The 72,089-nt window shown below is 41.3% G+C and overlaps 2 protein-coding genes across 2 annotated transcripts; one reads left to right on the forward strand and one right to left on the reverse strand.

The window, feature by feature from the left end:
* Positions 1-16,177: 16,177 nt before the first annotated feature.
* prokr1b (prokineticin receptor 1b) lies at positions 16,178-39,748 on the forward strand (the record flags this gene model as incomplete). Its single annotated transcript, XM_080740569.1, has 3 exons — positions 16,178-16,431; positions 17,900-18,118; positions 39,022-39,748. The coding sequence occupies 3 exons, from the start codon at positions 16,178-16,180 to the stop codon at positions 39,746-39,748; spliced, it is 1,200 nt and encodes a 399-aa protein (XP_080596695.1).
* On the reverse strand, positions 25,658-29,212 carry LOC308296922 (leucine--tRNA ligase, cytoplasmic-like; the record flags this gene model as incomplete). Its single annotated transcript, XM_080740277.1, has 1 exon — positions 25,658-29,212. One exon carries the CDS (start codon positions 29,210-29,212, stop codon positions 25,658-25,660), a length of 3,555 nt encoding a protein of 1,184 aa, XP_080596403.1.
* Positions 39,749-72,089: the final 32,341 nt, after the last annotated feature.

The raw sequence follows: 72,089 nt of genomic DNA on the forward strand, positions 1-72,089 counted from the left end.
CGCAATTAAAATTGAAATCACAATTATTTGAGAGACAATGATTGTCTCTTATTAGGCATCATTTCAAATGTCATAATCGTGAGTCCTGAGTCGTGACAGCTCGATAGCAGGTAGCAAGGACACCGTATAATTATTATTCATAACATCACCATTGAATTGTCTGTTGTGCTTTTCGCTTGCTGTATGTGTTGTAATATTCTCCAGGTTTGACCCTCTTTATGTACACACATACAGTAACTATAGTTAATCCCTCTTAAATTCTGTATGCGGATAAGTCACTACTTCAAAGCTGTATATAAGCATAATTAACCCTGTTTTGAACCTCAGATGTACAGGTTTATACGGTATGGGACTCTCGCTCTCTGTGGGGTTGCCCAGGTGACTGTGGTTATATGCCCAAACCTAACCCTAACGCTAACCGTAGTCCTTAAACCATACATGGGCAACTGGCGGCCCAGGGGACACATGCAGCCCCCACCTTCACTTAATGCGGCCCTCAGCAGGTTAATATCAAAGCAATCATATATTATTGATTTCAGCTATTACAATTCCAAACATGCAAACATGACCCGCATGAATTTACTTAATACTAATTTACTTTATGGTAGTATTAAAATGATAGTCTTTTTTGCGTACAACATATTTGTATTTACATTCATAAAGTTAACTAAATGCTATTGAAATGTTACATTTCAAGATTCCAATTAAAAAAATAGCAAAAAATTATTCAGGATTCCAAAACGATCTACAAGCTCAAAACGTGTCGCACTGCGACGGGTTTTGAGCTTGTAGATCGGCTATTTTTGCTTCTTTTGTTTGACATACTGGAATGACAAAGTACGTAGAAATATGCAATGTGGCCGTCTGGAGTGAAGTTGGAAATAATAGTGGCCCTCCATCATCAAAGTTGCCCACGCCTGCCTTAAACGCTAAACCTCACAGAAACAATGCCTCAAAACCTTTGCTTCACGTCTACTTCTGCCCATACATAGAGTTCCGTGTTAGATACACCCAAAATATAAAGTCCAGACCAGTAATATATGACCATTGAATTGATTATTTTATTGGCGGTTTTAAAGTACAGCAGTAAGTAAAAACAATATACAGTTCAATCGATTCGTGTTGATAGAACTGCTTATTGTCAGGACCTCGTAATGTCCTCATATCTATTTCCTCCTCCTATCCAATCTAGGAGTCATCACATTTTCCCATCATCTCAGTCTGGTGACTCAGTCCAGGGGCGTCAATTGGGTGTGGCAGGGGTATGCAGCAAAATAAAAGTTACTTTTAAATATAAATCCATGAATGTCTCTTTGCCTATCTGTGATGGTTATTATGTTGTTAAATTACAGTAAAATAACTACAAATGCAAAATGTAACAAAATGGTCACTTCAACAAGGTATTATAATTATATTCTCCACACTTTTATTCTCCACATCTTGATAAAATGGTATATTCCAAGGTTCTGTAGGTCAGCTGCACAGGTGCATTATTGTTAATTGTGGCACGTTTACTAACATGCCAAGTTTAGCTGCCATGTCCAGCCCAAGAAACCCTAGAAACAGGGGGAAAAATACATTTATTTACATTTATTTTAAGTACATTTAAATGTACTTAAAATAAATGTATCATGCCTGCTGCTAAGGTATATGGCAACATGACTTGCACGTGCGAAGGCGTGCGTGCAAGACACCAGTCATGTTGCCATACCTTAGCTTTTTCTGAACTGACGCCACTGACTCAGTCTGAAATAAAGAAAAAGGCCTTATGAAGCCCATAAGGCCCCTCCCTCCCTCCCTCCACCGCTGACCTTTCAACCTCTCCTATACAGCCTACCTCCTCCAGGTCCTTTATGAGTCACGACTGAAGCCTTTAAGGTGCAAATTTTGTTCAGTGGTGGGAAAAGTACTCTCATTTTTACTCAAGTAAAAGTATCGATACGTCAATGTAGAAACACTCTGTTAGAAGTCCGGAATTCAAAATGTACTCGAGTAAAAGTACAAGATTATTGGTATCAGAATGTACTTAAAAGTACCGAAAGTAGAAAGTGCTCATTGTGCAGAATGTCCCATTTCACAAGTTTGTATAAAATGAATGAAAATCCTTTGAAAAAAACAGATCTAATAGATCGTCTATTTTCAAATGGTCGAAATGTATATAGGGCTGAAGTGGTTAATGTATTGTTCTGTCTACAAAAAAGGAAAAGCCAAAATGTGTACTTTCCTATGTTTTGAATTAATCTAGAGGTTGTGTTGTAATTATCTTTTTGAATGCAATCTTTACTTGACGTTCTATCTGCAGTACCATTCCCTGTCAATAGAGGGCAGTCAGTCACTAGCCCCTCACTAGACACTGCTACACGTTGGTGTTACGTTTTCACTTCCTGTTAGTTCTCCATTCATTCTGAGCAACACAACTTGAATGCAAGCAGTTCAATTCCAGTTCTTTCTCTACATCCAAACCTTGGAGTAGATTTGTCAGTGAGTGTTAACAGTTGCATTTACTACAATATGGGTTATTAGAGTGAAGGACCTTTGTTGATGTTGACTTTATTGAAATAATTGTTTATTGCTTTCCTTGGTGCCATTTAGCTGAATTTCAACTCTACATGCTGTAGGCCTATACCCTGTAATGTTTTTTGAATACATGAGAACGTATGGTGTAGTATTGGGCTTATATACATACTGTGAGCTTAAGAAAAATATAGTTCATATTACTTGCTTTTGTAAAAGATTAAAAACTATGGCTAAAATACTCAAAATTGTTAAAAGGCAACTTATAGGACTAAAGCTGTATTTCATTGTTACAATGTTAAAATGCCATGCCTTAGCTGTTTGGTAAAATACATTTTTTCTGTCTATGTTTTCAGTTTTACAATATTATGAAGAACCTCCCAGTAAAGACCATACTCTGAGGAAAACAATCTGACTGGACCTTCATTTGTTATCTGTCTGTCTAAGCCTTGCTAGGACGCAATTGCCAGGGCAGAACAGTAAAATGACATTTACACAACGGGTGAAGATAGCGAAAGAGTATTGGCATCTGCACTCTGCATCATACCCAGCTACAAGATGATGACAAACCAGTGTAACACAGATCAAATGGAAAAATTAGAGACTGGCAGCATTAGGTCCTCAGCCAAGTCAGACAGGTCCTCAACATCATCCTCTGCTAGCAGTGCTGCTGTAAGAGCGAGGGCCCAAGCAGAAGGAGCCAGGGTAAAAGCCTCCTATGCAGCAGAAGCAGCCGCCATGATGAAAGAGAAGGCCTGGCTATCAGCTGAAACAGCTCGTCGCAGGGCAGATTTGGAAGCCGAAACAGCTCGTCTCAATGCAGAAACAGCTCGTCGCAATGCAGAGTTGGAAGCCGATCTCTATGTGTTAAATATACAGAAGGAGGCTGAAGCAGCTAATACAGAGGCAGAAATATATGAAGCAGCAGCAGCTGCACAGGAAGGAGAAGAATGTCTTGATGAGCTGGCACAGACACCGAGGCTCACTGGAAATGCAGCTCAACGTACCAGTGATTATGTGGAGAATCATTATCACTATCAGTATCAATCTACCGATCCGCACACACAGGAGCCAACATCTAACCAAGCCCATGCAAGCACAAGCCAACAGCAGCAATTCACAGAACTTCGCAGACAGGAGCCACCAACTACATCTCCAGGCCACACCGACCAAAGCACAAGCCGACTCCACCCTCGTAATACTATGGCGAGGCTGTATATCAAGGATGAGACATCAGACCTCCTGGGTAACCCAGGGCAACCACATGCACCCCTTCCCCCCATGCCTCAGAATGCATTTGTAAGCCATTATGTGCCTGTGCCATCCCAAACTTCTGACTTGGCCAGATACTTAGTCCGTAAGGAGATGGTGAGTTCTGGACTCTCAAAATTCGACGACCGCCCAGAGAATTACTGGTCGTGGAAAACATCCTTCAAAAATATCACAAGGGACCTTGACCTAACAGCTAGCGAAGAACTCGACCTACTCACAAAATGGCTTGGCCCAGAATCTTCTGCACAGGCAAAACGCATCAGGTCAGTTCACATCCATAACCAAACAGCAGGTGTGAACATGATATGGCAGCGCCTAGAAGATTCCTATGGGAGCCCTGAAGTCATTGAGGATGCTCTTTTAAAGGGTCTAGAAGACTTCCCCCACATCTCTGACAAAGATGCTCATAAGCTAAGAGAGTTAGGAGATTTACTCATGGAGTTGGAATCAGCAAAGTCAGGTGGGTTTTTAAGCGGTCTGGCATACCTAGACACAGCACGTGGGATTAAACCCATAGTTGAAAAGCTCCCACATAGCCTGCAGGAAAGGTGGATCACACAAGGCTCTCAGTACAAGGCTGTCAACCATGTGTCATTCCCACCCTTCAGCTTCTTTGTGACGTTTGTCTGCACACAAGCAAAGATGAGAAACGACCCTAGCTTTGCATTCAACTCCTCCAGCGGCATAAGTTATGCGAAAACAGAAAGGGCCGTTCATTCACGCAACAGGGACAGCATCGCTGTAAGAAGAACGGAGGTAGAAGCCTCCACACCAACACAGCCTGACACGCCAGAACCAGATAGACAATGCCCCATTCACAACATGCCGCACCCCTTGTCCAAGTGTCGTGCTTTCAGAGACAAACACATAGATGATAGGAAGGCCTATCTGAGAGAAAACAACATCTGTTTCCACTGCTGTGCTTCATACAGTCACATTGCAAAGGACTGTAAGGTCGCTGTTAAATGCATGGTGACCTTTGGTGACCAAGCAAGATCACAGCGGGGAGTCGGAAGGCTTGTCCCCTAACATCACATCCAGATGCACAGAAATATGTGGAGATGCGCCCAAGCCCAGATCATGTGCTAAGATCTGCCTTGTGAGGGTTTATCCTTCAAGCCATCCAGAAAAGGCACAGAAGGTTTATGCAGTGCTTGATGAACAAAGCAACAGGTCACTTGCAAAGTCACAGTTCTTTGATCTGTTTGGCATCAGTGGAAACCGATCTCCCTACACTCTGAGGACATGCTCCGGCATACTAGAGACAGCTGGGAGGAAGGCAAGCAACTTCACTGTTGAAACGCTTGATAGAAAAAGAAGAGTAGCACTCCCGACTCTCATGGAGTGTAACACCATGCCAGATGATCGATCCGAGATCCCCACACCAGATGTTACACTATACTATCCTCATCTTGCTCCAGTAACGAACAAGATTCCACCTGCAGATCCCAACGCTCCTATCCTGCTCCTGCTTGGAAGGGATATTCTTAGTGTGCACAAGGTGCGAGACCAATACAACGGGCCTGACAATACACCATATGCCCAGCGCCTAGACTTGGGCTGGGTAATCGTGGGAGAGATTTGCCTCAACAGAGTCCACCAGCCAACTGACATTAATGTCTACAAGACCAACGTGCTTCCCAGTGACCGTAATCCATTCCTCACTTCATGCAGCAGTGTTCCTGTTAAAGGAAAACTCAGTGCACCATCTCAGCAGTATGCCCCTGTCTCCAGTCAAACCGAGAGCCCAAGAGTCTTCAGCAGTGACTCAGATAGCCTGAAACAAACACTCCCAAAAAAGTCTGAGGCAGACAGAGACTTGAATACGCCTTTAAACCATTTCACTGAATCACAGCCTTACCTCATCCAGGCCACCTCTCCCCCTGCCCTCCTGGAGACCTCTCACTCGTCCACTGGCCCAATCATGGTCCTGAATGCCCATGTACAAGACCACCCACAACCCAGCTCGGCTCCTCTCCGACCCAAGCCTACACGAGTTTCATCATCATCCCGCCGGCGACGCCATCCATGTTCCAGATCTCTAATGGTCAAGACTCTGGGCCAACAATGGATTCCATCTACTCCATCCAGCCCTCCAGATCTTCGCCATCAAAACAGCCGACCCCCTCCGCAGCCTCCTCACATCTCACATCTTGTAGCCAGAGCTGCAGCATCCTTGCCTGCAAAAGACACTCAGACTCTGCAACATCAGGCAGTTAAGACAAGCCTCCTTTCATCTACACAAGAAACTTGGTATGGTATATGGACAGAATAATTGTAATAGTGGTATAAAATTAATTATACCAAGCGGGGAGTGTTCTGTCTACAAAAAAGGAAAAGCCAAAATGTGTACTTTCCTATGTTTTGAATTAATCTAGAGGTTGTGTTGTAATTATCTTTTTGAATGCAATCTTTACTTGACGTTCTATCTGCAGTACCATTCCCTGTCAATAGAGGGCAGTCAGTCACTAGCCCCTCACTAGACACTGCTACACGTTGGTGTTACGTTTTCACTTCCTGTTAGTTCTCCATTCATTCTGAGCAACACAACTTGAATGCAAGCAGTTCAATTCCAGTTCTTTCTCTACATCCAAACCTTGGAGTAGATTTGTCAGTGAGTGTTAACAGTTGCATTTACTACAATATGGGTTATTAGAGTGAAGGACCTTTGTTGATGTTGACTTTATTGAAATAATTGTTTATTGCTTTCCTTGGTGCCATTTAGCTGAATTTCAACTCTACATGCTGTAGGCCTATACCCTGTAATGTTTTTTGAATACATGAGAACGTATGGTGTAGTATTGGGCTTATATACATACTGTGAGCTTAAGAAAAATATAGTTCATATTACTTGCTTTTGTAAAAGATTAAAAACTATGGCTAAAATACTCAAAATTGTTAAAAGGCAACTTATAGGACTAAAGCTGTATTTCATTGTTACAATGTTAAAATGCCATGCCTTAGCTGTTTGGTAAAATACATTTTTTCTGTCTATGTTTTCAGTTTTACAATATTATGAAGAACCTCCCAGTAAAGACCATACTCTGAGGAAAACAATCTGACTGGACCTTCATTTGTTATCTGTCTGTCTAAGCCTTGCTAGGACGCAATTGCCAGGGCAGAACATGTATGTTTTGTAATAATAATGAAATTCTACAAAGTAACAAGAGTAGATCAGATAATTGGAGTCGAGAAAGGGCACAATATTTGCCTCTAGCTGCTCTGAGATGTAGTGGAGTAGAAGTAAAGGTACTGAAAATTGGAAATAATTGTTTTTGCTTGTGCCAAATGATCAAGGCAGATGGCTGCCCAGTGCCCACACAGAGCCAGGTTGTGCTGTTTGTTTCCTCTTCGCCAAGCAGTGCTTCTCTCCTTGGGGAACTGTTGTTGGGTCTCTGTATTAGAGTCAACAGCATGGCCATCACTCAAAGCACGCTGGTGTCGGGGAGCTTGCCTTTATTTTCCTTTTTATCCCAGCAGCACCCCAGATCTATATGCATGTCCTCTCCAACAGTTCACTGTAAGTTGCTCTGCTAAAGTGCTAGAATTGATTGAAAAATAAACGGTGCCTTTATCCAAGGCGCTTTGCCGTTCACACCAAACCAAAACAGCGCTGCTAGGATTCTGATGAGGGTGCGAGAATACGATCACATTACACCCATCCTCCGTTCACTTCACTGGCTCCCCATCTCCTTCACACACAAGATCTCCCTCCTCACACACCAGTGCATTTACGGCAATGCCCCCCCCCCCCCCCCCCACCTCAAAGAACTGCTAAATCCAAAACCAACCACTCGAAGCCTCCGCTCTTCAAACATCAATCTTCTCCTTATGCCCGACACCAACCTCAGCACCATGGGTGACTGGGCCTTCAGCTTCACAGCCCTAAGCCTGTGGAAGGCCCTCCCCGAACACCTGAGAGCACCACAGTTCACTGATTCTTTTAAAAAACGACCAAAAACATACCTATGTTCCTAGTTATTTTTGTCTTTGCCCTGTTTTAGCTTACTTTTTCTCTGACCCGCTAGCTAAGTTGGGTCCTATGTAATGGACTGTTTATGCTGTGTTTGCCTTGTTTTAAACCTGTAGCACTTCGTAAGATTCGTAAGAATCTAAAGCGCGTTATAAATAAAATGTATTATTATTATCATTATAACCACTTTAACCCCATATAGACTAGCTATTTGAAAATAGCTGATGTTCACAATGTGTCACAACACATTGTGAGCTTGTAGATCGCTATTTTTGAAAGAAGAAATTGAACATTTTGACCAAAACATCTTGTTTGGAGGGTTCCTGGCACTAAAGTATATTTCCCCGGTCCTTGACATGAAAAAGAAGAAAGAGAAAACTGTATTTAAAAATAAATAAACACCACAGACAATCATATCTGACTCGTCTGCGACACTGAATGTGTGCACATGACCATATAGCCTACACAGGTTTGCGGTGCAGTATAGCTGTCAGTGGTTTGTGGGGTCTTTGCGCAGCCATCCATCATCCAATGTACTTTCATTCCTCTTGGACAGCTGGTATCCGTCATGTGTGCTGATCTAGCAAGTGTAGGCTATGACCTTTTTCCTCCTCATTGTCTCCTGCACCCAGACTTATGTTTGACACATACTGGCTATAGTTATAATAATAACAATCAAATTTATATAGTGCTTTTCTTAAGTCGCTTTACAAAGCCACCTGATCTACTATGAATCACCCCATTCAATGGAAAGCAATTACATCCAAATGTCCAAGTTCTATGGAGTGGAGTTTTGCGATCTCTACCACCGTGCTTGCATTGTGCTAAGGACCGCCCATATAGTTTCTTTTGATATTGGTTGAAATGAAGCGGAACTGTCTGCGACGGAGGCAGGGACGCTTCGCCGTTCGAGTTACGTCCCAATAGGGACAATTATAAATCATGGACACGTGACAGCATATCGTCATTGTCGGATGGAAACTTTGCATGTCCAAAACCGTTTGTTTATTTTGTGTTTATCAATAGACGATCTACAAGCACACAACGCATCGCATGGCAAGGGGTTGTGTGCTTGTAGATCAGCTATTTTCACTAGTTTTGTGTGCGACAGTCTTGTATGATGAAGTAGGGGATTTACTTTTAAATTTGGAGATACAAGGTTTCTGCCCGACAGTGACGATATGCCCCATTGCTGAATCCACTACCTTTATTATTATGGGATTTTGGCAATAATGAGAGAACAGCCATTGGAGAAAGCCTTACCATTAAATGGCGTTTTGGGAGTAATTTGTGTAACCTGATGGGTTTAGTGGGTTGGTAGAAGAGATTGTACAATTTCCAACTCGTAGAATTGGAGACATTCTGATTTAACTCCTTTCCATTGAATGGGGTGATTCATAGTACCGACAAAAGGCTGACAAAACAGAATTAAATAAAAGATACAACATTATTAGGAGATAAAAAGGCAAAAAAACTAGGGCAAAGGGAACATTACAATTTAACATTAACAGGCCAGAAGGGGGATTGGAAATCGGTGGGTACTAATGTGATTCTGAAAAGGTGGGTTTCGAGGGAGGCTTTGAACAACAGGGCTTTGATGAGAGGTGGGAGTGATGTTCCAAAGGGAGGGGGCTGCAACTGACACATACTGATCCAGTTTTATGACGCACAGAGAGAAAACTAGGCCAGTGTGGCTCTTAAAGTGCAGGCCTGGGGGACCCCCAGGGGTCCTGGAGGGGGTTCCAGGGGGTCGGTTAAAGCAGTGTTTCTCAAATGGGGTTACGTGTACCCCTAGGGGTACGCGATACTGAAGGGGGTACAGGAGAAATGGGAATATGTATTTTACTGTTATGGGTAATGACAAAACATTGACAGTCTTAGTACAACTGTTAATGAATAGAAACCTATGTTTATTTGCCATTATGCTGTTTCATTTTTGAAGGGGAAGGGGGTACTTGGCTTCAGAAAGAACCACTGGTTTAAAGCACTATATACCAATGTATCAGCTTCAGTTGTATAGTGTTCCAGTTCCAATCTTGTCCGCTCATTTCTTTGTGTCGATCATCACTATCACTTTTAGGGAGAGTGTTTTCTGCTGGTGTTTCAGTCCGAGTGTATCAAAGGGTGCGTTCGGAAATGCGCACCGGTTCTGGTTAGGGTTAGGGTTATGGTTAGTTTTAGGCATAGTTTTACTGAGGTTAGGGTTAGGGTTAGGGTTGGGTTTAGGCATATAGTTTTACTGAGGTTAGGGTTAGGATTAGGGTTAGGTTTAGGCACTCACTACACTGAGCACACACCCAGTGCGCATTTCCGAACGCACCCTTTGATACACTCGGACTGAAACACCAGCAGAAAACACTCTCCCATCAATTTTATTTGTTAATCCTGTAAATCTCACCTGATTGGAGGACATTTGTCAGAGCATCAAAACAATAATTTAAATATGTTTTATTGATGCATTCCATTGTGGTGTAAAGTAAATAATTACATTTACTTAAGTACTTTACTTAAGAACAGTTTTCAGCTATTCATACTTTACTTGAGTATTTCCAATTTCCAATACTTTTACAGTACATTTTGGCTATTTGAAAATAGCAGATCTACAAGCTCGTTGTAGATCTTGTAGATCTGATATTTTCTAAAGATTTGCATATGTTTGAAAACTTGAAATGCAGGACATTCTGCATAATGAATACTTTTACTTTTGGTACTTAAAGTACATTTTGATACCAATACTTTTGTACTTTTACTCAAGTACATTTTTAATTCCGGACGTTTTCTTGTAGTGTATTTCTATATTGCTAGTATTGATACTTTATGATTGATAAGTAAGAAATGTGAGTACTTTTTCCACCACTGGCTACACTACATGGACAAAATGACATCGTCAGCTTTCGACAGGCGTTGTCCCCCTAGAGTAGAAGATGAACAATTTATAGGGCAATTATAATGTGTTAAGGCTTATCAGCCAGGGATCCTTTAACACATGTTCATGTGTGTCTGTGGTGGGATCAAGGATTTATGGTAATGAGATTACATCTCGTTGACATGTCGCTTAGAATTGCCACCGCTGTATTAATGACCAGTGGTGGGAAAAGTACTATTTATTGCGACTGTCAGGTGGGTCGCAAGTTACTATGACAAGCTCCACCGGCTGTCCCTCCCTCCCTCCGTCACATCACGTCACACTTTTGGCCCTACTCATATCTCCGCCACCGTTGCCCCTATCCATGCCAAACTTTGCACACACACTCCTTGCCTGGCAAACCTCCAACCTCATTTCTCACATGGCCCTCTTCTAGCACCACCATCAGGCAGAATTTTGCTAAACACATTGTTGGACACTTCTCCTACAGATTTTGCCCTAAAATCAAGCAAAGCGGTACACAGTATCTCTAAAGTCATGTCATCAACATGGATCTGTCCCGTTTCCCATATTCCCTCCTGATTGGCTACACATTGCCTTATAAAGTTTGTGTATGCGACCTGACGGTTGCTTATCTCCCGATTAGGGAGTCTTACTGGTTTTACTCAGGTAAGTATCTTCTATCTATAAATTAGGGAAATTTACGTCTGTGCGTGTGTGTGTGTGTGTGTGCCGATAGCTTTTAGAGCTATCGGCTATTAGCAGAGGTATTGGGGCATATTAAGCCGGCATCATAGTCGCCTGGGCGGTGGAAGGCTTTACACCGCGGTGTAGTCTTTTCGAGTCTTTTTGAGTCATGAAACTACAACGTTACATCATTCCTCGCGGTGGAGAGCTTTACACCGCAAGTCCCAACACATCTCTCTGTTTTTACTATCAGACAGACAGGCTCTACACCCCGTTCACTGATTGGTCAATCTAGACTAGTCAGTCACGGTGAATAGGACTCCACCGTGGCGTACTATGATGTCCTGCACTTATTTTCTGACTTGAGGTGGAAAGCTTTCCACCTCAAATTTGCGGTGGATAGCTCTCCACCGTACACTCTGATACGGGCTTTAGCAGTGGGCGTGGTTTACTGGTGCCTCTAAAAAAAACATTCGGCCATTCATTTTTCCCATAGACAATATTTTAATCCTAGAATTAAGCCATCCAGGATCCTGGTGAATCATGAACATAAAACCTTTGACTCTGTCAAAAAATATATTTGAATATTTACTAAATATATCTTAGATGTAGAGGAGAAGAAATAAAATAACAGAAAATTGGAAATACTCCAGTAAAGTCAAAATTGTACTCGAGTGCACTATTTGATTAAATGTAGGCCTAATTGCTTACGACTATGACTGGGAGCCTGGGAGATGTAGGCCTAGATTAATTTATTATTTTTTTGCACTAATGAATGTGTGATGATTGTATGTTTACCTCGAGTGAGAGTTAGCTATAGTCACATGCTCACAATGCCTCATGTTGCGAGGCGTTGTGAGCATGTAGCTCGGCTATTTTCACAATTTCTGCCTCTATAATATTTGACAATTTGGCTGATGTTAAGTCTTTGAATTGTCACTTTAGAAATGTGCACAGAAAGCCTATACACTTAAACTTTATGTTGGTTTGTTTACTGTTGAGTGAGAAAACAATGTTTCATATTAAGCTAATCATCCGGGGACCCCCCCAAAATAATTTGGGGACCCCCCCTGCCTGGGAGTCTCGACTCTCGACCCACAGGTTGAGAACTGCTCAAGCGCTTGCTCTCTCCTCTCTCAATCCCCCCTCTCACTCTTTCTGTCTCTGTCTGTCTCTCTGTCTGTCTGTCTGTCTGTCTGTCTGTCTGTCTGTCTGTCTCTCTCCCTCTCACTCTCTCTCCTCTCTCAATCCCCCCTCTCACTCTGTGTCTGTCTGTCTGTCTGTCTGTCTGTCTGTCTCTCTCTCTCTCTCTCTCTCTCTTTCTCTCTCTCTCTCTCTCCCTCTCTCTCACCTATCTCCCTCCCCCTTCACTCTCTCTCTCGCTCTCCCTCCTGCCTCTCGCCTTTTCCCCTCACATTTTCTTTCTTACGTTCTTCAATTCTGACTTCCACTTAAAGGATCTACACAGCTATCTTATTTATCACGGTAAAAAGTCCCAGCTAGGATTCCGCGCATGTCGTCCATTCTTTCACCACAAGAGGGGAGGAAAGAGACTGGACTTTTTCATGTTCTTTCAAAGAAGCGGTGTTTGCGAGGAGATCAGCAGCGGACACACCTGTCAGGCATCAAGTGATGATGAGGATAAAGGAGTGATATTGTTGCTTTTCATAGAGCACTCCGACAAGGTAAGACAATAGTATACCCACTAATTCAATTAGAAAGATGCAATTAAGTGCTGTTGCCAGTCACACTCGAAAAAGATTTTTTCCCCACTTTAAATGCTGAAACCAGTGGCGTCAGTTCAGCAAAAGTTAAGGTATGGCAACATGACTGGTGTCTTGCACGCGTGCGAGGGGAGCGCGTGCAAGACACCAGTCATGTTGCCATACCAATAGCAACAGACACAATGAAAAGTACATTTTATTATTTCTCCTGTAGCCAAGGTATGGCAGCTGCCATAGCTTGCCATACCCAATTGACGCCTCTGGCTGAAACAACTGTTGGATGCTGCCTGGCTTGTTGTTTATTATGTCTTGTTATATGTATTTGTGTATTGTTATTGTTATGCGTTTGTCCCAAGAATAAAAAAAATTGCTCGCGCGCGTGCAAGACACCAGTCATGTTGCCATACCTTACTGTAGCTTTTTCTGAACCCCCAGCAGAAGAGAAGTTAATAACAGGCAATTTAATTAAAAAAATACAAAGTCTCACACATGTCAATCAGAGAAGAAACCCTGTAGCACTTAACCAGTGGTTCTCAAAGTGGGGTCCGGGGACCCCCAGGGGTCCTTGAGGGGGTCCCCAGCAGCAACATGTGTTAATACAATAATCTGAACCCCTGTATCGATATTTTAAATTAGAATTTGTTTTTGTCTCTATTGAAGTTAGAAGTCTTTGATTCGGGTCATTAATATGATAATGTATTGCGTATCTTCCACTAATCTTCACAATCAGAATATTATAACGTATAAATATTGAAAAATGACATTTAAATTGAAGTCGGACCGGTGCTGTATAAGGGAGATAAAAGACAGAATGTCAAGCACGAGATTATGGCTTTTAAATGTCAAGGGCAAGTGGCTCATCATGTAACACTTCCCTTTCATGATTATATCAGCAGTGGTGGAAAAAGTACTCAAATGTTTTACTTAAGTAAAAGTATCAATACTGCAATGTAGAAATACTCTGTTACAAGTAAAAGTAAGTGCCAAGAGGTACAGTGGTGCAGTGGTTAACGCTTCGCCTCACAGCTAGTAGGTCCTGGGTTCGATTCCCGCCGGGGGACGCTGTGGGTGCTGGGGGCGTGTTTCTCCCTCCGCGTCATCAGTGCCCACACCCTAGGTGGGGTCGCCGATAGGGCCTTTCTGTGTGGAGTTTGCATGTTCTCCCTGTGTCTCCTAGGGTTGATACCCTCACAAAAACATGCAGTAATCCTGGTCTCAATAATGCCTCCCCCTGGCCAGCCGGGGCGCCTGATGGAGGGGAAAGGAACTGGTTGGAATAACGTGTTCCTTCCACGCGTGATGTCCATCCCGGGGAAATCCCCCCTGTCAGGTGAAAAGAAACAACTTGGACTACTCATGCATTGAAGGAAGCGTGAGGTCAGTCCGTTGTCTCCCCAGGCGCGGCAGAGGGAGAGCAGAGCCCAGGATTACATAGGCAATTGGCACTGGGTAAAAATGGGTTGCAAAATCGTGGGAAAAAAAAAACTGTTCAGGGTTTGCATAAAAGCCTGATTAGACGATACCATTACCAAAAGTTTTTTTGAAAGTGAAATATCCCTTTAAGTGGTTAAATGTCTGAATGCTATATAAAAGTTGAATCTTTTATACAATATATAGTGTGGGTCCCTGCTTCATCTCTCTCTCAGCTAACATTGAAGACCCCTGCTCTAGGCAATTTTAATATACAAGAGGATAAACAAAACATGGATTTATTGGCATCTAATGATGCAATTTCTCCTCATTTTGACCACGGTTACGCTCTAAATGTGTAAAACATACTTCAAGTGGGACCGAGCGTCCAATGTGGACGTTTCTGTGTGAATTCCTGGTCTTGCAATGTGGACGTGTCCTCCCTTGGAAGCCACAGCCGAGAGAGGGATGGCAGCCCCAGGTGCTGCAAAGTATTATTTTGTCGTATTGTAATACTCTATCCAAGGTGTGACGCACCAACTCAGACAGAGAGTTTAGGGAGAAAAAAAACGTGTCAGCCATTAATCAATGGCAGTGACAATGAAGCCGCCGATGGTGATAAAACCCACCAGGGACATGCCTAACAATGGCAGCGGTTCAATTCCCGGCAGGAAGAATCGTGGGGAAGTGAATGGTCATGTAGTATATTGGATTAAGGAGTCTTTGAGGTTTGACACAAGCGGTTGAACAGATGAGACCAGAAAAGACCGGACTTTGAATAACAAGGAAAAAGGTTTATCAGTCAACTGTGGCGATCCTGCCATCAAAGTGGAGTCGAGGCAGGGCATCGTCTCTGTGGTCTACAAGGTTTTTATAGCACTCCTAACATCAGTAGTGTCTATCTACATGCACATACTTGAGATATAGCAATATATGTACAGATACATTATTTACCATACGTGTGTGGGCCTCGTGGTTGTGCATATGTCCTAGGCGTGTGCGTGAGAGTACATGAGACTGATGGTCTAGATGGATGTATACGTGGAGATCCATAGTTCATATAACACCAATATCTTTGTGCAGTGGTCAGCATGGACTTGATATCTGCACATTATGGCTCAATGACCATTACCTAGAACTGGTCTGATAGAGAATACATGTACCTAAGCACTGTGTCCAGTGATCCTATCAGTGTATTGCCACTTTATGGGGCCTGTTACCGGCTGTGTGTGACATTTATGCAGTATGTCAATCAGGTGCTAAGCCCATGTGTGCGTGTGAGTGTACCTATGTTGTGTGCATCTGGTCCGTGTCCTGTTGTGTGTGGATATGAGGTGCGTGTGTGTACATATTATGTATGTCTGAGACACTAATTAAATAATAAAGTGGTGGTGACTGTAGTGACTACAGTCACCACCACTTTATTATTTAATTTCACATGACAAATGAGTGGCTGTCAGATATTGAAGTGAAAGCAAAAACAGTGTGCCTTTTGTCTCCCCTCCTTTCTCTTCCAGGTGCAGAAAGCTGTCTCCGTTGGCGAATCATCCCGGTCCAACATCTTCCATCCCCGTCCCAAAGAGCGTCACTATTAAGCTGTGTTCCTGCCAACCTGTCGCCATGTACAAAAACACTTTGACATTGTTTTACTTATACCTTGATGAATTGCACCGAGACTGCATGGAGTCTGTCTGCATAAACCAGGCTTAGTCTGCTCACTGCATTAACGTCATGGGGGATTCCAACATCAGCCAGCTGGCGGCGGCCGTGTACACGGAGACGCGGAGGAACCGCTTCCCGCCGAGCGAGATGGATCACCTGGCGGACACCTACGACGTCATGGACCTGGACTACGGCGACGAGATGCCCGACACCACGCAGGGCCAGGCCTTCTTCGTGGCCACCATCGTCATCGGCGCGGTGCTGGTGTGCATCATGCTGGTGTGTGGCGTGGGCAACCTCCTGTTCATCGCCACACTGGCACGGTACGAGCAGGGTTGATTTCAGTGGTGGAAAAAGCGTGGCGGCTCCAGGGAATAATCAGCGGGGGCCCTTCAATTTTGTCCATTACACGTTTTCTCACTGAAAATATTATAATTTCCTGTGCTGCATACACAACAATACATGAATAGACATCAAAACAAAACCAACTCTGTGCAGCGCCAGCTAGGCTACCTTTTATTATTGCATTTTCATTAGACTATTCATTAATTTGAAAATATATATTTATAATAATTACAATGAACAAAACATAATTATATAACATAATTAACACCTGTAAAACATCTTAAAATAATGGTGGTGTCCAATCTGGACTGGGGGGGGCACAAACTCTAATCTGGGTGGGCATTGCCCCCCAATGCCACCCTGTGGAGCCGCCTATGGGAAAAAGTACTCAAATGTTTTACTTAAGTAAAAGTATCAATACTGCAATGTAGAAATACTCTGTTAGGCTGCAGCCACACCAAAATACCTAGAGTGGAATCCGCCAATGCATTTCAATGAGAATGGAAAAAAACACTCCATTCTCATTGAAATGCATTGGCGGATTCCACTCTAGGTATTTTGGTGTGGCTGAAACCTTAGGGTGCCCTCAGACCAAAATATGGTCGGCAGTGGATAAACTCTTCTGGTGCGCGACTGGCAAAGAACGCAGAGAGCATATTCCGTCCCAAAACCAGTGACGCCCCTGTCACTCACTTCCCGCACCGCCCTCCCTCCCTGTAGCCTGTTACACTAGCGTAGCGATCCTCATCATATTTTACGTGTCAACTCTATAATGGACAGGCGAAGGGTACTCGCCCTTGCTTTATTGGAAGGGGAGATGCAACAAGCTTAAAAAGAGAAGAGTTTGGGTGCATGAGACTCTTGATCAAAACTAAACATCTCCCAGTCCCTTCCTGATTCTCGGAATGTTACGCCTTCGACTCACCCGATTGGACAGAGGGGGGAAACCAGAATCTGCGTGGAGAATTTCTTTGCTCCACCATAAACGCAAAGTCTGCGCGGAGTGCAGATATCCTCCACTGACATGAAACCGCCGCCTTCTCATTGAAATGCATTGGCGGAACGCGGATTCCACTCTCATAGGTATTTTGGTCTGAGGGCAGCCTTACTCTGTAAAAGTCTGGAATTCAAAATTTACTTGAGAAAAGTACAAAAGTATTGGTATCAAAATGTACTTCAAGTACCAAAAGCAGAAAGTACTCATTATACAAAAAGTCCCATTTCACCAGTTTCAAATGTAAGCAAATATTTGAAAATACCAGATCTACAAGTAGATCTACTTCTAGATAGTCTATTTTCAAATAGCCGAAATGTATACAGGGCTGAAGTGGTTTGTATGTTTTGTAATAAAAAATAATCTACCAAGTAACTAATAAATATTGTCTGCATGAACTAGCTACGCAAGCTGCGCCTAATTTTTTTGCTGTCAAAATCCAAAACCACCAGGTACAAGAAGCAGCGCAACCTCACCAACCTGCTGATCGCCCAGCTGGCGGTGTCGGACTTCCTGGTGGCCGTGGTGTGCTGCCCGTTCCTCATGGACTACTATGTGGTGAAGAGGCTGCACTGGGACCACGGCCTGGTGCTCTGCGCCGCCGTCAACTACCTGAGGACCGTGTCGCTCTATGTGTCCACCAACGCCCTGCTGGCTATCGCTATTGACCGGTAGGTTCCTAGTCTAGTAGGAACGCACTGCTGGCCATCGCTAATCGCTAACCCCAACAGGAGTCTCAAGGCTCTGACTGCCAGGGGTCAGGGTGGGCCACCTTGATGGTGGAGAGGGCCGCTATATAGGCCTATTTCCACACCCTTTTTTTCATAATTAATGCCCTACTTCGTCATTCTGTGTCACACAAAAGTTGCAGAAATAGACGATCTACAACCTCAAAACGAGTCGTGCTGCGACGTGTTTTGAGCTTGTAGACCAGCTATTTTGAATTCTTTTTAGCTATTTTTAAATTGGAATCCTGAAAGTATTTTTTTTTTTAATTTCAAATGCATTTGGTAATACATAATGCTAACTTTATAATTTTTAAAGTTTACAAATACATTGGACATAGAAAAAAGAGTAAAAGAATGCAATTGTAATACTTTTCATTAAACTGCTGCTATAATATAGACTGAAGTAATTAAAGTGGGTCATGTTTGCGTGTTTGGAATTGGAAGAGCTGAAATCAATAATATTAACCTCCTGCGGAGGCGCATTAAGTGAAGGTGAGGGCCTCATGTGGCCCCCTGGGCCGCCAGTTGCCCCTGTTTGCTCTATGATGTTGTTCACTTCAAGATGAGGTGTGTTTGTTTCATGTTGTCGCTGTTGGGCGGAAATGGATCCGATTTATTCACAAGTTCTAGTTCATACTTGTCATTGGTTCCAAGCAACCCACTTAACCACTTTCAAATCACGCAAAAACATAAATACACAATTGCAGATCTACATCAAAGCTCACATTGTGGCATGATGAAGTAAATTAAGTACCTCAAAATTGTACAGTACTCGAGTAAATGTACTTTACTTGTCACATGTTACTTTCCAACCAGTGCCAATAGGAACTTGCTCATACAGTTGCCATTAACTGCCATAACACAACAGAGAATCAAATGAAATGCAATACAATGAAATGAAATGCCCTTGACGGCAGCAGTGACACTTTAATTATCTTTGTTTTGGAGAGCGAGATTCATTTGTCTTGAAAGTCTTTTGTCAAGCTAATGATGTTTTCAACATGTCAACAGAGATGCTCGGTATTGGAATTAATAGCACACAGGCCTATTAGCCGTGACATAGCATCCTGTCACAGCCCACCAGCTCTCTCTATGACAATATAAATACAACGTGTTGGACTTTTACAGAGGACCATCGTCATGCAGTTGAAAATCAATTGTTTGCGCTGAGTAATGTAGAAAAGCAGTTAAGATATGTCATCAACGAATGCTCCCCCTTACTATTTGGTCTGTCCCAACCTAGAAACTTAAAGAGGCGGTGCCATAGTTTTGTACTTTTTCCGGTTTTCATGTGTCTAGGAGGTTGACAGTACTTCATTAGATCCCCAGGTGTGGTTGTTATGAGCAATTATGTATTCCTTTGTAATTGTGGGCTCGCCTTACAGGCGAGCACACTTTAGATGTTGTCATTATTAGTGTGGTTGCCCTAACAGGGAAACACACTATAGTCCTAGGGAAACTTTATTTTTTCCGGTAGATAAACTTTTTTTTGGGCGCGTTTCACGGCCCACAGTTTTTGCGCCACACACTCGCACCATATGTCAAATCGACCGGCTTTATCGGGAATCGTGTGCTTCCATTTTGCTAAGAGAAAGGTTCTATCGTTTAATTGATATTAATTTATTAGTGAATAAATTTTCCCCATTGACTTATAATGGGAATCCCAAAACTCACATTCAATTATTTTCTTTCTCGCAAACCATAGGGGCTACAGTTTCAAAACTTGGAGAGGAGATTTATAATGATTTCAAGGATTAAATAAAAAATAATAGTGTCATTTGGCCTCATGGTGGCGCTATAACAGCCCACTTTACGTTTCGGCCTGTAACTCTTGAACCGTAGGTCGGAAAATTAAAATTCCTTTTCCCCTGGATTCCTTGGGTCATGACGCATCTCCCCATATAGGCCACGCCCATTTGCGTCAGGATAGATTTTCCGCCATTTTGAATTTTCTTCAAAACACTTTTTGCTCCTTTTCCCACATATTTTCTCCAAATGTCACAAAAATCGGTACACAAGATTTCTGAACCCACGGGATAAACATATTCAAGCGATATTTTGATAGTCCATACCGTTCGTCCGGAACACGCTTCCAAAGTCAGCAAGAGGGGCCCGTTTTGCCAAAAATAGCCATAAATCATAAACGAAACATCCAGTCAACACCAAATTTTAACCACAACTTGCGGGTGGGATATTCAACAAATCCCCAAAAGCATTTCCACTTCGACCCTTAGGGGGCGCCACAAACGCACAAAACGTAACCGTTTCAGGCCAAAACGCGTTTTTCAGGGGGAACAACCCTCTCAAAACGAAACACAAACGATCTCGGGAGCGACGTGACAACATAATCGTCTTGCAAAACTCGTGGGAGGGGGGCGGGTCGGGCAACCACACTCGCAATTTCCCAAATTGCACATTTTCTAGTTAGTGTGGTTGCCCTTACAGGGCAACACACTATAGTTCTAGGGAAACTTTATTTCTTTATTTATTCTTCTAGATAAACTTTTTTTTCGGCGCGTTTCACGGCCCACAGTTTTTGCGCCACACACTCGCGCCATATGTCAAATCGACCGGCTTCATCGGGAATCGTGTGCTATCATTTTGCTAAGAGAAAGGTTGTATCGTTTAATTGATATTAATTTATTAGTGAATTAATTTTCCCCATTGACTTATAATGGGAATCACAAAAACTCACATTCAATTATTTTTCTCTCACAAACCATTGGGGCTACAGTTTCAAAACTTGGAGAGGAGGTTCATAATGCAAGCAAGGATTAACTGAAAAATAATTACATCATTCGGCCTCATGGTGGCGCTATAACAGCTCACTTTACGTTTTGGCTTATAACTCTTGAACCGTAGGTCGGAAAATTAAAATTATTTTTTCCCTGGATTCCTTGGGTCATGACGCATCTCTCCATATAGGCCACGCCCATTTGCGTCAGGATAGATTTTCCGCCATTTTGAATTTTCTTCAAAACACACTTTTGGCTCCTTTTCCCACATATTTTCTCCAAATGTCACAAAAATCGGTACACAATATCTCTGGACCCACGCGATAAACATGTTCAAGCGATATTTCAATAGTCCATACCGTTCGTCCGGAACACGCTTCCAAAGTTAGCGAGAGGGGCCCGTTTTGCCAAAAATAGCCATAAATCATAAACGAAACATCCAGTCAACACCAAATTTTAACCACAAGTTGCGGGTGGGATATTCAACAAATCCCCAAAAGCATTTCCACTTCGACCCTTAGGGGGCGCCACAAACGCACAAAACGTAACTGTTTCAGGCCAAAACGCGTTTTTCAGGGGGAACAACCCTCTCAAAACGAAACACAAACGATCTCGGGAGCGACGTGACAACATAATCGTCTTGCAAAACTCGTGGGAGGGGGGCGGGGCGAGCAACCACACTCGCAATTTCCCAAATTGCACATTTTCTAGTTTATCTAGTAGGTCAGTCAGGTCAGTTCTCCTCAAAACTTCGGTATCCTACTACTCCTACATACTTAGTGAGAAAATGAAAATAAAAACATCAATGTGTTCAGCCTACAGTGGCGACGTGTGCTATTATTTTATACAGCAATCGGCCAAATGGTGGCGCTGTAGGAAGCCTTCGAAAGTGCGAACTTTGAACAGGTATAGCTCATGCTGTGTTTGAGGTAAAGCCATGAAACCTGTATACACGTATGCGTCTCCTCATGCCGAACAACTTTTACGCTCTGACTTTTGACCTTTGACCTTTAGGTCTCCCACAATTTGGAATTATATGAAAAACAGTAAAAATCTATCTCCTCCTGGGATTTTCGCGTTACGCGCATGACACTTTTTTCACATGAACTTTGGACCAATACGGTCAAACTAGTCTCGGCGGATTTCTTTTAAAGTGAAATATATTTTTTTAATAATTCAATCAATATTGCGGTTTTATGCAAATTATTCTTCGGCCTCTAAATCATACATGCAAAGTTACACGTTCATGGCATTTGGCAAAGATGTGGAGGGTTAGTCAAAGTATCACTGAAACCAATTTTATTCCAATCGGCCAAAGGGGGGCGCTATACGAAGCGTTTGAAAATTCAAACTTCAAACGGGCATAAGTCATGACTCGTTTCGTTTGAAGACATGCAACTTGTTACACGCGTGCTTTGACTCAAGCGGAAGACATCTGTGTCGTTGTTAAGTAAGCTCCGCCCTTCGATTTTCCGCCATTTTGAGCAGTTTGTAAAACGCGTAAACCCGCTTTTATTCTGGAATCTTCGCTCCACGTGCACAAAACCTTTTTTACGTGAACTTTGGACCGATATCTAAAGATCTGTCAGATCGGATTTCTTTAAAATTGAAACATGCTTTTTTAAATAAATTCAATGAATATTGCAGTTTTATGCAAATTATTCTTCTGCCTCTAAATCATACATGCAAAGTAACATGTTCATGGCATTTGGCAAAGATGTAGAGTGTTAGTCCAAATATCACTAAAACCAATCTTACCCCAATTGGCCAAAGGGGGGCGCTATATCATTTTGAGCAGTTTGTGAAACGCTTAAACCCGTTAGGATTTTTTTTTTGCAATTTGCATGAAACATTCTACACACAATCTAAGGACCTTTATCTAATATGCCTATGAAGTGCACACACACACAAAAGAATAATAATAATGAATATAGCTGCAAGCAGCGATAAAGTGGCCAAAGCCAAAAACACTTCAAATCATGAACACCTGCAATGTGCGTGAAATCTTGCAAGCACATTCCCAATAGGTCAAGGAACAGATACCACCCTTCTTACATTGGCCTGTTATAGCGCCACCAGCGGGTCAACTTTTGCACAACACATTTTTGGAACAAAATGGACCAATCTTTGACGTCAGTAACGTCAAAGAGAGCACTGCCTGCGATCTTGACATTTTGTACTTTTATAGCCATTGTTTTCCGGCTTGAAGCGAGCCCACAATTGTTTCGAAGGAACAATATTTTTCTAGTGGCTAATGATATTGGAATTGATCAATATCTCTTCAGTTTAACCACTTAGTCCCTCTGTAGGCCTACTTCGTTAATCGAGTTCTTTTTCCATCTATACCAAATGTCTTTGCCAAAAATAGCAGATTTACAAGATCATGTAATGTTTGATCTGTGTTGTAGATTAATGAAGTTCCAGACCACTTCTCTCTGTGTTGACAGAGAGAATACACAAAAGTCACTTATTTTGGTGTAACACCCAAGCCTCAGCTCGTTTTGGGCAAATCTCAGATTAGATTGGCCTATTCTAACAATCACTGGCATACATACAATAACATGCTACTACACAATACAAATACATGAAATAAAACAATGTAGCCTACCTGGTGAGAATACATGCAAGTCTCTGGTCAGACTTCTTTTGGTGTAATACTCAAGCCTCAGCATGTCTACAACAGAATAAACTACATGACCAAAAGTAGTTTGTTGTAAACAATATACTGTCCGGTATGACAAATTGAAAACACGTATAAAGCATCACTACTTAATATCGGTAGATGTTGCATGTTTAGTACAAATTGAGCCTACAGAAGTTATTTTATATAAGGAAGTCAGGATGTGTTGTTGCTATCCTCCCCAGACCATCCCCCCAAATCATACAACTGAGGTTCAATGTTATGTAATATCTGTATATTATACTTTCCTCTGGGGTGTTTGTGATATCAGATTAGGTCTCATGTTTGAGCAGATAATCTGTTATCACAGCAGAGCTACACCGTAAAACTAAATCAATATCATTGCATAAATGGTAAATATCATTGCAACAAATGGTATAGTTAAGCTAAATAAATGGTGTGTTTAATCCTGAGCTGAAGTATATAAAATAACCAGCATTCATCACAGGTATCATAGTAATAAATATAGAGACTCTTGTTGAATTTTGATGCGCTGTGAGCTTGTAGATCTCCTATTTTTGGTAAATGTTCCCCACATTGCTGGGATTCAAGTGCTTAAATCTATCCACCTGTTTCCGCGGGAGTTTACTGGAGATTATTTGGACCTGTTTGGACCACACTTCCGGTTTAACAGCAGACATACAAGCTCACGTCGCGTCGCAGATGCAACTGTTGTGAGCTTGTAGATCACACTCGGCTGCGGTGCCGGAAGCTCGGTACAGCGTCTGCGCAATGCACTATGGGGCGTTGGAAAGTCGTGGATAAAGTTATTTTCAATCTTTATGGAAATGGATATTTCTGTCAAGTTCTCCTTGAGACATATTCAGAATATGGTCACCCTAATTAAGAAGAAAAATATAAAACTATGAAAGCACAAGAATAATAACCATTACAGGGTGCCCCCAGCTAAATTTGTCACAATCATTGTAATCACTTTATCCATACTTTATACGTTGGCTATTCAAAAAGGTTGCAGATGTAGCTTGTACATAGCTAGTATTTTTTAGAAAATGTTTAAAGTGTTTGAAATATACATATTTTTACATAACTCTTCTCTTCTGGGGGTCCCTGGCACAAAACATTATCAGTCGAGTGTCTTCTTAACTTCTGATTTAGACCACAGATCTCAGCTAGATCGATTTTCATAAAACCCACCACGATACAGTTAAAATCCGCCTGCAGAAGCTTGTGATTGTCTGAACCTGAGGTAGGGAGTGCTCTGTTGTGTTCACTTGGACCGCGTGGAGGTGCCAAAAGTCGGGGGGACAAAGATTTACTAGTCTGGCCCCCTGGTTTACAACATCTAACGCTTGACACAACGACTCGCTTGGCGGTGTCTCACGTGGCTCAAGGTCGCCTGAGACGGCGCGCCTCCACGTGGGTTGAGGATTCACGAGGGCTAAACACCTAGGAAAGTGGTGAAAAGGTAACTCAATAATGTTGGGCTCTGGGTGAAACCTATGTTGCCATGTCTGCTTATAATAAGCAATTTGGGACTTTTGGGGAAAAAAAACGTGTAGTTTATTGGCCTTGATTTTTTATGTTTTTTTTAAACCAGTGGTTCACAATCTTTTTCAAATCAAGGACCCCCAGATTGTTAAAATGTTTCAAAAATATTCAAAATATTTTATTTTTTTATTCTCAATATTTAGTAAATCTACAAGCTCACAATGTGTGACACATTGTTGGTGATCTATTTTCAAATAGCCGATTTAAAGTAGTAAAACTGAGCCTAGTTGCTTCTATTGGGCTTATTTTCATAGACCCGGCAACTTTCTTTGGCTAAATCTGGCAACGCACGATTCCCTGTAAACTTTCTTACTAGGGAGGATGTTGAATGAAGCAGCACACAGAGAAAAATCTCAATGGCGGCGCCCATGGAGAGGGCCAGAAATAAGGTGAATAAGGACAGACTGTAAAACTGATAAACCTCAGTGTGTATGGCAGTGAATGTTGAAGCCATCTGTTAAGTTATACTTATCACCCTTAAAATAAATCACATAAGCACCCCCGTATTGTTGTCAATATGTGTGCCTGTGCTGGGCAGCTTCAGAGTGCTGTGTTGTTCTACTGGAGAAGGTACACCAGAGAGTCACCGATGTCCACAGTGAGGCCGTTATCAGCCATGGTGACCCTCTTCTCTTCCAGGTTGATGCTGAACACAGACTTGTCGGAGATGGGCAGCTTGCCTTCTTCCTCGCAACCCAGAATAGGAACCCGCCGGGGACCCAGGACCGGGTCTTCGTAACGCATCAACTTCACCCTGTCTTTTATGAGCCTGTTAACTTTGGCTAGTCTGCGAATGATACTGTCTCTGTTGTCCCCTTGTCGAATGTCAACCCTGGTGGAAAACAACCCATTGAATGGCTGGGGGTTGATGAAGGACACAGACACACCAGTCTCTGATCTGAACACACTGAAGGGTTTCCCTGGGCAACAGTCCTCCTTCACCTTGTCATCAGCCTCGGACGCAGGCAGCACGTCGATCTGATCCAGCCCCAGGGAGTTGGTGAGATACTCCAGGTTCTTCTCCAGCACGTCAGCCTCGTCAAACTCCAGCTGCAGGTCCAGAACCCTGGCTCCGTTCTTCTCCAGGTGCTCCTTGATCATAAGTACGAAGGGCATGACTCTTTTCATGTATTTGAGTTCCAGCAGGTCTCCCAGCTTAGTGTAGATCACCTTGTTGTCTGGAAGGACTCCGCTGTCACTCTTATAGTATTTGCCTAGCAGTGACAAGGCGCTGTGCTGCCATGGAGGGTAACTCTTGGCCACATAGATGGTACAGCGGGAGGGCTTGGCTGGGGGCGTGGAATCCCCTTTTTTGTTCTTGGGCGGCTGCATGTAGGCCTTCAAGCGCACTCGGAGGTCATGGGCGGTATCCATCAGATACTGGGAGGAACGGATCAGAACCTCGTCAACGGGACCTGCCGCGGGCCATAGCGCCTTCATCAGAGTAGTGGGCTTGCTGAGGAGGCCCCAAGTGTACTCGCAGAGGTGTGGGCAGATGGGTGCCAACAGTAGAGTCTGTCTCTCAATGAACTGGAAGACAAGGTCTCTGTGCAAGCCCTCGATGGCCATCTCAGAAAGGAGGACATACTTGTCCTTGGCTGCCTGGAATTCGAAGAAGCCGCTCTTCAGCGCCTCCTTGTACATCATCCTGTCGTAGTGCTGCTCCGTCTTCAGGATGCCCTTGTTCATCTCACTGGAGAACACTCTGTCGTTGAAGGTGTCTGCGGGGCCGGTCCTCAGGTTGTTCTGGTTTGTGATTATCTCCTTCACCCACTCCACCCAGGTGTAGAGGCGCAGAATGCCCGCGTCCGCCATGGTCTCCACAAAGTTGGCATCCTCCACCGTGTCGCCCGCGTCGGCCAGGGCCAGACGCATGCCGTCTGCTGAGAACTTCTCAATAGCTTGTCTTAGGGTGAGGAAGTTTCCTGTGGATTTGGACATCTTTTCAGAGTTGAGCAGCAGATGTCCGTTGGCGCGTACTGCCTGTGGCCACTTCCCATTGTCTTTTGGCCACATGGCCACGTGGTTGTACAGGTAGTACGACAGGTGGTTTGGCACAAGGTCTTTGCCGGACACGCGCACGTCAACAGGATACCAGTACTCAAACTCCCTCCGCAGCCTCTGCAGGTGCTCGTTGGGGATGTCTGTCTTAGGGAACGGAGACGTCTTAAAGAAGATGAAGTCCCACACCTCTCTGGTCATCTGCTCTGGCCTGATGCCCAGCGGTGAGGGCCCCTGTCCATTTAGCACCCCGCCCTGCAGGAGGTGAGCCACCGTGTAGTACGCCATGTAGATGGTGGAGTCTGACAGAGACTCGATCAACCACTTCTGGTCCCACGGCAGACGTGTTCCAAGGCCATAGGTGCGAGAGCAGGCATGCTCCTGGAGCCAGTCCAGTGTTGCTTTAAAGTTCTTCCTGGTCTCCTCACAGAAAGTCTCCAAAGACTTGAGAACGTCATTGGCCTGCTGCTTCCACTCCACATTACCATAGTCCAGGTACCACTGGTCACACAGGGCCACCACACACTCGTCGGCTGACCGGGACATGACCTGCTTTTCGGGCTCCATGTAGATCAGGGCGTCTCCCTTGTCTATCAACATCTTCTGGATGGGTTTCTTGACATCCTGGACTTTCTGGCCCTTGTAGCCGTCAACCAGCATGATGCCTTCATCGAATCCTTTACGGTAGACCTTCTCCTTGGCTTCGTCCAACTTCTCTCTGTCATTCTGACTCTGAATCTTCAGTTCATCACACACCAGAGGAGCGGATAGGTTCCCATAGCCTGGGATTTCAATTATGGGAATTGGCTCAAAAGGCAATACCATCTTGTCTTCAATTCCATACTTCTCCCTCAGTGCCTGCTTCTTCTTGATGTCCCTGAGAGCGGCAATGTCATCAGGAGCATCAGATGGAACGCTGGTCACCACCCCGGTACCTTTGTCCTCCTTGATGGTGAGCATGGGAAGAGCATAGACGACCTTGTAAGAGGTCAGAGGGGCACTCAGTGCACAACCCAAAATATCCTGTCCCAGGATCTCCATGAGCACCGGCACCACTCCGTCTTCCTTGGTGACTCCTTGGTAGGACATGTTTCTGGCAGACCTCCTGGTGCTGATGAACACGTCTCCGTTGGTTGTCTCAAAGGCCACGTACTTCATGTCCGGTCTCACCCAACAGTTGGTCTGGCCGAACATGGTCTCTGGTCTCAGGGTGGCCGCCACCAAGTAGATGTTCTTTCCTTTCAGAGCGCTGCTATATAATACTTTGCTCTTGAATTTAGCTGGGAAGGGCTCTACAATCTTCATCTTGACAAGAGTGTACTCTTGTGGTCCAACTCCCTCTCCAGTCTGCCTGTCATGGTCCATGCACGGCTGTCCATCCTTGGGCGAGAAGATGGTGTACCTTTTGCCAAACTTGATCTTCCCCCTCTCCTTTAGAGTGATGAACTGCCATCTGACAAAGGAATCATAGAAGGGGTTGACATCTGTGGTGATGAACGAACGCCTCCAATCCACCTTGACCCCCATGTCTTTGAGGTCTTTGATGGCCAGAGGAGGAAAGTAGTCCAGCCAGTGTTCAGCGCTGGCAAACTTGACAATTTCTTTGTCCGACAGCCCTAGGGATTTCATAATCTCCCACTGGAACTTGGAGCCGCAGGTCTTGGCTGCTGCTTTACTCCTCTTGCTCTTGGCCTTGTCCTTGATGATGATTTCGTCATCAATCTTGGGCTTCTCTTCCTCCTCTACCTCCTCGTCTGGGAATTGTGGAGGGTTTCCATACAACTCCATCTCTCTCTTCAGCTTGTCTGCACAGGCTTTGATGGGCATTCCTGTGCAATGCAGCCCAAATGGAAAGAGACATTGCTTCCCTTTCATACGCTGGTATCCAACAGCAAACTCACATTTGGACATACTGAATGTGTGGCCTAGATGCAGTTTTCCATTCATGTATGGGTAGGGGAAGGTGACAAGGTACTTATTCTTGTTTGTGCTTTCTCCAGTAGTGGTTGGTGCATCACACTCAAAAGGCTTCTCCTTTTCCCATTGCTGCTGGATCTCCTGCTCGATGTTCCTCAAAAAGTACAACTTCGCTGTACCCTTCCGCTCCGTCATTTTGATTCTGTAACCGTTGGGTTACTTTGCTGTTGTTTTAATTCACACGAAAGAACCAGACGTATTTAACAGTCACAGTGAAAAACCCTACTGGCAAAGCCAACACACATTGACTTCTGGGAAGAGCATCCCATTGACTTATATATATATATATATATATATATATATCCATATCCATATATGGAGCTATATCCATCTAGCATTTGTGATGTCAGATGTAGAGGTATTGGCCAGCTCCATATATGGATATCTAAGTGATGATCCAGTCGTCTCCAGGTATGCTATTAAGGTCAGTGTTGTGATCTTCATACTGTATATGGAGATCCAGGTGGTGATATATGGAGAGAGAGAGACACACACACACACACACACACACACACACACACACACACACACACACACACACACACAATTAATTTAATTTTCCCAAAATATGATCATAGATGTCTGACATCATAGATAGACCACATGAGACTGACACAGTATGTCCATATATGGGCATTCCAAGATATGGGCTTAACATTGATGACATCAGGGATCTCCATATAGGGGCATACAAGGGACAAAGGTCCTGTTGCATCTTTACTTGAGCCAGCAGAGTGCACAAGTACAGTACTTTGTTCGGCTGCGTATGTATGTATGTAGATATGTAGGTAGGTAGCCGTGTGTGTTTAATAAGCCCGTAGCCCAATCAGGGACCAGCATTTCTGGTAAATTCATCATTAACTGCCAATGAGCCAGCGTTCCTGGTGATGCCAGTGATGATGCCAGTGGTGAGCACACCTCATGGCGCGCTCTGCTGGCGCACATGTATGGCCTACTTGTGCACTGATTAAAAACAATAGCAGATATACAAGCTCAGTGCCGTGCTGCGAGCTTGTATATCTGCTATTTTTGAAATGTGGGTGCAAATCTTTGAATATATGTATTGTTTAAGCGAACATTTGTAACTCAATTTTGCTTCTGGGGGATCCCCTGGAACGAATACATATCATTTTGTGGGTCCTTCACGTGAAAAGGTTCAAGCACCGCTGACATAGAAGGATTTGAAATATTCAAAGACTTGCACACATTTTCACGATTTCTCAAAAATAGCAGATCTACAAGCTCGCAGCGCAGCACTCGGTGCCACGCTGTGAGCTTGTATATCTGCTATTTTTCATTATTTAAAGTACCCAGGGCCCAGAATTTGGTGCGACACCCTTGGCAGTGGCACCACGACGAGTGCAGTTCTAGTTCCATTCACTCCAAGCATTTTATATTGTAAGTCATTTCCATGTATATGCCCGTATTGATCCGAATAGCTTGAGTAAGGAAGGAATTATTCCTGTATGAACAGGCCTATACTTTGTCCATCTCAGTGGAGTGCAGCTGCCAGGACCTTTGAACAGTCAAATCCATCCATTAGGTCTTTAATCCACTCAAGACATGTGCCATTGTACCAGGGGTCTTCAACGTTTTTCAGCCCAAGGACCCCCTAGCTGACACTTGACCCCCCCTACATATAGAATGAAACTGTGTTGCTGACAATCTATTTTCATAGATAGCTTCATAGACTTGTTATCATCAGTGTTGGATTCATGTTCATGTGTATCTTTCAGACATTTAACCACTTAAACCGTCAATACTACCTTTGACTCTGTACTTGGCCTGCTCTTTTTTCCCCTCTACACCAAACCGCTTTGCAGAAAATAGCTGATCTACAAGCATACAACGCCTCACAGTGCAAGGTGTTGTGAGATTCGGTGTCCCCCCAGGGGTCCCGGACCCCTGTTGAAGACCCCTGCAGTATGCTGTATATGCTATTTTGACTTACGCCCTTTTTCCAGCAAGACAAGCTACAGTACAGGTGGCATGACATGACTTATTTGAAGGTCACATATAGGCCTCAATCAGACTAAATGATGAAGAAACATTGTCTAGTATTATTAAACACAATGATTAAAGTGGTAAATAATTTACCGGTACTCACCCGCCACTATATGTATGCTTTTTGCTATTATTCAAGAGAGCATACTATAATGCTTTGCCATTGCTCAAGGTATTCTCACCTAGTATGAACTGTGAAGTGAGCGGTGTCTTTTATGAGTTCATTGTGGGATTGTTTTAGTGAGCACACTAGTTGTCCCATCCACATTTTTGGCACCTAAAACTAGTCATTGTGGGCTCGCCTATAAGGCGAACACACTTTAGATATTGTACAGGTTTATTGTGGGCTCGCCTATAAGGCGAGCACACTTTAGATATTGTCATTATTGTGGGCTCGCCTATAAGGCGAGCACACTTTAGATATTGTCATTATTTATTTGTTTATTTATCTATCAGTAGACGGGATCTTCGGTTCCTTTCTACTCCTACATACTTAGTGAGAAAATGAAAATAAAAACATCAATGTGTTCAGTTTACAGTGGCGAAGTGTGCTATTATTTTTTATAGCAATCGGCCAAATGGTGGCGCTGTAGGAAGCCTTCGAAAGTGCGATCTTTGAACAGGTATAGCTCATGCTGTGTTATACATACAGCCATGAAACCTGTATACACTTATGCGTCTCCTCATGCCGAACAACTTTTACCCTCTAACTTTTGACCTCTGACCTTTAGGTCTCCCACAATTCGGAATTATATGAAAAACAGTAAAAATCTATCTCCTCCTGGAATTTTTGCGATAAGCGTACAAAACTTTTTTCACATGAACTTTGGACCAATACCTATACAGTCTATGTGGTGAGAAGTTTGTACGTTAAACCATTAATTTTTAATAATTCAATTCATATTGCGGTTTTATGCAAATTATTATTCTGCCTCTAAATCAAACATGCAAAGTGTTACTTTCATGGCATTTGGCAAACATGTAGAGGGTTAGTCCAAATATCACTGAAACCAATCTTATTCCAATTGGCCAAAGGGGGGCGCTATACGAAGCGTTTGAAAATTCAAACTTCAAACGGGCATAAGTCTTGACTCGTTTCGTTTGAAGACATGCAACTTGTTACACGCGTGCTTTGACTCAAGCGGAAGACATCTGTGTCGTTGTTAAGTAAGCTCCGCCCTTAGATTTTCCGCCAATTTGAGCAGTTTGTAAAACGCGTAAACCCGCTTTTATTCTGAAATTTTCGCGTCACGTGCACAAAACTTTTTTTACGTGAACTTTGGACCGATATCTAAAGATCTGTCAGATCGGATTTCTTTAAAATTGAAACATGCTTTTTTAAATAATTCAATGAATATTGCATTTTTATGCAAATTATTCTTCTGCCTCTAAATCATACATACAACGTAGCATGTTCATGGCATGTGGTGAGAAGTTTGTACGTTAAACCATTAATTTTTAATAATTCAATTCATATTGCGGTTTTATGCAAATTATTATTCTGCCTCTAAATCAAACATGCAAAGTGTTACTTTCATGGCATTTGGCAAACATGTAGAGGGTTAGTCCAAATATCACTGAAACCAATCTTATTCCAATTGGCCAAAGGGGGGCGCTATACGAAGCGTTTGAAAATTCAAACTTCAAACGGGCATAAGTCTTGACTCGTTTCGTTTGAAGACATGCAACTTGTTACACGCGTGCTTTGACTCAAGCGGAAGACATCTGTGTCGTTGTTAAGTAAGCTCCGCCCTTAGATTTTCCGCCAATTTGAGCAGTTTGTAAAACGCGTAAACCCGCTTTTATTCTGAAATTTTCGCGTCACGTGCACAAAACTTTTTTTACGTGAACTTTGGACCGATATCTAAAGATCTGTCAGATCGGATTTCTTTCAAATTGAAACATGCTTTTTTAAATAATTCAATGAATATTGCATTTTTATGCAAATTATTCTTCTGCCTCTAAATCATACATACAACGTAGCATGTTCATGGCATTTGGCAAAGATGTAGAGTGTTATTCCAAATATCACTAAAACCAATCATACCCCAATTGGCCAAAGGGGGGCGCTATATCATTTTGAGCAGTTTGTGAAACGCTTAAAACCGTTTTTATTCTAGGATTTCTTTTTAGCAATTTGCATGAAACATTCTACACGCAATCTAAGGACCTTTATCTAACATGCCTATGAAGTGCATACAATAAAATAATAAAATAATAATAATAAATATAGCTGCAAGCAGCGATAAAGTGGCCAAAGCCAAAAACACCTCAAATCATGAACACAGCCTGGGATGTGCGTGAAATCTTGCAAGCACATTCCCAATAGGTCAAGGAACAGATACCACCCTTCTATCATTGGCCTGTTATAGCGCCACCAGCGGGTCAACTTTTGCATAACATTTTTGGAAAAAATGGACCAATCTTTGACGTCAGTAACGTCAAAGAGAGCACTGCCTGCGATCTTGACATTTTGTACTTTTATAGCCATTGTTTTCCGGCTAGAAGCGAGCCCACAATTGTTTCGAAGGAACAATATTTTTCTAGTTTATCTATCAGGCAGGCAGGCAGTCAGTCATACTATATCAAGTTCTCCTCAAAACTTCGGTTCCTTTCTACTCCTACATACTTAGTGAGAAAATGAAAATAAAAACATCAATGTGTTCAGCTTACTGTGGCGAAGTGTGCTATTACTTTTTACAGCAATCGGCCAAATGGTGGCGCTGTAGGAAGCCTTCGAAAGTGCGATCTTTGAACAGGTATAGCTCATGCTGTGTTATACATACAGCCATGAAACCTGTATACACTTATGCGTCTCCTCATGCCGAACAACTTTTACCCTCTAACTTTTGACCTCTGACCTTTAGGTCTCCCACAATTCGGAATTATATGAAAAACAGTAAAAATCTATCTCCTCCTGGGATTTTCGCGTCAAGTGCACACAACTTTTTTCACATGAACTTTGGACCAATACCTATACAGTCTATGTGGTGAGAAGTTTGTACGTTAAACCATTAATTTTTAATAATTCAATTCATATTGCGGTTTTATGCAAATTATTATTCTGCCTCTAAATCAAACATGCAAAGTGTTACTTTCATGGCATTTGGCAAACATGTAGAGGGTTAGTCTAAATATCACTGAAACCAATCTTATTCCAATTAGCCAAAGGGGGGCGCTATACGAAGCGTTTGAAAATTCAAACTTCAAACGGGCATAAGTCTTGACTCGTTTCGTTTGAAGACATGCAACTTGTTACACGCGTGCTTTGACTCAAGCGGAAGACATCTGTGTTGTTGTTAAGTAAGCTCCGCCCTTAGATTTTCCGCCAATTTGAGCAGTTTGTAAAACGCGTAAACCCGTTTTTATTCTGAAATTTTCGCGTCACGTGCACAAATCATTTTTTACGTGAACTTTGGACCGATATCTAAAGATCTGTCAGATCGGATTTCTTTAAAACTGAAACATGCTTTTTTAAATAATTCAATGAATATTGCATTTTTATGCAAATTATTCTTCTGCCTCTAAATCATACATGCAAAGTAGCATGTTCATGGCATTTGGCAAAGATGTAGAGTGTTATTCCAAATATCACTAAAACCAATCATACCCCAATTGGCCAAAGGGGGGCGCTATATCATTTTGAGCAGTTTGTGAAACGCTTAAAACCGTTTTTATTCTAGGATTTCTTTTTAGCAATTTGCATGAAATATTCTACACACAATCAAAGGACCTTTATCTAATATGCCTATGAAGTGCACACACAAAAAAAATATAATAATAATTATAAATATAGCTGCAAGCAGCGATAAAGTGGCCAAGGCCAAAAACACCTCAAATCATGAACACAGCCTGGGATGTGCGTGAAATCTTGCAAGCACATTCCCAATAGGTCAAGGAACAGATACCAACCTTCTCACATTGGCCTGTTATAGCGCCACCAGCGGGTCAACTTTTGCACAACACATTTTTGGAACAAAATGGACCAATCTTTGACGTCAGTAACGTCAAAGAGAGCACTGCCTGCGATCTTGACATTTTGTGCTTTTATAGCCATTGTTTTCTGGCTTGAAGCGAGCCCACAATTGTTTCGAAGGAACAATATTTTTCTAGTTTATCTATCAGGCAGGCGGTCAGTAGACGGGAACTTCGGTTCCTTTCTACTCCTACATACTTAGTGAGAAAATGAAAATAAAAACATCAATGTGTTCAGTTTACAGTGGCGAAGTGTGCTATTATTTTCTATAGCAATCGGCCAAATGGTGGCGCTGTAGGAAGCCTTCGAAAGTGCGAACTTTGAACAGGTATAGCTCATGCTGTGTTTGAGGTACAGGCATGAAACCTGTATACACTTATGCGTCTCCTCATGCCGAACAACTTTTACCCTCTAACTTTTGACCTCTGACCTTTAGGTCTCCCACAATTCGGAATAATATGAAAAACAGTAAAAATCTATCTCCTCCTGGATTTTTTCCGTTACGCGCACAAAACTTTTTTCACATGAACTTTGGACCAATACGGTCAAACTAGTCTCGGCGGATTTCTTTTAAAGTGAAATATATTTTTTTAATAATTCAATCAATATTGTGGTTTTATGCAAATTATTCTTCGGCCTCTAAATCATACATGCAAAGTTACACGTTCATGGCATTTGGCAAAGATGTGGAGGGTTAGTCAAAGTATCACTGAAACCAATTTTATTCCAATCGGCCAAAGGGGGGCGCTATACGAAGCGTTTGAAAATTCAAACTTCAAACGGGCATAAGTCATGACTCGTTTCGTTTGAAGACATGCAACTTGTTACACGCGTGCTTTGACTCGAGCGGAAGACATCTATGTCGTTGTTAAGTAAGTTGTTAAGTAAGATTTTCCGCCATTTTGAGCAGTTTGTAAAACGCGTAAACCCGCTTATATTCTGGAATTTTCACTCCACGTGCACAAAACTTTTTTTACGTGAACTTTGGACCGATATCTAAAGATCTGTTAGATCGGATTTCTTTAAAATTGAAACATGCTTTTTTAAATAAATTCAATGAATATTGCAGTTTTATGCAAATTATTCTTCTGCCTCTAAATCATACATGCAAAGTAACATGTTCATGGCATTTGGCAAAGATGTAGAGTGTTAGTCCAAATATCACTAAAACCAATCTTACCCCAATTGGCCAAAGGGGGGCGCTATATCATTTTGAGCAGTTTGTGAAACGCTTAAACCCGTTAGGATTTTTTTAGCAATTTGCATGAAACATTCTACACACAATCTAAGGACCTTTATCTAATATGCCTATGAAGTGCACACACACAAAACAAAAAAATAATAATAATAAATATAGCTGCAAGCAGCGATAAAGTGGCCAAAGCCAAAAACACCTCAAATCATGAACACAGCCTGCAATGTGTGTGAAATCTTGCAAGCACATCCCCAATAGGTCAAGGAACAGATACCACCCTTCTTACATTGGCCTGTTATAGCGCCACCAGCGGGTCGACTTTTGCACAACACATTTTTGGAACAAAATGGACCAATCTTTGACGTCAGTAACGTCAAAGAGAGCACTGCCTGTGATCTTGACATTTTGTACTTTTATAGCCATTGTTTTCTGGCTTGAAGCGAGCCCACAATTGTTTCGAAGGAACAATATTTTCTAGTTGGGGTTTCTTCCTGGAGGCTGACACCTTGTGGGTCAAAAGTGCCAAAAACACAGATAAAATGACATCATATAATCCTCCCCTCCCCTTTTACCATTCACCCAACACTGTGGGTGTGGCTAACTTCAGCTGGGTCACCACCCACCATGACAACCAGGCATACTTAATGAACTGCTGGGTGTGGCCACGTAAAAACCTAATTTTAACTCTTTCTGTACAATCTTTTGGAAAAAATTCTCCTCCTAGTATAATCATAATACCTGATAATCATGTTTTAGGGGGTGAGAAGATCATGGTAATACATCTTTATAGGGGAATGAAACGCTAGCTAGGCTGATTTTGAAGTTTGTTAACCACCAGGTTAAATACTACAGCAGGGTAAAAACATGGCAGGCTGCATCCATTATAGTACACAGTGATGTAAGCAGCCCAGCTAATTAATAATGGGTGTGTTAGACCTTTTGTCAATACTGTCTATCATGCTTGCCCATTGGCCATGCCCTTGGCCCTGGACACGCCTATGAAAATGTGTTTGGTCCAGTTGTGTTGATTACTAGTCTGCCATGTTTTCAATCTGCCATAGTTTTTAACCTTACAGTTTGCCAGCCGAAATAGAATGGTTGTTGGTAGATTAGCCGTGAAATTTCTATTATTGTATTATGATCTGAGACATAATATTATGTTTATAAACATGAGCCCGCCACCACTCCTTCTTGGACCGCACCGCACCGATGTTTTTTATTTTTTTCCCCCCCCCAGGTCATTAGCTCACCGTGATTATCTGGATCTCCGTTGGGATAGAGTGGTAGTTTTGGCCGAGCATCGATCTCCCCGTGCGTTTCGCGTGCGCGATCCGTGCGCATAATAATCCATGCATATAATCCAAGAATGACTGAACAGTCGATGTGACCATTTTGGCTAGCTTAGCCCTTAGCACTCCAGCTATGCTAATGTTATCCTCCAGACAGTAAACGGACGGTGTCAAGGAAGCATGAAGAAGGAAAGGCCATGACGTCACCTCTGCTTCATGTCAGAGCAGCCATGAGCTATCGATGGACGAGCGGTGACTAGGGAAGGTTAGATGAGGTTAATTTACCCCCATTGATTCCGGATGGGGACCCAAAAATGCATTTGGGTTCACATCTGGAATTAATGGGGGTACATTTACTATATCCACAGTCTTAGGAATGTGACAAAAAACTAAAAATATTATTGAACTCAAGTCTCCATGGCGTGTGTAATCAATAGAATCATTTTGGGGGGTAGAGTCATTTTGGGGGTGAACATTTTGGGGGTGAACTACTCCTTTAAAGGGATAAAAAAAAACTACAAAATCAGCCTGGGGTTTCAATCCCCTTTAACTCTTCACTTCAATACCACTGCCATGTGTTTTTCGTTTTTCCTTACCTTTTCAAGTAGTCACAGAATATTTTCCCGCTGTGATTCCAATCTTTTTACAACAGATGGGGCTGTTCGCTAACTTGTGAAAAATGCAAAAACTAAAAAAAGAAAAAAGGATAAGAATCTCGTCTTTGGCAGTGTGGACCTAAGACAAAATGACGAGAAATCTCGTCTCCCAGCCATTGTCAACCTGTCTTCGTATAATTGGCCTCTACAGTATTTCAGCATGATAACTTTCCAGCTTGGAACCCCCATTGATGATGTCATTGGTAGGCACGTTTTTGAACTGTCCACAGCCTACTAATAAGACACAGATTGAGTAGACGGAAATTGCACCATCTTGTAAGGACCAATGTGAAGTGGAGTTGAAAATGGGTGAAGTGCTAGTCTAAGCACACATTTTAATCAAACATTCATAGCTTATTAACGGCAGCACAGCAGTTAATGTTTATCACTCTGAATCTCATAATTGCATTATAATGAATAATGGATCACCCAATATCGAGCCTAAATGTGACTCAAAGCCGGTGGCCATTGGAATTGGCCAATCATTATTACATTATTGGCACAGTGCACCATATGAGACTACTAATTCGATTGCACTATATTATGAATGAGGTTCTTGGCTGTGCAAGATGTCTAGACTGGGTCTTCAAAGTTTTTCAGGCAAAAGAAGCTGAGAGAGAGAGATGATTAAACTTAGATTCCATAGATAATGAATGTTCGTTCCCCCAGAATATGAATGCTAAGGTTAATAGGCATGCATTTTTAATATGTTTCACGTTTGGGCCCTTTCGCTTGCTTTATCAAGGTCAGTATGGCCCTCTGGAGAGAATAAATGCTGCACCTGTGGTCTTGAATAACTTGTGGTCTCTCTTATCTTCCCACAGGTACATGGCAATCGTCCACCCTCTGAGGCCTCGCATGAAATACCAAACCGCGTACGGCTTGATCACAGGCGTGTGGATCGTGCCCATCCTCATCTCCGTCCCCTCCGCCTACTACTCTGAGACCATGCACCTGTACCCTCAGGACGGCACCGGCACCACGGCGCCACCACCCGTCCACAAGGTGTTCTGCGGCCAGATCTGGCCCGTGGAGCAGCAGGCCTACTACCGCTCCTACTTCCTGTTGGTCTTCGCCGTGGAGTTCGTGGGGCCCACCGTCGTCATGGCCCTGTGCTACGCCCGGATCTCCCGCGAGCTCTGGTTCAAGAGCGTGCCGGGCTTCCAGACGGAGCAGATCCGCAAGCGGCTGCGCTGCCGCAGGAAGACGGTGATGGTGCTGATCGGCATCCTGACGGCGTACGTGCTCTGCTGGGCGCCGTACTACGGCTACACCATCCTGCGCGACTTCCACCCCACGCTCATCACGCGCCAGAGGAACTCGCTGGTGGCCTTCTACGTGGTGGAGTGCATCGCCATGAGCAACAGCATGATCAACACCTTCTGCTTCGTCAGCGTCAAGAACAACACGGTCAAGTACCTGAAGAGGATCGTGCTGCTGCGCTGGAAGTCCACCTACTACGCCCCGGGCAAGACGGTGGAGGAGACGGACGTGAGGACGTCCAACGTGCCCGTGACGGAGGAGGAGATGGAGTGTGTGTGTCTGCGCTGAGGCGACGCGGTCGCTGCGATGGTCAGACCACAGTTTAATGGTTGGACAGTAGAGCGTAATGGTGGTGTGTCCACAGGCGCAGACTGAAATCCCATTCATTTATCTAATAGATGTTTCAGAAAAGGCTTCTATTGTGAGTTTATAGCCGAGGAATAAAGCCAAGCCAGGCTCTTTGGTGAACCATATGAGCAACATTTGATTCCGTTCATAAAGAATTCTGGGAAAAAAAGGGAAAAGTACAAGATTTTAAGAGTGAAGGAACTACTTCTCCCATGAGCCATTGTGCATACCTTTCCAAAGATTGCAGACAAAAATGATTCTTTAGCTTGCTTCTTATAAATTGTTGTCTTTAAATAGTGTTGTATAATATTGTAGTTGACTTGGAGTGATTTTCAGCTATTGGGCTATGGGGACAATTCGTGGGGAACTGCCCATAAGTCCGACATCTCATTACTCCGACTACGTGGCTATGCTTGCGGTTAGGGTTAGGGCTAGGGTTAGTAATGGGGCGAGTCGGAAAACAATGACACGGTACCACATTTGTGTGAGAGAAGAATAACATTTCCATAGTAATGCAACCTTCACCAATCAGAGACGTCACCCGGATGTTACACTTTAGCATTGTGGGTAGTGCAGAACTTCTGACATTGTGAGAGAAACCTGTTGTTTTTCAAACTAGATGGATTGCATACAGATGTGTGGCTTCTATAGGAGTATATAGCCTCATGTTACAACCAGTAGCCTAGTGTTACATTATAGCTGATAATGTAATCCTATTTGGAGGAAAGGGATTGCATTTTCACTTCCGGAAACTGGCTGTGATGCTGTATTTAGGGCCAGGCTGATTCGTCAGCCATTATTTAACTTTTTGGACGACATCTGTATCACATTGTGTCATGAATTTGAACCACTTTAATGCAGGTCCTAATTTGACCATGCCTTTATAAGTACTGGCTTCCATTATTGGTTGGATGCTTGTAGATCGGCTAATTGTTTTAAACATGTTTGAATAGAGTTTAAGTGGTTAAAGCGGGAGTAAGTAACTCTCCTCTCCTACTCTGGTTTCCTGCACAAGTGCTGAATATTATACTGTTGATCTAATAGAGCCTGCCTGCTTGCTCAGGGGATAAATTGAATCTTGACCTTCAATTTACAATTTAGGCATTTAGGAGACACTCTTGATCCAGAGCCACCTACAATAAGCAAGGTAATACTTTCAGGTCAGAAATCGTGTGAAATCCTGTGTCTAGGTGAGACATTACTTTTGACACAATCTAAACTTTGTACTTTACTTTACTGACGCCTACTACCCCTTCTGGGGCATAGGCTGTCAACAATTGTATAAGTCATATTGTATTAACATATTCTACAGACAGTGATGAGCAGTAGCTAGCTTCAAATAGCTTAACTACATTTCTAAGTAGCCTAACGGAAACTAGCTACATTTCTCTGGGGATAGCTTGTAGTGTAGTTGAGCTATTTTTAATCAAGAGTAACTAGTAATGTAGCTTACTAAATTTTCCAAGTAGCTGGGCCATCACAGTCGGGATGAATAAATACATAGACCAGTCATTACAATAGTGTCCCCGACTCCCCAATAGTGAGGGGTATTTTAATTTAAAGCCAGACAGAAGGTTTCCAGTTTCAGTCTGTTTTATAATATATATATATATATATATATATATATATATATATATATATATATATATATATATATATATATCTTTTTTTTTTGCCAGCATTTTTTGCCTGCATGCCCATTTGTTTGGTGGAAAAAAGAAGAAAGAAAAAGTAGTGTTGATGTAGCTAGCTATTTTTGGCCTGTAGCTTGTAGTGTAACTTGCTACATTTCTATGGGGATAGCTTGTAGTGTAGTTGAGCTATATTTAATCAAGAGTAACTAGTAGTGTAGCTTACTATATTTTCCAAGTAGCTTGCCCATCACTGTCTACAGATCAAAATTACATTTTAGTCATAAAAAAGTGTATGTGTTATTTTATCTGTTAAAAGTTTATGATGTATTTATTTATTTATTTATTATACATCAAATGTTTATTAAAATAAAATATTAATCAAATCTAGTTGATTATAACATTTTGGCACTTTATGACAAAATATCGGTCAAAACATCAGTATTCGGTCCTCTTTTGCAGGTCAAGGACCCCCAATTTGATAAAACTGGCCGTGGAAAATGATGTGCTTGCAGAACTCTGCTCCGCCCAGTTCCTGACCGCCAGTGGTGTTCTACAAGCTAACAACGCATCGCGACGCGTTGTGAGCTTGTAGATCTGCTATTTACAAACATTTTGTACTTTTACTTTTGGTACATTTTGATGCCAACACTTTCATACTTTTACCCAATTACATTTTTAATTCCTGTCTTTTACTTGTAACAGAGTATTTCTATATAGTAAGTAAAACATTTGAGTACTTTTTCCACCACTGCTGACCACATCACTGTCGTGCCAATATTCATGGTAACACACACCCTCTTGTGTAATATAGCTTAAATCAAACCTGCAACAGTTTTGATTTTGATAGGAAATCTTGATTTAGTGTTAGTCATGGTCTTTTGAATCAAATGTAATTTGGTTTCAGTTACATTTTAGTCATCTGGAAAAGTTGACGTTTTTGTCTAGTTTTAAGATTTTATTAGACTAAATCCACAGTTGATTTTGTTGACAAAAATGTATGTTCAGAGCGCAACAACCGAGTGCAACCAAAAAATGACTTGCCTTTTAGTTCTACTGGATCTCTTCTTCACTAGCCTAACATTTTAGTCTAGTTTTTATTTGTTGTCTTAGTTTTAGTTAGTTGTTTTAGTTAGTTGTTAAGTTAGTTTTACATTTAGTTTTAGTCATCATAGCTTAGTTTTTATTTAGTTCTTATACTGTATTTAGTCAGCGAAAAAAGGTAGTCGACGGACATTTTTAGTCATAGTTTTAGTCGATGAAATAAACACTGTTCAAATGCATCAACCATCGCTGTGCTCAGAATGTCCTGATCTATGCTATTAGCACAAATAAAGCACCAACGTTGGATTACGAGGATTGTATTTTACAAGAGATATTTGTAAGAAAAGATTTTGTAGGAAAGATGTTTGTTACACTTATGTTCAAGGAACAGCTGTACATGAATGTCATGGTTTTGTTGCGCTGTTTGTATTTTACTCATATGTTGTAATATTTGTATTATACATATGTGAGTCTTCAACAGTTGGCCAGGTCCAGGGAGTCCTCAGTTATTATTATTAACCACTTGAACCCTAGCATTCCTATTCTGAAGAGAACAGAATCGGGAGGTTTGGTGTAGAGGGGAGGAAAAAAGAGCAAATCAAGTTTACAAAGTATTGAGAGTGTAAGTGGTTAGATGAAAACACCCATTAATAGTAATCCATCATATTGATAGAAAAGACAACGTGCAAACAAATAAACAAAACAATATTAATTTACAAAACGCCAACGATGGTGCTGTCAACGAAGTCTATGAAGTTCTCTATGAAATCTATGAGCAAGATTAATCTTAATCATTTCTCTCTCAGCTATGGGGTCCTGGGCCTGAACAATTTGGAAGACCCTAGCGGTATATGGGTGAGCTGTAAATTAGCTCTCCTTCCGATGGCTTTACAGAATCTATGGAATTGCTTGCATGCCGTTTGATTTCATTGAATTATTTGTCTGTGTGTGTGTGTGTCCAGAGAACTTTTATGCTAAAGAATGAACATTCGTTTTATCTGGCACAACCATTGGTGTTTATATTCGAGAGTCGCTTGTGCGTCATCTTTCACCGCAAGCTCAATTATTTGATAAAAATCAGTGGCTAGAAAGAGCTTTTGTGAATTTTGTGATATCAATGAGGTTAAAATGTTTGTATCGTTATTTTATTTGTGTGTGTGTGTAATAGCAGTGGTTTTCAACCCTTTTCATATCAAGGTCCATTATTTATTCGGCATTTGAGCCATGGACCATTGCACGGAGTACCTGAGACAAAAAACTCTCCATATTTTAACATTTTTAATATAGATATTTTTGTGATTTACCAGACTGTAAACCACAAAATAGATGTTTTTAATCTGTTAAATTCTTAATGCACTCCCCCCTCATTTTGTTGAATTAGATTTCTTTTTTTACTTAACTCATATATATTAGCAATTATAAGACATAATACATAAAACAGTATATCTCCAACAGTTTGTGGAACAACAGTATAAGTCCGTACAAGCAATTTTCTGCAGACAAAGGGAGCCGATAACATTAAAACAGACAATTGAACAAAATGAGGGGGGGAGTGCATTAACAATTTAACAGATTAAAAATGACTAGTTTGTGGTTTACAGTCTGGTAAATCCAAAAATATCCATATTTAAAACATTTTAAACATGGACTTACAGGTAGACTGTTATTCGTCTCAGGTACTCATTTGATGAGATGTAGCCTCCCAGACCCAAGACTTAGAATATTTTGTTATATTTGGATAAGATGTTGTCCACAATTCCATGCTGTATTGAGGTTGATGATACCATCATAGAAGAGATACCAGGCAACCGATCAAAATAACAATTCTATCCTCTAACTGTGTAGAGTTCTTGTAGATGAAGTAATGCAGATGTCAATAACAGTTGCAGTAAATGTAACTCTTGAGAGCGTAACATGAAACCGAATGGACCAGTAATAGGGCACTCACCATATATTCGAATATTCGAATATCAAAGTCACTATTCGACGTTGTTCACCGAAGTCGAATATTCGCTTATTTTTTTTATTGTTTTCTCTTTAAAAAATATATCGTTTATAAAGCTTGGCTAGATAGGAAGTCAATAAGAATGAGTTGTCAATGCCCCTGGTGGATGAATTTGTTAATACCAGGGGTTCTCAAACCTTTTTAGGCTGTGACCCCCAAAATAAACATATTTGAACTGGAGACCCCCCACCCTGACAAGCACTTGGAATTGTAGGTATTACATTTAATGTGACTCGGTTCCGCAGATAACTATTGTGAAAATAGCCGATCTACATGCTCACAACTAGGGATGGGTATCGTTCACCTTTGTATCGATACGATACCTTTTTCGATACCTGTGAATCGATACGATACCCTTTTCGATACGATTTTCGATACTTTTTATTTAAGAGCAGCGGTGATGATGATGATCACACATGCAGCGGAGAGTATAGACGTTGGATAATCATCATAATAATAAACATTATAGGCTATTGTCGTCTATTTTCCACAGTAACGAGTGTAGCCTACTAAAGCAGTCATTAAACTCTCAGTAGCCCAACTGTTACAGATGCGACCGGCCAGGGGTGCCTTGACTGCCTTCCAGAGTATCGAAACGAGGTATCGTTCGTTTTTACGTGAACCGATACCCGATAGTATCGACGTCATGCAATCGATACCAATAAAAGTATCGCAGACGATACCCATCCCTCAACGCCTCGCAACACGAGGCGTTGTGAGCCTGTAGATCGGCTTTTTTGCACAATGTTCGCCTCTTACTTACTTAATATTTGACAGTTTGGCCAGTCCTGTCGAATATTTGACTATTCGAATACTTTGAGGTCGAATAATTCGAATACTAAAAATCACTATTCGTGAATGCCCTAACCAGTAACGGTCCATTTGGATTCATGTTACGCTCTCAAGAGTTAAAGATCTATAAGGGTCCATTTGGTTACCAACTCTCCCATCATTAAGCTGGGGACCAAACTGGAACCCCCCCGAGGACCACTGCTGGTCCCTGGACCACTGGTTGAGAACCACTGGTTTATAGGGCAATGTTTGTAATGTTATTTCGTTTTTTGTGTGTGTTTTAATTAGAGATGCACCGATCAGGTTTTTTGGGGCCGATACCGATCACCGATCAGCTGGAATCAATATCTGCCGATACCGATATTACCGATCGATCAAAGCACCGATATTACCACCGATATTACCGATCGATCACAGCGTGAAATCCATAAATTCTTCTATTGTGTCACTGTCGGAGCATTTATATATTTAATGATTCCTCTTACACAACATTGACATTGTATATATTAATTCAATTCAACTTTATATTTTAAGGTCATGATTTGATTCGATTCTCAATATGATATATTATCGTAAATCATTTTAGTCCTAGGAAAATTCCTCCTCAAGAAAAACAAAACAAAAAGGTTTTCTCATAAAGACAGTGGCAATATTGTCTATCCTTCATTATTTTCAAGGTTATTTGGCTATAATGGTTAATAGCAACAATAATAGGCCAAATAGGCCCTTAAGATTTTCTGTACACTATATACATATTTGGGGTCCTTGCTCTTGGCATGAAAATGTTTGAGAACCACTGTTCTTAAACAATATCAGACAACAACATTTCTGTTTGACTGACCTTCCCAGTTTTTTATTTTTATAGACCTGTTTGCTGGAAAAAACAGGATATGGCAACACTTTTTATAGACCTGTTTGCTTGTTTCTGTCGCAGAAACTAAATGGCAACGCGTCATCCTCCTTACATCTAGTGCTAACGGTTAGCACCTGTGGAAATGACTGTTTTAAACTATATAAGGGAACTACAAACGTTATCCTTAGATCGACAACAACTACCTCCAACTGTTGTCCTCCAATGACTTTGGAATTATGTTTTTTGGAATTAAGTTTAACATCAACGTTACAGCCTCTCTCTCTTCTCTCACGTCGCAGAGAGAGAGAGAGAGAGAGAGAGAGAGAGAGAGAGAGAGAGAGAGAGAGAGAGAGAGAGACGAGCGGAGCCTCGTTAACCCAAAGAGAGAGAGAGAGAGAGAGAGAGAGACACGAGCGGAGCCTCGTTAACCCAAAGAGAGAGAGAGAGAGAGAGACACGAGCGGAGCCTCGTTAACCCAACACAGCTGAAAACGCATTCATCTGATCACTCAAATCGTGGATTTTACTTTGAGAAGTCAACACCTACAAAGGTAGAAGTAGGCTACTATTCCAATGGTGTATCCAATATGTTTAAAACAAACAACTTTCATCTCACTCTGTCCCCCTTTCTTCGGTGCATGTCTGTGTGTGGTGTGGGAGGAGGGGGGGGATTAAGTGGCTCACAGACAGAAGTGAACATGGAGCCGCACGCACGCACACACACACACACACACACACACACACACACACAAGAGAAGAGAGGAGAACAGAGCTCTCCTTCGTCAGAAGCACGCATGCACAACGCGCACGTGAATCGAACGTCAACGTCCCTTTTGCTTCAATCCCTTGATCGGCTCGCTTTGATCCAATTATGGAAACACCGATCAAAACCGATATGGCCTTGATCGGCCGATCTGATATCGGAACCGATCAATCGGTTCACCTCTAGTTTTAATACACAGCAGCAGCTGCATCAGTATCAACTTTACGTTGGATACTTCATGTGTTGTGGATGAATGCAGTGTTGGTGGGTTCAATAAAACAAACAGTTGAAACTGTTCTGAGATGTTGTCTCTAATCTCTAAGTCCTTCTCAAAACCTTTCATGTCAGTGATCCTCCAAATTGATATTTCAATTTCGTTCGGAGATGTTCCCTGAATTTCGTGCATTCTTTTTGAGCACGCTAAGCAAAATCAGGGAACGCTAAGCAAGACCCCCATAGGGATACAATAGCAGAACAATAGCAATACATTGACATATAACTTAATCAACAGACATGATCACAAGTATTTGGAGGAGGCAGCTAGCAGCGAGTGTCCGAGGCTTCGGTTAACCAAGCATAGTAGAGAAAGCGAGTCGTATTTAAAAGAGCGTTCCCTACTGAATGAGAGCTTTGATTGGAGTATGACAGTGACATAATGACCAGCAGATATGTAAATGAGGAATAGGAACAGGGCTGGCTGACAGTTGACTATATACGGCTGAGTGGGGAAAGACTCTTGTGTCCTGCATAAACTAACGCTGAAGCATTTATGTATTGTTTGGCCTCGGACCCATCTGAAAATGCTCTGTGCCAGGGACCGCCAGAAGAGAAGATAAAAATGTAAAAAGAAAAAATGTATACGAACAAGCTGAGCTCTGCTATTTTTGAATGGCCAATGTGTGTAGATGGATAAAGGGGCTAAAATGATTATGACGCTACATTAACTTATTTTGCTGGGGATCCCAAGGACAGAACTACCGCTCTAATCAACATGTTCTCTGCTCCACTTACTCACACGCACGCATGCATGCATGCATGCATGCGCATTGCGCATGCACGCATGTGTGAATGCCCTCGCACACGTTGTGAAGAGCAGCCCTTTTACTTGAGATAATTATTTCAGGTAATGTCAAGTGGGCTTAATGGCTATAAGGAGGCCACTTGTGTTCAATTGTCATTCTGAGACAATGAGTGGTGATGATCGTCGCTGTCAGGTGGAAAGTGGAAACCATCTATGACCAAACCTGTTACTTTAAAGGAAATGGAGAAGAAGAACTCCGGTATGTGTTCCTATGGATCCAACGTAGTTATTATTTAGTCACACAAGCTCTTGTTAATACGTTTCATTGGTTCAATATTTATAAAACCCACACTCTTAACCACATTCCCTTAAAGGAAGAAGCACAAAATAGAAGACCTACACTTATAGATCAGTGTTTTTTGCAACTTTTGTGTAACAAATATGTGAAATATGTGACAAAAAAGAAAAAGAAAAGAAAAGAAAAACAGGGCAGATGTGTGTTCATATTCTAGAGTCATATTGGCACATATGGCCATGTCCCACTGAGGAACTGATGGGATTTAAAATCATATTCCATATGGATAAACAGTTTTCCCCAATCATAATAAAATACTCCACACAAGAAATGAGACCACACAGCGTAAATCCGTTTTGTGTTGAAGTTTAGTCAGAGTTCAAATTGTAGGTACTGTACAAGTACAGTAGAGAGCATTGCCACCCATAGTATCTCTGAGTACAAAGCATAATGATTCACAGATATATGGAGTTTACAGAATACATTAGTCACATTCTGATTGGACAATTAAACATAACATGGATGGGATGTTGTTGTGACTGAGTCTCGTGGACTCAGAAGCCAAGGATGTAGAATGTTTTGGCTTTTCATTATCCCGTGTCCTGGACACTTTGACATTTCGCTGGTCAATCTTTCTGTCCCTGGAGTGGGGCAGATTCTCGTCTCGTGCATTAGTTATCAGATCAAAACATCATGGCATTGACTTTTAACACTGAGAATGATATCTATACCATATTAAACATTTTAATCTTATCAATCCCCCGTGAGATAGCATTTGAAGTGTTAAAGGGTCAAAGGATAATAAAACAACAAGGGAAGAAAACATGGGTTCAACTTTTTAAAGGTATTTGAAACAGAACATAATAATTGAACAATTTAAGTCAAAACATTTCGATAGCTTTAAGTTTTTTAAAGAGGAGAGTCAAAAGAACTGTATATTTCCAAAGGTATTTAAGTCTTTTAAAGGTATTTAAATCAGAATACAACCAAAGGTAAAAATATTTTGATAATGAAATATAAAGGACTGTATAATTTGGAATCATTAGGGGGAGTGCGTCAAAGGGCAGTCTGAGATTAAACCAAGGATATTTTCTCAAATAAGGCCTGTTTAATTTGGGGCCTGTTTAAGTTTAGATAACATGAGTTAGAATATTTTTATGAGAGTGAGGAGACAATCACACGTTCCTTAAAATATATTGATAGAAAAAGGAAACCTTTGATCCATCAATAACAAACATTGTCCTGTCGCACCATGACAAACTTTATCACTAAATTTAGAATCTTTCCAAAGTTTCTTCACAGCCTCACCTGGGTTGATGGTGGGGTGCACTACAGAGAGTGCATTTAATGAAAGAGAATATATATATATATATATATTTTTGACGTTTTTAATTTGTTTGGTGAAGTCGCTTCACCTGAGATTGACGAATGTAGAATTCTGAAAATTTGATTAGTGTGGTGGAGCGTCATGGTCCATTCCTTGCTTGACCTATGACCTTCGCGATATGTCCCAGCCAGGGTGGACCTTTTTTGACTCCACAACAGTAAGGTATAGGACCTCTGTCCTCATCATTTCAGTAAGGTTTTATACACTTAATATGACAGTATTTAACATTTCCAGGACGAGGCTATGAGATCTTATCAAAAGAAGAGAGTTACATTTTGGGACAAGACAACTGTAAATATTAACAAAAATGATATAGGAACTCAGGTGACTTGAATCCTCGTACTCACGAAAAATGATCCTTCCTCACAGATCATGGGAAGAGATATGGACCGTCTATCAAATAGATAAGTCTGAAAAATAGAATAAACATCAGAATTACATGGAAGTTAAGACCATTGTGTGTATTTAGGTATAGACATGTTTGATTTGTTTTAGATATACATCACCAAGGGACACCATTTGTGTCAAATTGTATTAAGTTTGTTCTGTTAGGGGTAAACAGATTTAAACATGGTTAAGCAAAGTGAAATATATATATATTCTGAAATAAAATGAGATGAAAACAAAATGAAATATGTAAATATGAAATCAGAAAATGAAATATGAATTCAGAAAATAAAATATGAATTCAGAAAATGAAATATGAATTCAGAAAATGAAATTCTCCAAACACATTCCCTCCCGTTTGCCACAGCCAAAAATATTGGGTGTGACAAAAATTGTTTTGTTTGGAGGATAATTGATGGTACCGAGGTACAGTAGGGTACCGAGGTACAGTAAAGGACAATGACTCTGCTCACTGTCAGAGTTAGAGTGAGCTTCCAGGCCTGTGAGGGGGGAAGTGTACCATACAATAGTTAGCGAGGCCTGTTTAAAGCCTCTCTAACCAGAAAATGAATGAAACTTTAAAGAAATAAAAATAAGAAAAATTAAATAGAAACACATAACATAATCATAATGTCATTATTATTATTATTATTATTTTTTTTAATGTGTAATCCCGTATAAGCCCAGTAGGGTTGTAATAATTGTGGAATTTGACTGGGAAGGTTTGAATGGGGCCCAGCCATCTAAATTGTTTTTTGGAACCGTCTCAGCCTGCTTTTACTCAAGTAAAGAGGATAAAGTATTACCAAAAATAAACCAACATGAGAAATTAAAGGTTGAGTAAAGCAGGGCTAGGCCTCTTCCATCCTTAACCCATACTGCAGTTTATGTGTTAAGAATGGTAAAAGTAAATGTTTTTGGTTCATGTCCATAAGATGTGGTTTAAAAGAACAGGATTACTAAATAATAAATCTCACACACACAGACCCTCTGACCTTGAAGGCCTGTCTTCTAGCAGACTATCAGTTGTTTTAGAAAGGAATGAAAGCAAGTCAGTTGTTTACACGTTCTCTGCAAGAGGAACGGTTTTCACGACAAAACAGTAGGACAGGAGAAAATGGGTTATAATAAAATAAACAGTCATGAAATTAAACTGGCTAAAATAAAATTGAAATAAAACCGTCAGTCCGTCAAGTTGAGTGTCAGTCAAGTTGGTTAGCGAGTTAGTGGAGTTCCTTCCACGATACCTGTCTATCCAGGTCGAGTCCGTCCTGTCCCCTAAAATGAAATAAATAAAGTAAAAATAATCCCTACCACATTGGTGAAAAAGAATTAATACATTAGGGAGAAAAAAAATTATTAAGACGTTAGGGGCATCATATATAAACATTCAAATAAACCCAAGCGTTGGTTGTTATCAGTACGAGTGTAGTCATACCAAGAGTGAATGAGATCCCTTTTTATAGAGAGAGAGAGAGACAGTCATATGTGTAAATAATTCCTAGTTTTGCAAACCAGGCAAGTGAGTTAGAACACAAACAAAACAAAAGGAAGTGAGACCCCTTTTTCGAGAGAGAGCGAGGTCACACACAGAATAAAAATGCAGAGAACCTACTTGTTGTGGCCTCTCAAAATAAAATCAGGAAAATTAGATAAAAACAGATTATCGAGCCATTCCAGCAATCCCCTCATAGTGAAAATAACACATAGGCCGTGCCAGCCTATAAGCAGCGTAAGCAGCTCAGAGTCAAAATGCTGAGAAGCGACTTGTGGCTTCTCAAAATAAGATCCCCTCATAGTTTTTTTCAAAATAAAACAATAATAATCCATAAACCAAAATGTAAGCATCGGGCAAGCGAGCGCGGGCAAGCGTGAGCGCGAGCGAGCCAGCAGCATAAGCGAGATAAGCACAGAACACATGAATCATGTTGCTCCGCTCACTTCACCTGGGTGAGGTTTTTTTCTTTTCCTTCTTTCATAATAGACAGGCCAAAATGTAACCACGGGAGGAAAATGGGATTAGAGAGGATTAGACAGACAATATATATCATACATTTAACACTAATAAAAGGGTTTGTCAGTCAGAACTTGATTTCTTTTTTTTTTTCAGAAGTCGTACTTAGTCAAAAGTAAACAAAATATAGTACCATTATCTCGGGGTGTCCCCAGGGTCAAAAGAGTGTTTGTTCTTTTCGGGACATTGTAATCCATGAAAGTCACGTAGCAGATCGACAAGCTCACAACGCGTCCCATCGCGTTGTGAGTGGAAGGCAGTGCCAGCCAGGTTCGGCTGGGGGGGGCCTTGTCAAGCCCATCAGCATCTGAAAACACTGTTTGCGTTCTCGGTTCCTTCCTAATGAGGTTTGAGTGGTATCCAGCAACACATCCAGTGGCAATAATGTCTGATTTCTCCACAGCTCCGCACATATGTTCCAGGAAAAGTTTTAGGTATTGCTGGTAAATGGGAGTTCCCGATGATCTTCCAGAGTGATGTGAGGTCCGGGTTAAAAAAAAAAGTTCTGGGTTTAGATTGTAACATCTCATCCGTGTGTGTCCAGGATTTACACGATAAAAACACTGCTTCTCGGAGCAGGGGGCTTTTTTAGCTTGAATGGTCATGTTTCTTAAAAATGTTCTTGGGAGCGTTGAGATAAAAAGCTCCTGTATTCAACATCTCAGAGTCGCCTGAGACGGAAATAAAAAAATAAATAAAATTAAAGCTGCAAGCAGCAATGACCGGGCCCTCGCAGCTCTACCCACAGAAACCAAACAGGAAGTCAGCCATTTCGACTAATTAGTGGCGTTTTGGCGCATTTTTGGCCGTTATCACGGGTCGCACTTTAACGATAGTTTAAAGTTTTTCTCAAAAAAAAATTTTTGAGAAAAAAAAATTTGAGAAAAAAAAATTTTGAGAAAAAAAAAATTTGAGAAAAAAAAATTTTTGAGAAAAAAAAAATTTGAGAAAAAAAATTTTTTGAGAAAAAAAAATTGAGAAAAAAAAATTTGAGAAAAAAAGATTTTGAGAAAAAAAAAATTGAGAAAAAAAAATTGAGAAAAAACAATTTTGAGAAAAAAAAATTTTTGAGAAAAAAAAATTTCTTGAGAAAAAAAAAATTTGAGAAAAAAAAATTTTTGAGAAAAAAAAATGTATGAGACCAGCCGCGAGTCTGTACGCCAAACGGTTCATGAGTTATAGAGGCACTTCCTGTTTGGCGAAGGGCACTTCCTGTTTGGTGAAGGAAGCGCCAATTAAGGTTAAGGACTCTTAATCAAGTCATATGATACCAGCCACAACTCTGTACGATAAACGGTTGATGAGTAACAGCCAAAAAAAGGAACAAACAAGTATCGACCAATCAGAAGAGGGGGCACTTCCTGTTTGGCGAAGGAAGTTTGACCCTTCGCTACGGGCACGCCGTTTTCCGAAAACTCACGATTCGCACAACTTTTCATCGTTAAGGTGTCTTGAGTATGCCGAGCGAACTTGAAGTTGATCCGATTAACCCCCTAGGAGGAGTTCGTTAAAGTGCGACACGTGAAAACGTCCAAAAATACACCAAAACGCCACTAATTAGTCAAAATGGCTGACTTCCTGTTTGGTTTCGGACGTGGCGCCGAGAGACTTTTTTGTGAGTCCGGACACAATACAGATGTGTACCGATTTTCGTACTTGTGGGTGAAACCGTATAGTGGGGCTGTTGCGTTGAAATATTGTAGGGGGCGCTGTTGCGCCATTAGGCCACGCCCCCCTTTTTTTTTTTTTTATTACGTAATTTTTCGCCACTTCTGATGTGCGTGCAAAGTTGCGCAACTTTTGGAGTACGTTTGGCGCCTCAAAAACGCGATTTACTTTCGGGAAAATAATAATAATAATAATTAAAGCTGCAAGCAGCAATGACCGGGCCCTCGGAGATCTACCCACGTCACAAGGGGTAGCACCCAATTAGCATTAGAATTTAAGAATCAGCATTAGCATTTGTTAGCATTAGCATGTGTTAGCATTAGCATTTGTTAACATTAGCATTAGCATTTTTTAACATTTGTTATTATTAGCATGTGTTAGCATTTGTTAGCATTAGCATGTGTTAGCATTAGCATTAGTTAGCATTAGCATGTGTTAGCATTAGCATTTGTTAGCATTAACGTTAGCATGTGTTAGCATTAGCATTAGCATTTGTTAGCATTAGCATTAGCATGTGTTAGCATTAGCATTAGCATGTGTCAGTATTAGCATGTGTTAGCATTAGCATGTTAGCATTAGCATTTGTTAGCATTAGCATGTGTTAGCATTAGCATTAGCATTTGTTAGCATTAGCATGTGTTAGCATTAGCATTAGCATGTTAGCATTAGCATTTGTTAGCATTAGCATTAGCATTAGCATGTTAGCATTAGCATTTGTTAGCATTAACATGTGTTAGCATTAGCATGTTAGCATTAGCATTTGTTAGCATTAGCATGTGTTAGCATTAGCATTTGTTAGCATTAGCATTAAATTAAAAAAAAATTGAGAAAAAAAAATTGAGAAAAAAGAATTTGAAGAAAAAAGAATTTTGAGAAAGAAAAAATTTTGAGAAAAAAAAAATTTTGAGAAAAAAAAATTTTGAGAAAAAAAAAATTTAGGAAAAAAATTGAGAAAAAAAAATTTGAGAAAAAAAAAATTTGAGAAAAAAAAATTTGAGAAAAAAAAAATTGAGAAAAAAATTTTTTTGAGAAAAAAAAAATTTTGAGAAAAAAAAAATGTTGAGAAAAAAAGAATTATGACACCAGCCGCGAGTCTGTACGACAAACGGTTCATGAGTTATAGAGGCACTTCCTGTTTGGTGAAGGGCACTTCCTGTTTGGCGAAGGAAGCGTCAAATAAGGTTAAGGACTCTTAATCAAGTCATATGATACCAGCCACAACTCTGTACGATAAACGGTTGATGAGTAACAGCCAAAAAAAGGAACAATGAAGTATGGACCAATCAGAAGAGGGGGCACTTCCTGTTTGGTGAAGGAAGTTTGACGCTACGCCACGGGCTCGCCGTTTTACGAAAACTCACGATTCGCACAACTTTTCATCGTTAAGGTGTCTTGAGTATGCCGAGCGAACTTGAAGTTGATCCGATTAACCCCCTAGGAGGAGTTCGTTAAAGTGCGACACGTGAAAACGTCCAAAAATACACCAAAACGCCACTAATTAGTCAAAATGGCTGACTTCCTGTTTGGTTTCGGACGTGGCGCCGAGAGACTTTTTTGTGAGTCCGGACACAATACAGATGTGTACCGATTTTCGTACTTGTGGGTGAAACCGTATAGTGGGGCTGTTGCGTTGAAATATTGTAGGGGGCGCTGTTGCGCAATTAGGCCACGCCCCCTTTAATTTTTTTTTAATTACGTAAATTTTCGCCACTTGTAATGTGCTTGCAAAGTTGCGCAACTTTTGGAGTACGTTTTGCCCCTCAAAAATGCGATTCTTTATCGGGAAGAATAATAATAATAATCTTTGCAATTACAATAGGGTCCTCTCACACTGTGTGTGCTCGGGCCCTAATTAAAGCTGCAAGCAGCGATGACCGGGCCCTCGCAGCTCTACCCATGTCACAAGGGCAGCAGCCAATCAGAAGAGGGGCAGGGCTAAATTAAACCAATTAAGGTGAAGGACTCTTAGTCAAGTCATATGATACCAGCCACAACTCTGTACGACAAACGGTTGATGAGTAACAGCCAACAAAAAGGAACAATCAAGTTTCGGCCAATCAGAAGAGGGGGCGGGGCTAAGTTAAACCAATTAAGGTGAAGGACTCTTAGTCAATTCATATGACACCAGCCACAACTCTGTACGATAAACGGTTGATGAATAAAGGCCAAAAAAAGGAACAATCAAGTTTCGGCCAATCAGAAGAGGGGGCGGGGCTAAGTTAAACCAATTAAGGTAAAGGACTCTTAATCAAGTCATATGACACTAGCCACGAGTCTGTACGACAAACGGTTCATGATTTATAGAGGCACTTCCTGTTTGGCGAAGGGCACTTCCTGTCTGGCGAAGGAAGTTTGACGCTTCTCCACGGGCACGCCGTTTTACGAAAACTCACGATTCGCACAACTATTCATCGTTAAGGTGTCTTGAGTATGCCGAGCGAACTTGGAGTTGATCCGATTAACCCCCTAGGAGGAGTTAGTTAAAGTGTGACCCGTGAAAACGGCCCAAAATGCGCCAAAACGCCACTAATTAGTCAAACTGGCTGACTTCCTGTTTGGTTTCGGACATGGTGCCAAGAGACTTTTTTGTGAGTCCGGACACGATACAGGTGTGTACCGATTTTCGTACGTGTAGGTGAAACCGTCTAGTGGGGCTGCACCATTGAAATTTTCTAGGGGGCGCTGTTGAGCCATTAGGCCACGCCCCTTTTTGATTTTTTTTTTAATACGAAACTTTTCGCCACTTGTGATGTGTGTGCAAAGTTGCGCAACTTTTGGAGTACGTTTTGCGGCTCAAAAACACGATTTATTCGGGGGAATAATAATAATAATTAAAGCTGCAAGCAGCAATGACCGGGCCCTCGAAGCTCTACCCACGTCACAAGAGGTAGCAGCCAATTAGCATTAGAATTTTTGAATCAGCATTAGCATTTGTTAGCATTAGCATATGTTAGCATTAGCATGTGTAAGCATTAGCATTAGTTAGCATTAGCATTTGTTAGCATTAGCATTAACATTTGTTAGCATTAGCATGTGTAAGCATTAGCATGTGTTAGCATTAGCATTTGTTAGCATTAGCATTTTAGCATTAGCATTTTTAGCATTAGCATGTGTTAGCATTAGCATTAGCATTTTTAGCATTAGCATTTTTAGCATTAGCATTTTTAGCATTAGCATGTGTTAGCATTAGCATTTGTTAGCATTAGCATTAGCACGTTAGCATTAGCATTTGTTAGCATTGGCATTAGCATGTTAGCATTAGCATTTGTTAGCATTAGCATGTTAGCATTAGCATTTGTTAGCATTAGCATTAGCATGTTAGCATTAGCATTTGTTAGCATTAGCATTTGTTAGCATTAGCATTAGCATGTTAGCATTAGCATATTAGCAACATTTTTGAGAAAACATTTTTTTTTGAGAAAAAAAAAAGTTGAGAAAAAAAATTTGAGAAAAAAAAAATTTGAGAAAAAAAATTTTTGAGAAAAAAAAAATTAAGAAAAAAAAAATTTGAGAAAAAAAAATTTTTTGAGAAAAAAAAATTTTTTGAGAAAATTTTTTTTTTTGAGAAAAATAAAAATGTATGACACCAGCCGCGAGTCTGTACGACAAACGGTTCATGAGTTATAGAGGCACTTCCTGTTTGGTGAAGGGCACTTCCTGTTTGGCGAAGGAAGCGTCAATTAAGGTTAAGGACTCTTAATCAAGTCATATGATACCAGCCACAACTCTGTACGATAAACGGTTGATGAGTAACAGCCAAAAAAAGGAACAATTAAGTATGGACCAATCAGAAGAGGGGGCACTTCCTGTTTGGCGAAGGAAGTTTGACGCTTCGCCACGGGCACGCCGTTTTACGAAAACTCACGATTCGCACAACTTTTCATCGTTAAGGTGTCTTGAGTATGCCGAGCGAACTTGAAGTTGATCCGATTAACCCCCTAGGAGGAGTTCGTTAAAGTGCGACACGTGAAAACGGCAAAAAATACACCAAAACGCCACTAATTAGTCAAAATGGCTGACTTCCTGTTTGGTTTCGGACGTGGCGCCGAGAGACTTTTTTGTGAGTCCGGACACGATACAGATGTGTACCGATTTTCGTACGTGTAGGTGAAACCGTCTAGTGGGGCTGTTGCGTTGAAATTTTGTAGGGGGCGCTGTTGCGCCATTAGGCCCCGCCCACTTTTTTTTTTTTTTAAATACGTAATTTTTCGCCACTTGTGATGTGCTTGCAAAGTTGCGCAACTTTTGGAGTACGTTTTGCGCCTCAAAAACGCGATTCTTTAGGGGGAAGAATAATAATAATAATCTTTGCAATTACAATAGGGTCCTCACACTGTGTGTGCTCGGGCCCTAATTAAAGCTGCAAGCAGCAATGGACGGGCCCTCGGAGCTCTTCCCACGTCACAAGGCCAGCAGCCAATCAGAAACCAAACAGGAAGTCAGCCATTTCGACTAATTAGTGGCGTTTTGGCGCATTTTTGGCCGCTATCACGGGTCGCGATTTAACGATAGTTTAACGTTTTTCTCAAAAAAAAATTTGAGAAAAAAAATTTGAGAAAAAAAAATTTGAGAAAAAAAAATGTTGAGAAAAATTTTTTTTGAGAAAAAAATGTTTTGAGAAAAAAAAATTTGAGAAAAAAAAAATTTGAGAAAAAAAATTTGAGAAAAAAAAAATTTGAGAAAAAAAAATTTTGAGGAAAAAAAAAATTAAGAAAAAAAAATTGAGAAAAAAAAATTTGAGAAAAAAAAATTTGAGAAAAAAAAATTTGAGAAAAAAAAAATTTGAGAAAAAAAAAATTGAGAAAAAAAATGTTGAGAAAAAAAAAATTTATGACACCAGCCGCGAGTCTGTATGACAAACGGTTCATGAGTTATAGAGGCACTTCCTGTTTGGTGAAGGGCACTTCCTGTTTGGCGGAGGAAGCGTCAATTAAGGTTAAGGACTCTTAATCAAGTCATATGATACCAGCCACAACTCTGTACGATAAACGGTTGATGAGTAACAGCCAAAAAAAGGAACAATGAAGTATGGACCAATCAGAAGAGGGGGCACTTCCTGTTTGGTGAAGGAAGTTTGACGCTACGCCACGGGCACGCCGTTTTACGAAAACTCACGATTCGCACAACTTTTCATCGTTAAGGTGTCTTGAGTATGCCGAGCGAACTTGAAGTTGATCCGATTAACCCCCTAGGAGGAGTTCGTTAAAGTGCGACACATGAAAACGTCCAAAAATACACCAAAACGCCACTAATTAGTCAAAATGGCTGACTTCCTGTTTGGTTTCGGACGTGGCGCCGAGAGACTTTTTTGTGAGTCCGGACACAATACAGATGTGTACCGATTTTTGTACTTGTGGGTGAAACCGTCTAGTGGGGCTGTTGCGTTGAAATTTTGTAGGGGGCGCTGTTGCGCAATTAGGCCCCGCCCACTTTTTTTTTTTTTTAAATACGTAATTTTTCGCCACTTGTGATGTGCTTGCAAAGTTGCGCAACTTTTGGAGTACGTTTTGCGCCTCAAAAACGCGATTCTTTAGGGGGAAGAATAATAATAATAATAATCTTTGCAATTACAATAGGGTCCTCACACTGTGTGCTCGGGCCCTAATTAAAGCTGCAAGCAGCAATGGACGGGCCCTCGGAGCTCTTCCCACGTCACAAGGCCAGCAGCCAATCAGAAACCAAACAGGAAGTCAGCCATTTCGACTAATTAGTGGCGTTTTGGCGCATTTTTGGCCGCTATCACGGGTCGCACTTTAACGATAGTTTAACGTTTTTCTCAAAAAAAAATTTGAGAAAAAAAATTTGAGAAAAAAAAATTTGAGAAAAAAAAATTTGAGAAAAAAAAATGTTGAGAAAAAAAATTTTTGAGAAAAAAATGTTTTGAGAAAAAAAAATTGAGAAAAAAAAATTTGAGAAAAAAAAAATTTGAGAAAAAAAATTTGAGAAAAAAAAAAATTTGAGAAAAAAAAATTTTGAGGAAAAAAAAAATTAAGAAAAAAAAAATTGAGAAAAAAAAAATTTGAGAAAAAAAAATTTGAGAAAAAAAAATTTGAGAAAAAAAAATTTGAGAAAAAAAAATTTGAGAAAAAAAAAATTTGAGAAAAAAAAAATTTTGAGAAAAAAAATTGAGAAAAAAAATGTTGAGCAAAAAAAATGTTATGACACCAGCCGCGAGTCTGTACGACAAACGGTTCATGAGTTATAGAGGCACTTCCTGTTTGGTGAAGGGCACTTCCTGTTTGGCGGAGGAAGCGTCAATTAAGGTTAAGGACTCTTAATCAAGTCATATGATACCAGCCACAACTCTGTACGATAAACGGTTGATGAGTAACAGCCAAAAAAAGGAACAATGAAGTATGGACCAATCAGAAGAGGGGGCACTTCCTGTTTGGTGAAGGAAGTTTGACGCTACGCCACGGGCACGCCGTTTTACGAAAACTCACGATTCGCACAACTTTTCATCGTTAAGGTGTCTTGAGTATGCCGAGCGAACTTGAAGTTGATCCGATTAACCCCCTAGGAGGAGTTCGTTAAAGTGCGACACATGAAAACGTCCAAAAATACACCAAAACGCCACTAATTAGTCAAAATGGCTGACTTCCTGTTTGGTTTCGGACGTGGCGCCGAGAGACTTTTTTGTGAGTCCGGACACAATACAGATGTGTACCGATTTTTGTACTTGTGGGTGAAACCGTCTAGTGGGGCTGTTGCGTTGAAATTTTGTAGGGGGCGCTGTTGCGCAATTAGGCCCCGCCCACTTTTTTTTTTTTTTAAATACGTAATTTTTCGCCACTTGTGATGTGCTTGCAAAGTTGCGCAACTTTTGGAGTACGTTTTGCGCCTCAAAAACGCGATTCTTTAGGGGGAAGAATAATAATAATTAAAGCTGCAAGCAGCAATGGACGGGCCCTCGGAGCTCTTCCCACGTCACAAGGCCAGCAGCCAATCAGAAACCAAACAGGAAGTCAGCCATTTCGACTAATTAGTGGCGTTTTGGCGCATTTTTGGCCGCTATCACGGGTCGCACTTTAACGATAGTTTAACGTTTTTCTCAAAAAAAAAAATTGAGAAAAAAAATGTTGAGAAAAAAATGTTTTGAGAAAAAAAAATTGAGAAAAAAAAATTTGAGAAAAAAAAAATTTGAGAAAAAAAATTTTTGAGGAAAAAAAAAATTAAGAAAAAAAAATTTGAGAAAAAAAAAATTTGAGAAAAAAAAATTTGAGAAAAAAAAATTTGAGAAAAAAAAAATTTGAGAAAAAAAAAATTTTGAGAAAAAAAAATTGAGAAAAAAAAATTTGAGAAAAAAAAAATTTGAGAAAAAAAATTTGAGAAAAAAAAAATTTTGAGAAAAAAAAATTGAGGAAAAAAAAAATTAAGAAAAAAAAATTGAGAAAAAAAAAATTTGAGAAAAAAAAATTTGAGAAAAAAAAATTTGAGAAAAAAAAATTTGAGAAAAAAAAAATTTGAGAAAAAAAAAATTTTGAGAAAAAAAATTGAGAAAAAAAATGTTGAGAAAAAAAAAATGTTATGACACCAGCCGCGAGTCTGTACGACAAACGGTTCATGAGTTATAGAGGCACTTCCTGTTTGGTGAAGGGCACTTCCTGTTTGGCGGAGGAAGCGTCAATTAAGGTTAAGGACTCTTAATCAAGTCATATGATACCAGCCACAACTCTGTACGATAAACGGTTGATGAGTAACAGCCAAAAAAAGGAACAATGAAGTATGGACCAATCAGAAGAGGGGGCACTTCCTGTTTGGTGAAGGAAGTTTGACGCTACGCCACGGGCACGCCGTTTTACGAAAACTCACGATTCGCACAACTTTTCATCGTTAAGGTGTCTTGAGTATGCCGAGCGAACTTGAAGTTGATCCGATTAACCCCCTAGGAGGAGTTCGTTAAAGTGCGACCCGTGAAAACGGCCAAAAATACACCAAAACGCCACTAATTAGTCAAAATGGCTGACTTCCTGTTTGGTTTCGGATGTGGCGCCGAGAGACTTTTTTGTGAGTCCGGACACAATACAGATGTGTACCGATTTTTGTACTTGTGGGTGAAACCGTCTAGTGGGGCTGTTGCGTTGAAATTTTGTAGGGGGCGCTGTTGCGCAATTAGGCCCCGCCCACTTTTTTTTTTTTTTAAATACGTAATTTTTCGCCACTTGTGATGTGCTTGCAAAGTTGCGCAACTTTTGGAGTACGTTTTGCGCCTCAAAAACGCGATTCTTTAGGGGGAAGAATAATAATAATAATAATAATAATAATCTTTGCAATTACAATAGGGTCCTCACACTGTGTGTGCTCGGGCCCTAATAATCTTTGCAATTACAATAGGGTCCTCACACTGTGTGTGCTCGGGCCCTAATAATAATCTTTGCAAATACAATAGGGTCCTCTCACACTGTGTGTGCTCGGGCCCTAATAAGATAAGACTGAGACGAAAACGAAGACGTGTAAGCGTAAAGCATGAAGATTTCCGTCAGAACGTTCTGTTCTGGAACATAAAGGAAATCTACCAATTAAAATAACCACGCTATTTCTTATGTGATTAAGTAGCTGGAAACAGCTATTATTGATAAAATAACCACGCGATTTGTTATGTGGTTAAGTGGCTGGGTTATGCACTGGCCAAGAGATTCTCCCTTCAGAACAATTGCTTTTGTTCTGGGTACACTAAACAAAATCGTGTAAAGATTTCCTTCAGGACAGAAATAACTTTCGTCCTGGCAACACTAAACTGGAGTCTCGTGCTAAATAACACCAACTAATAATATGGAGAACAAGCATGAATCTGTGACCAACAGTCTGCTATGTCCTCAGAACAGGAAACCGCAGTCCCTATTCTGTTACTCAAACGTGCAACGAAAAGCGATAAAACAATAGACTACAAAACATTAAACAATAAAAATGCAGCTGTGTTAAGAGCTAGCTAGACTCTTAAGACAGCAGGTATAAACGTATGACCTGGGTTCTGTTGAATTAGGACAGTGTGTGAGAATGAAGCCCGCCTCTCAAGTCTCTGTGAGAGAAACTGTCTGTGTCCGGTCCCTGGTGTGGAACGCTGTGCCAGAGCCAACCCTGGCTGCCTCCATTTCGGCTTTCTTCAGACCGTTGTGAGATTTTATCGATATGTTGATGTGGGAGAGAGTCATCATATCCGAATTCCTTTCTCCATATGGGCAAAAATGGTGCAATTGTGGGCCACCTAGAAACAACCGGTTTCATTTCCTCATTGTCTATCTTAGCCATTAAAGCTGTTATCAGTTCATTCCCCAAGCTTTGAAGAGACGCTTCAATTCAAAGGTGTTGTTCCGTTTGTAAAAAGGTTGTTTAGATTTCGGCAGGTGTTTTCTGCCTTCCTGTGCCGCGCTCAGGAGGAAAAAACGTGGAGGGAGTCCTTTCAGTGTTACTCCGTGGGAGTCAGGGGAAACGTCTGATAATATCCTCGGCTGGTTGTTACTAGCAGAGATGAACGAAGTGGGATTCCAAAACAAACTGTCCAGCTGTATCGAATCCATAAACGTCAAATCAGTAGAAATCCGTAACTGGTTCTAGCAGCGGAGAAGACAAAATGAGTCCAACAATGTTGAGTCCCCAATATCGGCAATCGAATGGACCATTTGATGGGATTTAAAATCATATTCCATATGGATAAACAGTTTTCCCCAATCATAATAAAATACTCCACACAAGAAATGAGACCACACAGCGTAAATCCGTTTTGTGTTGAAGTTTAGTCAGAGTTCAAATTGTAGGTACTGTACAAGTACAGTAGAGAGCATTGCCACCCATAGTATCTCTGAGTACAAAGCATAATGATTCACAGATATATGGAGTTTACAGAATACATTAGTCACATTCTGATTGGACAATTAAACATAACATGGATGGGATGTTGTTGTGACTGAGTCTCGTGGACTCAGAAGCCAAGGATGTAGAATGTTTTGGCTTTTCATTATCCCGTGTCCTGGACACTTTGACATTTCGCTGGTCAATCTTTCTGTCCCTGGAGTGGGGCAGATTCTCGTCTCGTGCATTAGTTATCAGATCAAAACATCATGGCATTGACTTTTAACACTGAGAATGATATCTATACCATATTAAACATTTTAATCTTATCAGGAACAGTGGCTATATTGCTCTGTTGCGCACACAATATGGAAAGGTCAACTCCTTTCAGAAGAAGTGCAGATATTATTTGACATTGATTGACAGACATTAAACAGTATGCTACTCCTCTCTCCTCTGCAGATATGGACCCACCCTCCTCAGACATCAGCAACATTAGGCCTACCAGCAATTATGGTAATGTCAGACATCACATTACCATAATTGCGTGGGTGAAAATCACCAGACATTCTAGGCCCTGGAACGTCTTGTTAAGTGCGTGTTTATCCTGCCAGGTTACTTTGCATGCAAAAAGGAAGTGCAAAACAGATTTGGAATTCTTTGAGATGAATGTGTTGATATGGTGTTCCGTGTACTAGCCTATGTGTGTGCACTTATCCTCTAGGCCGGGGTCTTCAACGTTTTCAGGCCAGGGACCCCTTAGCTGAGAGAGAGATGAAGCAGGGACCCCCACTACATACATAGTGTATACATGTGTGATGCAGATTTTCATCGATTTCACAGATAGATTCATAGACTTGTTTGACAGCACTGTCGTCAGTCTATGTTGGATTTGTGTTTTTAGTTAACTTGACCTTTCACTCTACTTGGTCTGCTATTTTTACCTCTACACCAAACCTATAGTTGCCGGAAATAGCCGATCTACAATATCTCAACGCCTTGCGCTGCGAGGCGTTGAGAGCTTGTAGATCTGCTATTTTTGGCTAAAGTTCTCCTCAGAATAGGGATGCAAGGGTTCAAGTTGCTATAATTTAAAAGAATGATCCTATTACAAAGATTTAGTGCACGCACGCACACACACACACACACACACACACACACACACACACACACACACACACACACACGTGTGAAGAGCAGCCCTTTTACTTGAGATAATTATTTCAGGTAATGTCAAGTGGGCTTAATAGCTATAAGGAGGCCACTTGAAACAATGAATGGTGATGATCGATTCGTCGCTGGAGGGTGGAAACCATCTATGACCAAACCTGTTACTTTAAAGGAAATGGAAAAGAAGAACCTGTGTTTCTATGGATCCAACGTAGTTATTATTTACTCACACAAGCCATTGTTAAAACGTTTCATTTGTTCAATATTTATAAAAGCCACAGACACAAAATCGAAGATCTTATAGATTGATAGATCTTATAGATTTGTGAAACAATGTGACAATGTGACAAAAACAAAAGAAGAAAAACAGGGCGGATATGTGTTCATATTCTAGAGTCATATTGGCACATACAGTATGGCCATGTCCCACTGAGGAACAGTGGTTATATTGCTCTGTTGTGCACACAATATGGAAAGGTCAACTCCTTTCAGAGGAGAGTGCAGGTATTATTTGACATTGATTGACAGACATTATGGTACAGACAGTATGCTACTCCTTGCTGCAGATATGATTGAACTTTAGTCTCTAGTTGCTTTGTAGATTTAGATTATTATTATAAATCATACATTAAACACTTCAGCCCTAATATACATTCCGGACATTTGAAAATAGCTGATAAAAAAAAAGTTGCAAATGTTTGCTTAAAATACATGTATTCAAGATTTCACAACTTTTGAAAAACAGCAGATCTACAAGCTCGCACTTGGTGCCGCGCGGTGAACTGCTATTTTTCAATAGCTAAAGTATAAAATAATTAAGGCCCCCTGGCCCACCTTGGGCCCTAGTAACTCAGTCCCACTTTTCCCCCCCTTGTGACGCCCCTGTCTGTGTTGATTGACTATTGAGTTCACCTGCTTCTAGTCAGTCCGTCTAACTCCCCAGTGTTGTCTTGTCTGTTGTGTTTTCTGCCAGTGTGTTTCTTATTGTTTGTATTCGAACTTGGACTCCTTGTATAGCCTACATCTTCCAGCGAAACCTCCCAGCGCAGTGCCTTCCTAGTTTATGTTCTCAATACCCTCATACCTGGCAAACTACTTCTCCAAACTCCAAAGTGAGTGACGACACCCACAGCCACACCACCACAGTGAGTGACCATTATCTGTTACCACCCAAATAGAACAAACATGGGAAGGTTTTCATTTTACTGCTCTGCCACCAAAATGTGTAATGCCCTTATAGACAATAAGGATGTGTGAGGCCGCAATCACACATAAGCGTGAGACATCTTCTCCGTAAGTCACGTGGTTTCATGCCGTTGCCGTGTCTCTTGCTCAACCGAAGGCTGTCTTTTGGCCAAGAGATTTGCAAGAGACAAAAAACCATGTGACCTCCTTTGAGAATGAATTGGACCCATCTCCCCCCCCTCATTCTCAAACGACACTGACACGATAGCTCTTGTACGGCGCCTAACACTGGTTTCTTTCCAAATTGGCCTGGGGAATAATAATAATATTAATAATAAAATCAGGAGACCTAAAGAGTAGGTAAATGTAAATTTCCCATCTCTTTTGTACATGTAGAGTTTGTATTTGTTGATTGACATATTGTGTTGAACTTTGCATGCCATGTTGATGAATTGAATACATAGGACCGTAATGGAAAAACGTCCCGGGGCTTTTTTGAGTTATCCTTTTGGGGACCGGCCATTCATTACTCCGACTATATGTGGCTACGCGTGCGGATAGGGATAAGACCAATGCAATGTCGAGTAATGTCGGAACAATGACACGGCAACCAAAATAATTGGCTACTCTAAATGTATAGAAAAGGGAAAAAAATAATGTAAATAGCATGTGGTAAATTAAGACATTTACATTTAGATTAGCCAATTATCTTTACCCCCAATTATCTCCCCAATTCATCGTTGTTGTACCACTTATACATTTAAAGTAGTGATTATTTTTACCCCCTTTATCTCCCCAATTTATCGTTATTGTACCACATGATATTTACATTTTTATCTGTACATTTAAAGTAGACAATTCTTTTTACCACCTTTTTCCTGCCCATTCGTTATGACAATGAATTCCTCCCAACACACATTTCTGTTTTGTCACTGCTGTTGTATCCTACTACTCACCTGCCAGTGAGGAGCCCCCACCGGGAGGACATACTGTTGTATCCTACTACTCACCTGCCAGTGAGGAGCCCCCACCAGGAGGACATACTGTTGTATCCTACTACTCACCTGCCAGTGAGGAGCCCCCACCGGGAGGACATACTGTTGTATCCTACTACTCACCTGCCAGTGAGGAGCCCCCACCAGGAGGACATACTGTTGTATCCTACTACTCACCTGCCAGTGAAGAGCCCCCACCGGGAGGACATACTGTTGTATCCTACTACTCACCTGCCAGTGAGGAGCCCCCACCGGGAGGACATACTGTTGTACCCTACTACTCACCTGCCAGTGAGGAGCCCCCACCGGGAGGACATACTGTTGTATCCTACTACTCACCTGCCAGTGAGGAGCCCCCACCGGGAGGACATACTGTTGTATCCTACCCACTCACCTGCCAGTGAGGAGCCCCCACCGGGAGGACATACTGTTGTATCCTACTACTCACCTGCCAGTGAGGAGCCCCCACCGGGAGGACATACTGTTGTATCCTACTACTCACCTGCCAGTGAGGAGCCCCCACCGGGAGGACGTACTGTTGTATCCACTCACCTGCCAGTGAGGAGCCCCCACTGGGAGGACATACTGTTGTATCCTACTACTCACCTGCCAGTGAGGAGCCCCCACCGGGAGGACGTAGAGCCTTGTTCTACTCCTCCTCCCCAAGGCTCCCCACTTGACAGGTGCTGCACCAGCCGGCTTAACCTCCCGCGAACACGGGCCAATTGTGTTCGTATAGACTAGGGCCAATTGTGTTCGTATAGACTATAGGGCATTCACCAATTTCTCCCTTGGGATAATAAAGGTATCTATCTATCTATCTATCTATCTATCAAATATTTGAATATTCGAATATCAAAGACACTATTCGACGTTGCTCACCGAAGTAGAATATTCGCTTATTTTGTATTGTTTTCTCTTTCAAAAATATATAGTTATAGTTAAAGTTTGGCTAGATAGGAAGTCATACGAATGAGTTGTCAATGCCCCTGGTGGATGAATTTGTTAATGCTCTTTACCAGGGGTTCTCAAACCTTTTTAGGCCGTGACCCCCAAAATAAACATATATGAACTGGGGACCCCCACCCTGACAAGCACTTGGAATTGTAGGTATTACATTTAATGTGACTCGGTTCCGCAGATAAATATTGTGAAAATAGCAGATCTACATGCTCACAACGCCTCGTAACACAACTATTCGTGAATGCCCTAGTATAGACCAGTGGATTTCAACCAGTGGTCCGGGACCACCAGTGTTTTGTAATAATATTCAGAATCCTCAAAGTAACTAAAGTTTTCAAATAATTATAGTGGAGTAAAAAGTACAATATTTGTCTCTGACATGTAGTGGAGAAGGAGTACAAGTATAGAAGATTTGAAATATTCCAGTATTCCATGGTGATAAATGGTGCATTTATAGGGTATCTTTATCCAAGGCGCTTAATTTACAGTGTGCATTACATTCACCCATTCACACCAACCTGCTCATCGGGAGTGTTCGGGAGTGTCAAACTGGGAGGTAGAGCATTCGCTCTACCTCCCGAGACATGTCTCTCCTGCTCCTTTTATAAACAGCAAATACATTTTCAGATCAGGAAACCAATTTTATCCAATCGGGCAAGAGAAATCAAACAATATAGTAGGCTATAAACAAGTGACATTGGAAGTTATGACACAAATGAGCAGACAAAATTGGAACTGGAACACGATAATTGAAGATAATATTGAAGATGATATTTCATCCAATCTCCTGATTTGATGGAATGTACATGTATTTTCTGTTTACTAAAAACGAGCTGGAGTGTTACAATACAAACACACTATAGCAATGATTATACTATCAGAATATAGAGCTTTCACTTTTTTCACAAAGCGTTTAGTTTTAACCAAAATGTATGACTTGCACTACTTCTACTTTATAGGTAGACCAGTGTTCGGAGTGTTTCGTTTCTCAGCGGCCGATTGCATGGCTTCCCGGGAAACATGCCACTTAGATCTATTTTGTCTGAATAATGGTAAGATGATGGCTTTTTACTTTTTGGTGGCTATTTTATGTGTTAAATTTTTTTTTCTTATCTCTGCTGTTTAAGCTGTTAGTTTTATCCACGGGTTTCCAACGCCCCATAGTGCATTGCGCAGATGTTGTACCGAGCTTCCGGCGCTGCAGCCGAGTGTGATTTACAAGCTCACAACGGGTTGCATCTGCGACGCGACGTGAGCTTGCATGTCTGCTGTGCTGTTAAACCGGAAGTGTGGTCCACATGAGGTCCCGCGGAAACAGATGGATAGAAAAACTAAATTATTGTCTGAGATAACGTGACTGGTGCATAGCCAGGCATGGATTACCACACGGAAGAGCTCAGTTATAAGCGTTGCAATGTGGTGGCAGAAATGTGTAGATTAACATGTGTTTTATGTAATTGTTTTCCTTCCATTCAGTCTCATTGAATGGATGGTCAACTAGCTTTCACAGTGCATGTGCTAGCTGTCAATCTAACAGCTGAGTCATCTCCCCCACGCTTAAGGGCTTTGCACACAGACGCGTTTCTTTCGCACAGAAAATACGGACGATTTCATTTTTTAAAAGAAAACAATGATTCTTTATGGACCCGTTTCTTGTTTACAAACATTGAGACTAAATGCACAGGTGACTGTATCATGTAATCAATTCCCACCAATCGCCAAACCTGTTGTTTTGGGGAGCGCTGGTTTCATTGGCTAATTTTGGTACCGACCTGCGCACGCATCTAGTTCTTATCAGTGTAACGTGGACCAGAAACCCGTCCATGACCTCATGCACTTTGCCATGCGGTAGGTCTCATGCGGTAAAAAACGAATTGACTCCTTTTATGACTCCTTTTCGGATCCGCAGTGGGGATTCCGCACAGCCTTGCACACTAAATCCAATGCGTTTTAATCATGCAGCAAACGAAGAAAAAAAAGCCCTTTACTTCATCTCTTCCAATGATTATTTCTAGTCTCAGCAAATCTGTACTGTGTGTAACTATTTGTATCTTTAATACATGTCCTTATGAGACCATCTTTAGAATAGCATCTCTGTTAGAACTGAATGGGGCAGGGGAGGCTTGTGCCCCGAGAGGGCTGACAGGAGAGGCCAGGAGGCCTGCTCCTCTGATCTGTAATGCTGTTACTCTGCTCAACTTTTTGACTTTTAGATAAAACGTTGTCAATCCTTCATCCGCATGGAAAAATAAATGTTTCATCATATAATTTCTTGTAAAAGGGCAATTCATGTCTATAACAGAGTCCCAAAAGTCCTACTGAAAACTGAAGGAATTATTCCTTCTGAATAGCTTAAACATTCACTTTGTATCTACAAGAAATAAACCACCAGGATATCTTTTTAACCCTAGAACACTAACACCATCACTAAAGTTGGGTATATTTTACCCAATAATAATATATTCAATAAAAATAGTTGCTCATCAAAATATATTAAAGAAAACCGTCTCCCTACATGACTGACAACTGTGAGCCCAGACTCCATCACTAACATCGGTTGAAAATCACCCAATCCTACACCCAAACCTGCCTGTAGAAGAAACAGGTATGGGGGCAGGGAAACAAGCCTAACTTTCGATGATGTCTCTTAGCAGCCTGAAGGTACCCAATGACCCACCCTCCTCAGACAACATCAGCAACACAATGAAAATCACATATAACCATAATTGTGTGGGTGAAAATCACCTGACGTTTTAGACCCTAGAAGGTTTACTTTGCCAGTTTACTTTGCATGCAAAAAGGAAGTGCAAAACGGCGTTGGAATTCTTTGAGATGAATGTGTTATATGGTGTTCCGTGTACTGGACTATGCATGTGCACTTATCTTCTGACAGTTGAAATTATGGTGGTTATGGTGGTGTTGAAGCAGGTCAGTGAGTGTACCATTATGCCCGGGGGGTGGGAAGCTTTTTGATGTCTCTTAGCAGCCTGAAGGTACCCAATGACCCACCCTCCTCAGACAACATCAGCAACACAATGAAAATCACATATAACCATAATTGTGTGGGTGAAAATCACCTGACGTTTTAGACCCTAGAAGGTTTACTTTGCCAGTTTACTTTGCATGCAAAAAGGAAGTGCAAAACGGCGTTGGAATTCTTTGAGATGAATGTGTTATATGGTGTTCCGTGTACTAGAGACTATGCATGTGCACTTATCTTCTGACAGTTGAAATTATGGTGGTTATGGTGGTGTTGAAGCAGGTCAGTGAGTGTACCATTATGCCCGGGGGGTGGGAAGCTTTTACAAGTCTGTGCTGTAGGTTGCTTTCACCACCATTGACAGTTCCGTTTGTTGTTTGTGGTTAGTAGTAGACAATTCATGTCATTCTTGCTCAGGGCATATTTCAGCATATTATAACTTTATCTTTTCAGAGTTGGATAATGCATCTCGGGCAGTTTTGTGCTGTACCCATGTACATTGTTTGCATCACACCCAGGGACGTGCTGGGCCCCTGATTCAGTCCGGGAAAAAGAGTTGGAGAGGCCCTCATTGCGCGCTATAGAGAGAGATCTCTCTCTATAGCGCTGCTGCTACTCAAAGATTTGCCATTTCAGATCATGACAAGTGACAAGCCAGTGGGCCAATAACATGAGTTAAATTTTGTCGTTGTTGGGTGGAAACCTTGTATGTCCAAAACCGTTTGTTTTGTATTTATCATTTTAAAAATAATTTAAACTAGTGAAAACAGCCGATCTACAAGCACACAACGCCTTGTGGTGCGAGGCGTTGTGTGCTTGTAGATCTGCTGTTTTCACTACTTTTGTGCGATGGTCTTGTATGGTGAAGCAGGGCTTTGCTTAGTGAAAAAAATTACAAATGTGAAACTTGGAGATACAAGGTCTCTGCCCGATAGTGACTATTTACTTTGTTGACTGCCCAGCCCCCAAAATGGAACGAAGGCCGACATTTAATTTTTAATTTTTTCCTAATGGCCAGCCTGTACCGGCCGGGAATGAACCAGCCGTTCGGGAGTTGTTCCGCTTTTCCCAATGGCCAGCACGTCCCTGATCTCACCACAGGGCTTGTTACAGAAAACATTGATTCAGTAGAAGTCTGCACACTTTTCAAAAGCTCCCAATCAAGGTTTTATTGGTTGTTTGTCATATGAAGAAGACTGTGTATTGACATGCAGTCTACTGTGTGTACTGCCGAGACGTTAATCAATAAAACCTTGATTTTTCAAAAGCTTCCAATCCCAGTCTCAGACATATTTTTTTTATCGTGCCTTGATCCACTGGGTGTCCTGCTGTGCAGTGAT

The sequence above is a fragment of the Nannobrachium achirus genome (genome assembly GCF_963921795.1).
Source record: "Nannobrachium achirus genome assembly, chromosome: 13".
NCBI lineage: Eukaryota > Metazoa > Chordata > Actinopteri > Myctophiformes > Myctophidae > Nannobrachium > Nannobrachium achirus.